This window comes from Oratosquilla oratoria, chromosome 30, assembly GCF_046742065.1.
Source record: "Oratosquilla oratoria isolate Oo_2021 chromosome 30, ASM4674206v1, whole genome shotgun sequence".
Lineage (NCBI taxonomy): Eukaryota > Metazoa > Arthropoda > Malacostraca > Stomatopoda > Squillidae > Oratosquilla > Oratosquilla oratoria.
Window position 1 is genome coordinate 50,496,656 of NC_134806.1, and position 56,051 is coordinate 50,552,706.

Genomic DNA, 56,051 nt, shown 5'->3' on the forward strand with positions numbered 1-56,051 from the left:
CTGACATTTGAGAGCACTTTTTCATGAGAATGCTGTATCAAACGAGTCACAATTGAAAGCCTTCTCTCCACTCTGAGTCTTCACGTGTTCTTGAAGTGTAATCTTTCTTGAAAAGGTTGTGTCACACAGGATTCTATTTCATGATGAATATGTGGAATCTTCAAGGAAATACTGGTATTTACCCCTCGACCTGAAAGAAACTATATATAATAAGTTCGACATCTCATTTTTTGAGAGCATGTAATAGTAGTAACACAAGATTTTTCAAATATAGTGGGGCATTAATAAAAATGTGAAAGGAAACAAACAACTCGTACTAAAGAAGAAGCTTAAAGGAAGAGAGAAATGGAAGGTTGAGCAAATACTAACAAATATGTAGTTGTAAAGAAATTATTAAAAAAAAAAAGTTGCAAAATAAATAACTAATTATGAAACATCAAGGAAAATTACCAGATGAATAAATACTGCAAAGAAATAGAGAACATGAGAAAAAGAGATCTGTGTATAATGTAGGATACAATAGCATAAAAGGATATCAGAAATTTTGACAAAAAAAAAAAAAAAAAAAAAAAAAAAAAAAATTTCAGACAAGCACAACACACATGCAGGGCACATGCAGGACAATGCCCCAGAGCGGCACTTTTTTTTTTTTTTTTTTTTTTTTTTTTGGGGGGGCACTTTTGGTGAAAAAAAGGTAAAGCAAATTCCCTTTAATGTACTTTTAATGCATGATTTATTTATCATGAGTTGTCAGGTTTAAAACATTCTCAGGTTACATGTGAATCATGCTAGTGACCAGATGTGCAAGGTGGTGGTGTTGGGGGGGGGGGGGGAGCGGCACTTACCCATGTCAGGGCCCTGCACACCAATCAATAATCTCATAAATCACCGTTTCCCTCCCCCCCTCCCTCCAACTCAAGGTTGGCGGGAAAAGTAACATTCCTCAGAAATACCACCAGAAGCCTGTAAATATATATATACATATATATATATATATATATATATATATATATATACATATATGTGTGTGTGTATATATTGTACACACACACACACACACACATATATATATATATATATATATATATATATATATATATATTGCAGAAACCACCAGGAAATTGTAAAAATCGAATACCGAACCTTTTCGTCTATTTAAGACATCTTCAAAGGTACAGAAAAGCAATACAGAAACAATATATATATATATATGAGAAGAAAGGAGATTTGGAAAGGTCCCATGTTACAAATGGTCACACACCAAATTCAAATTCATATCATCTTCAAATTTTAGATTCAATATTTCTTTCCTTAATCCTTTTGGTGGACAAATAATCCACTTAACAATTGCCCCGTTCTAATACTATATTTGTGTTGACTTATTCTTTTGCCTGTTTGGCCTATGTAAATAAAATCACAATTTTTACATGGTATGCTATAAATACAACCTTCTTTTTCCTCTTGGCAAATTCCTAATTAACAAGCTCTTAATATTGTTTTTCAAAATACTACCTAGATAACAAATTTTTTTAAAATGCTAGGAAAACGGATTGAATTGTTATGGTACGGAATTGTTAACATATTCTTATAATTAAATTGTTTGACCTGTGAAGTATTAAGAAAACATTTCAAAGCTTTGATTTTTGTCTTGTCAATCAGATGTTTTGGATATTTCAAATTTTCTCCGTCATAAATAAATTTTATCTCTTGATCCAAAAACTCAGGGGAACAAATTCTATAAGCTCTCAGAAACATTGATGAAAAAACTGACAAACTTAGAATCTATTACACATATTTCAGGTCTTCTTGAAAAGATTTGCAGTCTTCCTCTGTACTTTCTTTAGTAGCTTCACATCATCTGCAAAGAAGTTCATATAACATTCCACACCTTCATCCATGTCATTTATATATCTAGCATACACTATCGGAGCCAATACAGAGCCTTGTGGGACTCCACTTACCATATCTTCCCAATTTGAGTTCTTGTCTCTAAGTACCACCCTCATTTTTCTCATGTTCAAGAAATCTTTCATCCATTCCAGTAACTTTCCTTGTATTCCATCTTTTATTCCAATTTTCCTTTGTAGCTTTTTCTGTGGTACTTTGTCAAAAGCCTTTTGTAAGTCCAAGAAAGCACAATCTGCCCATCCGTCTCTTTCTTGTATTATTTCTATTAATCTTAAGTAAAAGCATATAAAGTTTGTGGTACATGATCTTCTACTTCTAAAACCAAATTCCTTTGGATCTAGTATTTTGTTTTCTTCCAAGTGTTTAATCCATTTATTCCTCATAACAACTTTTTCACATATTTTTGCTACTGTGCTTGTAAGGGATACCGGTCTATAGTTTCTCGGATTTTCTTTGTCTCCTCCTTTGTATATTGGTACAATATTTGCATTTTTCCAATCTTGTGGTACTTTTCCTTCTTTGAGTGAGAAGTCAATCATCTTATGTATTTTGTCTGTTAGTTCATCTATACACTCTTTCAATATCCAATTTGCAATTCCATCTGGTCTGTGTGACTTTCTGACGTCAAGGTTTTTTATTTGGTCTCTTATTTCTTTCTGTGTCACTGTTATTTTTTTCATTTCGGGGGATCTTCCTCACTGTCCTTCCTCCCAAGTTTGTGAGCTTTCAATTGTAAATACAGACTTAAAATGACTCATCATAACTTCAGCAACTTCTACATCACCTACATACTCTTTATTACCCTTGTGCAGTTTCACCATTTCATGTTTGTCTTTTAGTTTATCATTTACATATATGTAAAATAGTTTAGGTCGGTCTTTGCATTTATCTATTATATCTTTTTCATAGTTTCTTTTTTCCTCCGTATGTATATCTACATATTGGTGTCTCAGTTTGAATTATGTTTGCCATTTGGTCTTTTTTTTTTTTTTTTCATCTTTTCCAGGCATTGTCTCTTCTATCTTTAGCTTCACTACACTTTCTGTTATACCAACACTTTATGTAAACCCTTTTTTTCTTTTATTTGGTACATATTTATCTGTTCCCTACTTGAATATTTCTTTTAATATGTTTCATTTCTCTTCCATCTTTGTTTCTTCATTTGAAAATTTTTTCCAGTTAGCATTTTGAATTTTTTTTCTAGGTTTTACAAAGTCCATTTTGTTGTACATTAATCTTCCTTCTCTATATTTCTCATTTCTTCTCACATCATTTTGTTCTTTTAGTTCGAACTCTATTAATATGTGTGTGTTTCTGTGTGTAATATATATGTATATACATACATACATATATATATATATACATACATACATATATATATATATATATATATATATATATATATATACATATATATATATATATATATATATATATAATGTATATATATATATATGCAACAGTAATCACATAAAACACGTGAATAAAGAAATTTTCCTTGAAACCACAAGGAAATCGTGGTTTCAAGCAAAATATATTGTACTGTATGTATATATATATATATATATATATATATATATATATATATATATATATATATATATATATATATATATATATATATATATATATATTTACATCCTGTACTTGAAAAAGCTGTAACAAGCAATACGTAGTACCAATAAAGGTTTTGATCTCACAAGGTGTTTATTCTCACAAAATATTGGTATTTTTTGCAGAGGCCTACGCCCACCCAATAATGAAGGAAGTCAGAAATCAATGAGTGATTCCTTTACTGCTTTTCATTTGTCAGGGAACATTTTTGACCCCCGCCCCACCCTCCACGCACAGGATTGACAAGCAAGTGAATATATGACATTTGGCAGAAATAGAAGACCATAAGCAAAAATATTATCTTAGACTGGGGGAAGAATAATCTAGACAATCGAACCCTGCCTATAGCTAGGTTAGGTTACACTCACCCCTCACCCCACAGTTCCATCAATGACTAAAACAAGGAGCATGGCGGGAGTAGTTTGTTGAGTTATGGTTATTTAGTCACTTAAAGTAAATTAAAATTATTTCTTTTCTGAAAACGTATTTGTGTCGGAGGCAATCTTACTCACATAATTATCAAAAAGACAACATAAGCCTACTTTTTGGTTAGGTTATGGAGATATTTCACTGCATGTATTTGGTGTATTCCAATCCCAAATAATGTATGTTACTCCTGTAACCCACAACCTTTGCAGCAAAGAAAATTTACCGTGAATAAACTAAGAAACGTACAACTTAATTTGTGGCTTTGTATCTATGGTCGTTGGATAACTTATTATCCAAGAACAAAGCAGTGAAAAAGAGTTCTGACAAAACTACATTCTGCCTACCAAATTGGCAGTGCCCATAGGCCATATCATTGAGATTGAAACTAACATCAATCCAGGAAACCTCAATTTATGAACAGATAAGGAAAATAAATTCTGTCTCACAATAAATACAGGACGGGTGCCCAGAATAACACTTCCTTATCACCTGCATGGTTGTTGTCCTTTCTAATACTATGCCATTTCTTAAGTTGGATTTTCGTACCGAGGACGAGTTAGTGGCAGTCCCCTCTATTTAAATGCGAAGAGTGTGTATCCAATTGGCACACCTCCACCAATCTAGGGTTTAAGAGACTTAGATCGTAAACAAAGGTGGATATTTTTTAATATTGCTGAGATTTACTTTTAACTTAATTTGAACATATTTACTGAGGAGTCAGTATATTAAAAATTGTATAAAATATGTAAAATATACTTAAAGGGACTGAAAGAAATTAATATAAAATTTAACTCCTGTCACAAATTTCCTGGACAGTGGAAGGAGAAGGTGGTGGTTGTAGGGGCGTGGGAAATACGTACCTTAAGTGAGATGAAAAGGGGGATGTGATAGCTTACAGTGGGCAGCCGAGGTCCAGGAGATATGTATCACAGACCGGGACCACGCACGCTCTCTTCACGGCGTGCGTGTACGTAAATCAAAGAGGGGGGGGGGCAACTCATCAAGTTGACCGTCCTAGGCTAATAAAACGTGCATTCCTATTGTGAGTTTTAATGAACTAATTAATTCTACAATCATACACTGGAATCATGCTACTTGTCATTTAGCAATGTGGGTTAACAGTTAACTGGATTTCACTCATATATCCTATCTATTCCCTGCGCTGTACTACTATCTAAATAACTTATATTAAAACCTCTTAACTTAATGTCTTCTACTGAGTGTGGAGACGTCTTCAATAGCCGCGGATTCCTCCTGCTGAGTTCAGATAGGCGCGGGCCCGCTTCTGGATCGGGCGGGAACTGATCGAGCTTGTAGCTTGGCGTTTAAGGACGGGCGTTGAGGTTGGTTTTGCAAGCAACACACTTCACCGACGTGTTCCTGGTCACTTCACTGCCAAGTTCCTATCCAGTCAGGATGCTCCGGAAAAAAGGGGGGGGGGGCTGGTACGTAACTAGTCCAATAACCTCATCACGACACCATTCTAATCCGTTCCCACGATGGTCTGGATGTCACTCGTCCACTGCACTTTGAGAAGTTTGTACCCGAATCACTCGTGTAAGGTCTTACAGTACGCAATCAGTCACTTAAGGAGGAAGGTCCTCCAAAGCCACATAAGGGAGGATAGGGCGCGATTGAACTTCCGAGAATACGAGCGGCCAGACCTCCCTAGTTGGACCCAATGGAAAGACTGCTCAGTGTCCAGCGGTATGTCAGGTCAAATGCCCGCCAACCGGCATCCAACGATGTCGATACTTCTACGTTCCCGTCACTAGTTTTGAAGGGAACGACGAACAATGTTTATGTGGAGGTTGAAACAGTTCCAATTGTTCCTTGAGGGTAGACACTATTCACGAGCGTGTAAGATACGATCCTAATTAATCTAATTAACTAGCTTAAACAATATGCGGCAAGCGCGCAGTGGGGGGGGTAAAGACCGTTAGACCTAAATCGTATGGTAACACTTGAATGAAAAAACTCTCAGTCTAATCATAGAGTAGCAACTTACAAATGCAATAAGAAACAGTAAACTTGAGAAATTGTGGAATCCCACACTTAATATTAGACATTCGTGATTTTGCACGTAGGCATACGTACACTTAGCACTAAAGGGAGGGGGGAGGGTTTCCTTGAGCAATTAGAAGTCTCTCTCAACTTCGTTAAGGCACTGTAATTGATTGCCAAATTGGCACAATAGCTAATGAGGATAAGGAGAGGGAAAATATCAAGTAGTTACTAGAAGCCTTAAGAGTTCCGGTAATTCCCCAGAGTAAAGGGAATGAATGACCGAAACGGGGTGAAATCAGACGAAAGAAAATGAAAAATAAAAGGTAAGCCGTGTGTCACGACCCAAAGTTGTGACAACTCCTGATGAAAAACCATACTGTATCATTGTATGTTAAATTAACTTACTTCACAAAATAAAGGAAGTAGCCTACTTTCCATATCACTTACATCCATAATGATATTTTTTTCCACTTGTCATCTCAAAGAGTCGTTTGAAATAGATATTTTGCTTATGGCTAGGCACCCCTCTAAGTTGTTACATGTTTGGAGTTACAGATTTGTAGTCGACTTGCAAACTCTTACTCTCATTTTTACGAATTCATCATTAAAGACAACTTGAGATAACGTTCCTCAATCTGGTTATCTATCATCTCAGGAGTAGTGATAACTGTTTCCCCAATCCCATACTCTTCATATAATTCATTCATATCAATATCGTGAATGTAACAGGGCTTGACTGCATCATAAAATTCTCCAAAGGGTCCGGCACTACTACAGCGTGCCGTTCAACTACACTTTTTCATGTGCCGTCAATATCCACGCGAAACGACCAAAGATTGTGTAGTAGTTTTAGTTCGGAACAACGGCAGGACAAATGAAAATCAACACAAAATATCTAATCTCTTTCTTTTGGTAATTAGCCACAAGGTGCGACACTAGAAGTGTCACATGAGAAATATAGGTGAAGCTCGGACTAAGGCCACAGCTTAGTGGAGCTTATGGTTGTAGCTGGACGTGGAGCCTAACGTCAGCGAGGCGGTAGCAGATGATGACGGCGAGGCTCGATGGGACGGCTAGAAGACTGGACGAGATGTAGTTTGTGCGCTGGTCGGTACTGTTCTGCCCATCTCGGCGAAACGCCGACCTTAGGAGGCTGGCGGGAACGTGAGGAGATTTCCAAGTTCCTGATTGGCTGACCGCTGGCTGGCAGGGACACCCTTGCGAACTACGCTTGCCAACTACAGGAACTTGGAAAGGCTAGCTCCGAAGATTTCTTTGATTAGTGTTTGACGGGTCGTAGGATGCATCACGTCACTACAAGTTAAAATACAAAATTATAACAATGTAATTATAATCCATTATAGTAAGTGGAAATGGGAGAGGAAATCTATGTGGATAAAATGTATCATAATGATGGTGAATATTGCAAAATGTGTTGTATTCTCGGATAGTGACAATAAGATAGTGACGTTATGACGCTTGAAGCCAACGGCCAGCGCGTCACATGAAGTAAGACACGTACCAATATTAAGTCTCGCATATGTATTTGTTTGCTTTATTATATATTGCGAATAAATAAATAGATAAATTATTAGTATTAATTGTGCAGCGAGTAGGATTTTTATATCAATTATATACATTTGTATGTTCAAATTTGCACGATTTTACTCCCACTTATCGTTTTAAGCTGTGTGAATTTGTGATTACTTTATTTTTATTCTATAATGTTACTAGTATGACTAAAAGGTAAGCTGGCTATATTCATATATGATTTAAGTTTATCATTAAAAAATAAAAAATAAATTAGCTCGTGACCCCTTGTAAAGTAATCTTCATGTAATGCAACCCTGGTAGAAACCTACAGCTGTATTCATAATCATAAAATAATTACTAATATTACGTGGAAGTCGAAAATGTACTTCTATGACATGACATTGTGCTTGTCTATAAAAGTGACATTTTTACAACATTTAGTGTTTTTATAAATGTGATTATAATGAACTTAAAACTATGAATCAATCAAACATTGCATATTTATAATATTGAAATTGTTTATTTTATAGTTATTGTAAAAGTATGCATAAATATAATTTGCTCACATAATGTAATCACATGAGCCAAAAACTATACATATATATGAAATTAGATGATGAAATAATGTATCAACATTTGTAATAGTACAAATATCTAATTTTGTCGTCTTCCAGTTTCCTTTTTTTAATATTATTCGCCATATGTCACTGCTATAATTGATTTAGTACATCTCATATCTTTGAATATATATTTCCCATCTTTCGTAAATAATTTTTTTTTTTTATATTTCGTATTGTACAAAAGCACCAACTCTCAGATTTTCCATTAATAGAAAAAATCCTGAATTAACAATATTTCCCTACTTTATTCTACTTAAATAAATTATTTAAAAAGTTTTTATAATTTGATATTTTTTAACTATGTGAACAATTACATTTACGACTATTAAAAAAGTTTGTTTGATTTTGTTCGGTTGGTATTTCTGATGTTGTGGAGTACGTCTGCTAGCGGAAGAAAACACGAGTGTTTTGGACTGACAGCAAAAGGACAGGAGCCGCATGGGTGAGAAAATTAACAAATTAAATGTGTTTACAGGTTTTATTATATACGAGAATGATAAATCGCATAGCAAACTGTGAGGAAAATTTATAAATAAGTAGTAAAAGTTCAAAAGTATCCACATTATCGTAAGACCAGATTGTATGTTTTGCGAAGAGATTCAGATTGTGACTGTCATCAAATATTGACATATTTTATTAATTAGTATGGTTATATTTGTGCATTAGTATTTTTTCAACTTTTGCCTAACCATAGAACGTTATCTATATGTCTATGTTTCCAGTAGAATAGTAAAACATGAATAAGTGTTACTATGTATCAAAATGTTAAGATATTCTATATATATAATGATACTAACCGTATGGCGTATCATCGTTATCTATAATCGTATGATTAGAGTAGCTGGCAGGTTAAAAAAGAAATAAAGTCTGTTAGAATAGCATTGTACTTTTCTTCATTTTGTACACTAAGTAAGTGTGAAAGACAAAAGAGTTTGCAAAATTATTATCGTTTTTATATTATTTTATGTATTAATTATTGTTTGTGTAAAATTTAAATGGCTTTATAATCTAGCCAGAGGAAGACTTGGCAACAGAAGGGGGGCGGGTTATCTGGATATAACTACGAGTAAAAGTTTGGTGACAAACCCTAGCCTAGGAAGGGTAACATGAAATATGCCATACAACAGCAGCACAAGATAGAATAGTTAAGTCAAGTCTTTATTGTGTCACCTTTGTGACTGCACTTCCCATTAGCAGAGTTGACGAAGAAAATGGTGGTAATTGTCAACAATATATTTTTATTATTTTACACTTATTATTGTAACATCTATTATGTGTTTATTTACATTTTATATACTTGAGGCAAATGAGAATGGACACTCAGTATTCACTTTATATAAATATATACAAGAAGTGATGAATTATTATATCATTTATATGGTTGAATCTGCTAGTTGAGAACACGGGTGTTCTCGGTGGTTGACCCAAAGGTCAAGTCAATGACCCAAAGGTCAAGTCAACTTGACTGAGGGTCAGATCACACAATAGGGGTCCTGTTGAAGCTTGCCACTACCACCAAGATCAGACATCGTGTACCTAACATACCTATTACATGTGTGTGTGCATGCTAGTACGGAATAAATAAATGACACTCAATCTATGGGCATGTCTTGCAACATTATACTCGTTTTAATATCAAATGATGTTCGCCAAGCAGGCTAGTGCGATAGAGATTGAAGTGACAGTTCATTAAATTCCACACTCTGTGAGGGGCACCATCCTAGCCTCCTGATAGAGGGGGTGGGGCATGATGTTAAGCCAAATCAGAAATCAAATGCATCATTATTTATTCCAGTGAGAGTGACTGTATAGATGATATTGTTATGCAAGGAAAGGTGTGGGCATAGGGGTTGCTTATGTTTGAATATTTTGACGCAGCTCGAAGGGATTTTTTGAGGGGGGTCGCCGATGACGTGAAGCGGCCTTGCTGTGGTTGTACTGTGTCTTGCTCATTGCCTCCAACCCAGGGCACTGGGCAAAGTACGGAGGTGACGTGTCATCCATGAGGAGCTAAGAAGTAGGGGGGAAAGGGTGGTGGATGAGAGTGAAATGGGTGGGAGTCGGTACTTGCCATTGACTTGGCTACCTCCTATATTAGGGGGAAAAGCTTTTGGTCTATAGATAGAAAAAATTACCTTAGGAAAATCAATTACAAAATGGAAAATTTGTGAGCTAGATTACTGTTGAAAACCCTGTATCTACCTCCTTAGCCAAAGGGTCTTGGAAACCTTGCAACATTACAGCAGAATTTATAACATTGTCATTTTAATTTACTGAGGTTAGGTTAGGATGAGAATGGAATGAATGTGAGTGGGTGGAAGACTTTTGACTCGGCTACCTCCTCGATAGGGAGGTAAAAGCCAAGATATATAGATAGATAAATAGGGAGCCAGTTATATGACTTAGCTGGGGTACCGAGGATAAATGTGAAAAAAAAAAAAAATTGTCATAATTTCTTGCTCCAATGCTTCCATAAGTTCTGATGGTCCTGCAAGATGAAAGCCAGAAAGAATTATCTGGCTGCCACCAATCTTTGTAACCCTTATGTTTTATTTATTATTGTTATTACTATTAATTTATTTTATTTTATTTTTTAGAAGTCTTAATCATATACTAAGTGCAAAAATGGTTGAAAGGCTTGTTAATGTCCTCGTCTTTCTGCCACCAATCTTTGTAACCCTTATGTTTTATTTATTATTGTTATTATTATTATTATTTATTTATGTTTTTTTTTTTTTTAGAAGTCTTAATCATATACTACGTGCAAAAATGGTTGAAAGGCTTGTTAACATCCCCGTCTTTTCCAGATGAATAATGCCAGTAAACTCGCTTGAATCCAAGGCACTCGATGAATTTTTTTTACATAACTCGTACATAGAAGGCTACTGTGCTACCAGAGCTGATGCCGTTTTGTTTGCAAAGCTCGAAACTCCTCCAGCACCAAGCCATCTGAACTTGAGTCGCTGGTTTAGACACATAGAAAGCTTTGGTGCTGAGAGACAAAATTTTCCCAAGTCCAGCAAAGCAGAAATAGAAATTGTTCACAATAGCTATAAGGTAGGAACAGGTTTTTGGCATGCATTGTATATATGACATTTTCTTCTACTCATTCTTTCTTTTCCCTTTTTCTTTTTTCTTCTTTCTTCTTGTTGTTTGTGAATATAAATAAATATATATATATATATATATATATATTATGGAGAAAGCATACGCTGGACTCGACGTTCGTCAATTTATTCCGACGTTTATATATATATATATATATATATATATATATATATATATATGTATATATAGAGATATATATATATATATGATATGGTTTAACATCACACATTCCTACCCCCTATTGGGAGGCTAGGACAGTGCCCCTCTTAGAGGGCTTTGTAGCATATATATATGTATATGTGTGTGTGTATATATATATATATATACGGTATATATATATATATTTTTTCATCTTGCTGCATAACTTCTGACTTGGGCAGGGATGACCCTTCATCCATGAGGAACTAAGATGAGAAGGAAACAAATGGGAAATAGGCAAGAACGGGTTTACCAACAGAGTGGTCAACAAATGGAATGGACTTAGTACCTATGTAGTGAGCACTGAAACTATCGGTTGCTTTAAGAGGAGGTTAGATAACTTTATGGATGGGGGATAATAAGTGGTAATGGACATGGAACTGCCTAGTGTAGATCTTATGGCCTATTGCAGTCTCCTTTTTTCTTATGTTCATATGTTTGGGATGGGTGAGGTTGGGTACATGCCTGGGCTGGCTACCCCCCTATATTGGGGAAGAAGCCTATTGGTATATAGAGATAGATTGATGGGATGGACTTTGTACCAGAATTTATTCATATTGCTCGTCAAACCAATGATCATATTTTGATTTTCTTGATAATTCAACAGTTATTATTTTTTTGGAACCCCAAAATCTGGAAAGTAATATCGATGTTTGAATATATTTTGAACTGTGCCATTGGCTATATTCTTTTATAAGAGGGTAGTTAATATTGTTTTTTAAACCAATTAGATATTCAAGAAGATTTAGATTAATTACTGTAATGGTCTGATAAGTGGCTAATGAAATTTAACACAAGTAAATGCAAGTTTATTCACATAGGTAAAAATAACAGTACAATTACAAGTTATTTGGAAATTCATTGACAAAAGTGGATAGTGAAAAGGATCTCAGCGTAATTATCAGTAACGATCTCAAATCATCTAAGCAGTGTATTTCAGCCTCTGAGAAAGCAAATAAGATTGTAGGACTGATTGCATGATCTTTTGACTTCAAAAGTCCATCCCTCATTAACAAGCTATATAAATCGTTAGTTCGTCCCTAGTTGCCCTCCGAAATCCCCATTTTCCTCTTAAGGTCATTGTCCACCCTCAGTAGACAATTGCTCACCCTTCTTATTTTCTTCTTCCTTTTGTTCCTCAGCTGTGAGCTAAAGTCCTTCCCCCACTCAATTGTTCCATCTCATCCTTAACCTTTCCCAGTATTCAGTGACTGCTCCCTACCTCCCTCTCTCCCTCCCCCTGTTCCTCTTATATATTTTCAGTCTTGTATGTTACAACTATGGACTTGAAAAAGCTGTAATAACAAGCAAAATGTCGTACTAATAAAGGCTCCGTCCTCACGTGGTGTTTATTTCGATAGACTTGTCAGCAACTGTCACTTTCATGCAGGTAAATACATATGCACCTACACACACACACAGATAAATACACACATATATACATACACACACACACACACACACACATATATATATATATATATATATATGCATACATGTGTACATGCATAATTAACATGGGCCCTTATCTCCTTATAAGGGGGGATGGTTGAGTCAAAGCACACCCCACTGCATGCGAAACCATAGAGGTCATGGACAAGAAATTTAAGGATAGTTATAGAAAGGAGGGATTGTGAAAGTTGGAAGTGATCCATGTTTATTTTTGAGTAGATATTCATTTCCAACAGTAAACAATTGTTAGTTGGTGGTGTCATTGAAAGCATGCTGGTCTCGTATTTGCTTTGTTGTGGGTTGGAATCTGGCACTCCTCTCCAATTCCCAGTCGTGACGGTTGGCCACCTGCCCCAATAGCCCAAGCATATAAGGGAAAGGTGATGATTTTGACCACAGATACATGCTTCCTGTCTTAGGCTCATCATCACCATAAAATGTTGCTGTGTGACACTGCTCCATAGGGGTGTCGCTAGTGTGCCAGAAGTATTCAGGGCATATGCAGCCCATGCCCTGTGTGTGGTTGGGAAGCCTTCAGTGTCTAATTTTATGGAATTGTTGTGAAATTAACTTGACATATATGTAGTATTTGCAATGAAGACTTCAGGATTTCTTATATATATACATGCCAATGGCTATTTCCCCCTTACAAGAGAGATAGCCAAAAAACAAAGGCATAAAATCCACTCTCACCCATTCCATTCCCACATACTCTACTCCCATCCACCCTCCCTCCCTCTTATCTTGGCTCCTCCTGGATGATGGGTCATCCCTGCTTCTTGCCCACTACCCTGGGTCAGAAGCAGTGTAGCAAGACACAGCACATCACAGCAATGCCACTTCATTTAATCGGTGCCCCCCTCTCCATCCCTTCATGTAGAAAAAAAGAAGATGGGGAGAAATCCCTTCAGGCCTTTATGGATATGGATTTTTTTTTCATAGATTTGGATAAATGAAAATGAGATACAGAATATTTTTGAGCATGTTTCACTTTAAACCTGAAATTGTTTATGCTTTTGGCAGTTCACCATGAGTACAGCCGAGGAAACCAAAGTGGAGGTGGACAAGGAGAAGGAGCAAGAGGATTACGTTGATCCGTGGACAGTCACCGCATCGTCACAGAAAGGAGTTGATTATGATAAACTGATCGGTAAGTGCTACTTTTTCTTTGTTATAAGAAATGACCACAGGATGAATTAATAAAGAGATAACATTCTGCAGTATTGGGGTTCTTATAGTACGGACTGTTAATGCTCATAAACTATAGGCACAGCATGTATAATTACCTGTTACACATTGTAGTGTGTGTATGCAGTGTTGGGATTAAAAATTTTTAACCAAATTTTCTCTCACGGGGCCAGTAGCCAGTAGATATCACTTAGGCTGTATTGTAGCCTGTTTAAGCCAGTTTTTGATAACTGGTTCATGGAGCTCATGAAATTCCATACGTTATCCAACCCTTATCCAGTTCAGATGACATCATGAGAGAGATTTCCCAAATGAATTGTGGGGCAAACTGGTGGTCCAGATTCCCTAGGAACTGGGTTTTGTCTGAAAAAGGTCCGAGGCAACAGGTTGATTAATGATAGAGATAGTTACAAGTGTAGTGTGACAGGACAGTGTTTATTTTCCATGCAATTTCCAGACATATTTGGGTCCAGCAAAATAGATGAAGCGTTACTTGAGAGGTTTAAAAAAGTGACTGGGACGGAACCTCACCACTTCTTACGGAGAGGGATCTTCTTCTCTCATAGAGAAATGCATAGGTATGCTGTTCACAACAATCGTATACAATTGTGTTTTACTTTTTTGTCTTTCCATTATACTGTTTTTGACTTTCAATCTGGTTGCTAAGATTTCATTAATTTGATAATGATTGTAATATTTTTCATAATTTGTGTATACAGTTAGTGTATTTTGTCACTGATGAATGTGTTATAGACACAGTAGACACAGTTTTCATTCATTTGAAAATTTTAATATTTTTCATGTCAAATGATATGTGTATACAGTGTAATTTGTCACTGATGAATGTGCTACAGACACAGTAGATATCATAAATCCTTGGTGTCTTTCTTTGTAATTATCTTTATTATAGTATTCATACCATAGATTATGATCTACTTCATGAATACTATAATGCATTATGTTTAAGATTGTCCTAGACATAATGTATTTACTTTTTATGTTCAATATTTTTATTTAGTTTTTTAATATTTATTTTCTTTTTGATTGAAATTATCTTCTTGTGTGATTATTTGTTTCTAATCTTCATTTTGCCTTAAATGTAAGGATCCTGGACCTTGTTGAAAAAGGCAAGAGTTTCTACCTGTACACAGGACGAGGGCCGTCATCGGACGCGATGCACCTCGGCCATCTCATCCCCTTCATGATGACCAAATGGCTCCAGGACGTCTTCGATGTTCCTCTTGTCATCCAGTTGACGGATGACGAGAAATACCTGTGGAAGGACCTTGAACTGGGGACCTGCAGGAAGCTGGCGAACGAAAATACAAAGGACATCATCGCCTGCGGCTTTGATGTCAACAAGACTTTCATTTTCTCTGACATGGAGTTCATCGGTGGAGAGTTTTACAAGTAAGAGGGTTTCTTTTCTCTTGTATCTTTCCAATTCAGTCGCGACACACAAGCCGCAGTAATTTCAATCTGTTTCCCCCCGATCTCTCTTGCAGAAGACCCGTGGCTTCTGGGAAACTGGGTTGTAGCCTCCAGGTGGGATCATAATTCTCTTAGGAAAGTGTTGTTGTTCTCCAGGGATCGTCAGTGTGGGGGCATTGTAGTAAGAGATATTCTGTCATCTGTGTGGTGGTTGTATCTGGGGCAGTTTGAACATGTGACCAGGCTTGTTCTGTGTTAGTAATGTCTTAACCCCTTCCATACGGTGCCACACACGTAGGCGTCATGAGGAGCAAGTGGATTCGCGACGCTGCCATATCGGCGTCTTGATTATATCTATTGTAGTCGCCCCTGTGTTTTTACATTCTCCCAAATGCGCCCTTAATCCCATTCTCTGTGGTTTTCAAAATTCGCGGGTGAAAGAGAGAACGATCGATATAAGCGGCGACTATATTTTATGATGCGAATATTATTTCGTTACGTCGTACGGCTGGCATTGGCTGCTGCCCGCGAGATTTAAGTCCCGTATTGAAGTGGTTAATAATGGATGGTATCAAGAGCACAAGCATGTTTTTTGTGGGTCTTATGTGGGAGCGTTTCTTTCTGTGGGACTTGCATCTGGGGGTTGTTGATGGAGTATTATGTCTGGTCATCTGTCAGGCCCTTCAAGAAAGACCATCAGATTCAGTACAACAACAACCTCCAGATATAAGTCCCACAGAAAGACAGAGAGAGAAAGAGCCCTCCCACACCTAACAAGAGCCACACTAGCACATTTGTGCTCATAACGCCATCCAGCATTGGAATGGTACCAACACAGAATAGACCTGGATACAGACTCAAACTGCCCTAGATCCAACCATACATACATATGTACCAAAGGCTTTTTCCCCCTTACAAGGGAGGTACCCAAAAAACAAGTACATAAAATCCACTCCCAGATCCAACCACCATGCAAAAGACACAGAACATCTCATACTACATTGCCCCATGTTGGCAGTACCCAGAGAACAACACAATATATCTTATTTGAGTGACAAATGATCCCTCCCGGAGGCTGTTGCCAGTTACCCGAAGGCTGCAGGTTTTCTGCAAAAGAGACCAGGGGCAATGGATTTATTGATTGATTGATTGATTTTGCGATTCAGTCACCACACACAAGACACAGAACTTGTTGTCATCTAGTGCTCAGGTCTCACGCAATACAGATGTGAAAAGAGGTGTTGTAAGAGAGAAGGTGAGAACAACTCAAATTGCTCATTATCCATAGCCACAGCATCCACTGAGGTGTTAGTCACTGTCATACAATTTCTCAAGAAAAATGAATTGCAAAAGCAAAAATGAAGTTCATAGGTATGATTGTGTTTCCAAAAATACTGACTACTGTCAATTATCACATTTTTACTGCATATTTCCCAACTAAATATTTACTTTAGTCTGGCATTTCTTAGTACATACATATACATATACCAAGGGCTTTTCCCCCCTTACAAGGGAGGTAGCCAAAGTCAAAATCCACTTCCACCCTTTCATCCCCACATACTCCACTCCCACTCACCACCCATCCTCCCTCCCTCTTTTCTTGGCTCCTCCCAGATGACAGGTCATCCCTGCTTTTCACCCACTGCCCTGGGTCAGAAGCAATGCAGCAAGACACAGTACATCCATGGCAAGGCTGCTTCATTTAATCAGCAACCCCCCCCCCCCCAAACACACACCCGTTTCCATCTGATGCAGAAAAAGAGAAGACGTAGAGAAATCCCTTTGGGTTGCATCAAAATATCATTCACACGTACCCCATCCCCATGCCATAATTTGGTAATATCAAATTATGTAAAACTTAAACCAACATTGTATTAATTTCGCTTTCACAGTGTGAGGAGCTGGGCATGGGGAAGAGAAAGTCTTACCCATTTTGTTCCAGTTATACTGATCCTCTTTGCTCATCTTTCCTTTAACCACAAGATAAATACACTGCATTACTTTCTCAGCACAACTTACAGTAGACCCTCAGTTCCCAACCACAATCGGTCATGGACTCAACTGCCCCAGATGCAACCACCACACAGGAGATACAAAGCACCACATACTACAGTGCCCCACACTGATAATCCCCAGACAATGTTGCAATGTCTTTCCTGAGTGACTTATGGACCCAACAAGTCGCCTGGAGGCCGCAGTAAAAGACAAAACAAAGTGGAAAAGATTGGAGTGAATTTAGAGAGATTTGGAGTAATTAAAAAAAAAGTGCAACCCAAAGGGATGCTTCTCTCATCCACTTCATATGTCACAATTATAGCTGTGAGCAAGTGGAGTTTTTTATTGTAAAACTGAATAGTTGGCCAGACAGTAGTTATGTGGATTCACGACTTTAAACCAAATCGGTCAATCAGATTTTCTTTTCGTAAAATTCAAATCACCTTAGAATAAATAAATCTGGAATGGGTGGGAGTGGTTTCTCTGCCTTTGTTTTTTGGCTACCTCCCGTGTAAGGGGGAAGAACGCCTTTGGTATATGTATGTTCATGACTTTAAACTGAATCGGTCAATCAGTTGTTCTTTTCGTAAATTTTACACCAACTTAAAATAAGACAATCCTTATTTTTCTTCTTTTTCTTCACAGAAATGTCCTGAGAGTCCAAAAGCGGGTCACATTCAACCAAGTGAAGGGAATTTTTGGCTTCGACGACAGCTCAGTGATTGGGAAGATCATGTTCCCAGCCATACAGGCAGCTCCTGCATTTAGTAGCAGCTTCCCTTTGATCTTTGGTGGCAAGAAGGATGTTCCGTGTCTTATTCCGTGTGCCATAGATCAGGTGGGTTTGTCGTCTGCCAGGCTTCGTAGGTTTGGTTTCAGCAAAATATCTGTTCCCTGTATTGGGGTAAGAATTATGTAAAGATGTGAAGTTTAGGGAGTTAGTGTCATCCCTGCAAACCTACATGTTGAGAGCAATCCTGGGCTCACCACAAAATACACATGTCCAGCATGCTCTAAACCCATCACCTTGAGCCGACAGACAAAGGGTTCAGTTCAGTGCAAGCCATGCAAAAATTGGGCCCACCTCACTTGCACAACACTTACTGACATAAAATACACAAACACCCACACCTGTGCTATTTGCCCACCCGTAACTTCCCTTCCATCATCCCACCCCCATACAGTACCCTTACCCACACCCCCACACTTGCAATCTTCATTCCCCCTTCCCTCCTACCCAAACACTCCTCCTCCTCCTCCTGACCCAGATCCTAATCCTTCTCCACCATTACCCCAACCCTGTACAGCAACCTACAACCCATACAAAATACACAACATCAACATCTTACAACATAACATTGATGGCATCAACACAAAAATACATGAACTCAAACACTTCCTCAAATGACACATCATATACGTTACCGTCACACAAGAAACAAAACTACAACGCTCACACAAAACACCCTCATTTCATAATTTCACTACCATTAGACACAACTGGACCAATGGCAATGGCAGTGGACTCATCACCCTGATCCACCAGTCCATCTGCTTTGTGGACACAAGTGCCACTACCAAAACCCTCCTCCCTACTTCAGAGACCAGAGAAAACCAGTCAATACAAATCTGAAGAGGTAACAAATCTACAATGACATTAGTTAACTTGTACATCCCTCCTACTATTTGCAAGCATGTTGCAAGGGCGGCAGTGAAACAGGTTGTGTGGTTCGTGGGTTTATTAATCGGTAGGTTATGTGTACAGAGGGGGCACGTCAAGTACCCAAGGAATCTAAAGAGCAACTGGGGTGTGGGCGAAGGCGCTAGGTGTTGTAAGCACACATACATAAAGGAAGCTTTGTTATAAGTATGAAAGGGGTCCTTGTAGTGGGAGGCATCAGGGGGTCAGGCATGCAGTACACCACCCTTGCACTAGTTCACATTAGTCCTATGTCCAGTATGCTATTCCACACCCACCAATCATCCCCCCACAGTTCCAAACACTTAGGCCTAACCTTAATCAAATCTCCACCATCCCTAACCTTATCCTGGGTGGTGACTTCAAGGCAAAGTTGTTGGCCTGGTGTGTCAACAACCCTGACACAGACAGAGGGTTTGATCCACAACTTGACTCATTGATTATCTTGAACATTACCCTTAGTCACACATACTCCATTAAACCCTCTACACCCTCTCCTCTCCTGACATTACCTTATGTTCTCCATGCTCCCAACAACCTCATGGAAAATGGTCGGAGCCCTTACATCTGACCCCCTTCCAGTCATCATCACCACCAAAATATGTTGGACCACATGGCATACACACACTCACCAACATTGCAAACTACAGCTATTCACACAACACTATACCCGACATCTGGAAGCATGGGAAAAGCATCCCCATCCCCAAACCCAACAAAGACCCAACAGTTCCAGCATCACACTGCCCAATCACACTTCTCTTCATCCCTTCCAAAGTCATAGAACGCCTTATAATACAACTCATCACAACACGTATCCCCTTGCTGAATCACAACACAATTTTAGACCACTAATACTCCACAAACACTTTCTGATAAACCTCACACAAAGAGTTTTTGATGGCATCAATTCAGATAAGCCCCCACACATAACATTTCTCATAACTCTAGACATCAGAACACCTCATAATACAACTCATCATAACACATACTCCCTTGCTGAATCACAACACAATTTTAGACCACAAGCACTCCACAAACACTTTCTGATAAACCTCACACAAAGAGTTTTTGATGGCATCAATTCAGATAAGCCCTCACACATAACATTTCTCATAACTCTAGACATCAGTAAAGCTTTTGATGCCATCCCCCATCACAATCTCACAAACGAAAAATATAACACAGACATGCACAATAATACTGAAAGGTGGTTGGCCAATTATCTGGCAGGTAGAAATGCCTATGTGTCATATATTGACCAATCATCGCACACCAGAAATTTTAAGAGCAAGAGTACCACAAGGCTCAGTTCAGTCCCCAATACTTTTTAATCTATGTACACATGATATATCCACACCTGACACCTCAGAAATACAAATCTCTTCTTACACAGACAACATAATTACATGCCCACATTGTAACAAAGCTGCAGAAACATTACAACCATATCTCAATACACTCAATACATGGTTCACTACAAATAGACTCAAAATAGCCCCAACCAAATCTACAGCCACAGTTCTCACCTGTTGGACAGCTGAACACAAATACATACCATGCCTCTATATCAACAACACTCTCATACCACACACACATACACCCAAGATTTTTTGCCATAACATACGATACATCCATGTCGTTCAAAAAACACATCACAAACATAAGGACTAAATCCACACCTAGACTTAACATGGTTAAATCAATTGGACAAAGCAAAAAAAAACTACAATATACAAACAATGCATATGCCCAGTGATGAATGATATGAGCCTTCAGGCCATACAAAACAAAGTCTGAAAACAATTGCAGGCTGCCCAAATACAACACCTATAGACCATTTACACCATGAAATGAAAGTCCTCTAAGTCAAAGATAACCTTGACATAAGAGGCACACAAACACTTGCCACATCCTCCACAAACACATCATATCCATTACACTACATAGCCAAACCCCCACACATGCTAAGAAACATCAAAACAACACCCAGATACCTATATCACACAAAAATACTCTATTGTCACTCTCCACAGACACCAGCCTACAGAAGCATATCCATAATCATATCACTCACTGCTGCATGCCAGACTCCCTGATATCCATCCCTCTGAATCCTCTCTCCCCTGAAAGGACAGAGTCCACCTGACCAGACTACAGTTCAGCCACCATCCAACCCTTCTAAGCTACCGGAAGAGGCTGGATGACAGCATTGCAGACAACTGCCCAAGATGCAACACTTCACCTTATACTGTACAACATATTATGAAAGACTGCATTGTACACAATCATGCATGCCAGCAACACAATATACACTATAAAGGATTTGTGGGAAAACCCCTTCCAGCTGTGGCATTCCTCAGGGAGACAGGACTGCTCAGCCGGTGTAGGGAACAAAAACAACCCCCCGGAGAGGGGGGTTGCCGATTTAATGAAGCGGCCTTGCTGTGGATGTGCTGTGTCTTGCGACACTGCTTCTGACCCAGGGCAGTGGACAGGGTGCAGGGATGACCCGTCATCCAGGAGGTGCTCAGATAAGAGGGAGGGTGGAGGGGTGTGGAGTGTGTTCAGGGATGGAGTGGGTGGAGGTGATTTTATGCCTTTCCCGTTTTGGCTACCTCCCTTGTAAGGGGGAAAAAGCCTTGGTATATGTATGTATGTATTATTATTATATATATATATGAACATATATTATATTATTCCTTTACGCATGTATCATAGAAAAAGATATATACATCACATCTTTACTTTAACTCACAGGACCCATACTTTAGGATGACGCGTGACGTAGCTCCCCGGATGGGCTTCGAGAAACCTGCATTGCTCCACAGCACCTTCTTCCCAGCGCTTCAAGGGGCCATTAGCAAGATGAGTGCCTCAGATGAGAACTCTTCCATCTTCCTCACAGACACACCCAACATGATAAAAAAGAAGGTACAGTAGAGCCCCAATTTAATGAATTATGGATTTGGAAAAGGATTATGACAGGATAGACAGGAAAGTTCTGTGGGAGCTTTTGTAGATATATGGAATTGGGAGAAAGCTGTTAAGGGCAGTCAAGAGTGTTAGAATTGGAAATGAAGAGAGCAAGTAGTTTTAGGTAAAGGTGGGGCATCAGGGATGTGTCATGTTCCTATGGCTGTTTAACCTCTTCACTCCGGGCCAAAATCTTGCGGGCAGCATTAGCTGCCAGACGTGCAATGTTGCTTCATAATACTCGCATTATAGAAAATAAAGTAACCCCTGTAATGCTCGTTCTCTTTCACCCGTGAATTTTGATAACCATAGAAAATATGATGAAGCCTGTTTGATTTGTTTGGGGTTCACACTGGTACAACTACAATAAATATAATCAACACGCCGATATGGCAGCCTCGCGTACCCACTTGCTCCTCATGAAGCCTATGTAGGCGTCACCATATGGAAGGGGTTAATGTGTACTTGAATGGATTGGTGCAGGAGGTAAAGGCGAGGGTAATAGGGAAGGGACTGACCCAGTAGTGGGCATGAGACTGATGATTCTTCATACACGAGTAGCTAAGAGGAGGAGAGGCAAAACAGATGGGTGTTGGAGTGGGTGGGGCCTTGACTGGTTACTCCCCCCCCCTATAAGGTGGAAGAAGCCTTTTAGTATATAGGTAAATATGTTATAGGGAACATTCAATAAAAATTAATAGTTCACATACATCTTTGAAGCAAATGTGGGGAAAACTGATTAACAGGCTGTTTTGTTCCGCAGATGAATAGATGTGCATTTTTTGGTGGATGGGACAATATTTGGAGTATAGATAGCTTGGTATAGGAACTGGTTAACTAAATAAAAAGGTTTCGAAAATATTTCTTCAAATGAATGTGAGGAACACCAATTAATAGTCCATTTCATCCCACAGATAAACAAATACGCATTTTCTGGTGGACGGGATAATATCGAAGAACACCGAGAAAAGGGAGGCGATTGTGAAGTCGATGTGTCTTACAAATACCTCACCTTCTTCCTCGAAGATGACGAGCAGCTGGAAAACATTCGTCAGCAGTATTCGTCGGGACAGATGCTGACCGGTGAACTGAAAGCAGAACTCATCAAGGTATACTTTCATTTATTTAAAATAGATATCTATTTTTATTAATTTATTTTATCTTGTTTATTTTTTTCTATTATAATGAGAGGAGGCAAGGCACCTGGGTTGGATAGGTATCATGTGGAGTGTCTAATAAAGGGAGTACAGCGATGGTGAACTGGCTGGTGAGATTGTTTAATGTTGGTCAAAAATAGAATAGAGTGCCAGAGGACTGGAGGAGTGCCTGTATAGTTTTGCTTTACAAGGGAAAAGAGGAGTTGGGAGGTAGGGTTGGTGAGGGAGTGTTGGGATGGTTTGAACACATGGAGGGAGTGCGTGGTGAAAGAGGTGTGGAAGGCAGAGGTGGATGGAGTTAACATAAGGGGGCGACCAAGGATGAAATAGGTGGATGGGTTGAAAGGGGCATTGAGAGGGGGAAATGTCTGTTGAGGAAGGAGGGGAGAAGGCTGAGAGAGGGGTGAGTGGAAAGTGTTTATGAATGATGCTGTGATGCATAGAAGGGGGTGGGTGGGGGATGGGGTGGGGTGTTAGGGAGCAGTTATGTGTGAATGATATTTGGACGCAGCCCGAAGGGATTTCTCCCCGTCTTCTCTTTTTCTGCATGAGGGGACGGAGAGGGGGGTTGCCTACTAAATGAAGTGACTATGCTGTGGATGTGCTGTGTCTTGCTGCATTGCTTCTAACCCAAGGCAGTGGGTGAGATGTAGGGATGACCCATCATCCAGGAGGAGCCAAGAAAAGAGGGAGGGAGGGGTGGTGAATGGGAGTGGAGTATGTGGGGATGAAATGGGTGGGAGTGGATGTATGCCTTTGACTTTTGGCTACCTCCCTTGTAAAGGAGAAAAGCCTGTTGGTATATATGTATGTATTGTTATTTTTTAAGTAAAATAGTGATAAAGATTGTGGTCAACCAGGCCCTATATGATCAATATTATTGCGCAATATTATGTATTGTACAGTATTATTGATGCCCGGAACCCCTTAGTTACAACCCAAATGGCAGATGGTGTCAGCCAAGTGGCCAATACTATTGCACAATAAAATTTATCATGTAGGGCCCACTTAAAAAAAAATTCTATAGAAGATGAACAGAGGTTTCCTTACAAGTGCACCAACACTGAAAATAGATTAGAAGTTGACATACTAGTAGCCCAAACTAAAACCTTTTCTAAGTTAAAACTAATTGGCATCAATGGAAAAAGAGACAGGACTCCATGAGTGTAGCTCCTTCCCTGGATAATACTATGAAGTATGAGTAAATATGTATTTAACTAATTGTAGTATACAGGAAAGGAGAAAAATTTGTTGGGTCCTGTCTCCTAATCTCCAATTTTTTTATACCTAGTCTCAAATTCACGTACACTTACAATTTAATCTTTGATTTCCAGATATCATATTTAGATTTTAATTTATGTTTTGTTTGAGCTTTGGCTATATCACTTTCTAAGCTATTCCACATATTTATGGATCTATGTGGAAAAACTATTTCTTCACATATTCTAGACATGTGGTCTTCCATAATTTGTGTTTAATTGTTGCCATTGCTAGTTATCTGAAGAGTACGGGTTTTCTGCATGGGGGACCAGGAACAACAGATTGATCGATTGTGTTTGGATACATGGGATTTTGGTTGTTTTTATAAGTCATTCACTATAAAGTAATGTTGTAGCACATTGATAAAATAAACTTTTTATCCCGCAGTCGGAAAAAGAAGACACTAATGTCGAATGTTCTGTATATTTCGATCACTATATAAGTCATTGTTAAAGTTGATTTTACAACTTGTTTCTTTCAACAGGTTTTACAGAAATTGATTCAGGATCACCAGAACATTCGACAGACGGTGACCGACGACAATGTCAGAGAGTTCATGACCCCTCGCAAACTGAACTTCCCGTATGACGTTGTTCAAATTGACGACGATTTAGGGAAAAAGGGAAAAGGAAAAAAGAAAGAAAAGAAATAGTATATCAGGAAGAAGAAAAAGAAAATGATAAAGACTTTATTTCCTAATTTGTGTTTTATTTCCATAAATGGAAGCTGCAGGTCTTCAGCGGGAGAGATCCGTGGGGCTATGTACTTGTTTTCATAAATACGGTAGAACCTCAGTTGTTGACCACAATCCATTCTAGAAAAACGTAACAGAACTGAGTTAGTCAAGGACCAAAACAAGTTTGCTGATCTGTTGGATACAGCTTTATCAAGGGAATATTTTTCCACAAGATGTTGAATCTCGCCCCAATGTCCATTGGGGCTGGTCGAAAACCAATATCATGGTCGCCTTTTGGATCACAACATTCAGAAATACTTTGGTCAACTACTGCAGCAAAAAATTCTGAAGGTTTTTGGTCAAGAACTAATGTTTTGGTCAACTACCTGAGGCAAATAATTAAAAAAAATTATGTTCAAGAATCTATTTGACTTGCAAGATATTTGAGAACTGAGGTTCTACTGTATTGCCAAAAGCAAGGTGACCAGAAGTGTGAAGGGAGATTGTGGCAATGGGGTGAAGGAGAGTTTAAAGTGCGAGAGACTGGAGGAAGTGGTGAGACAGGTGGAGGTAAATGTAGAATGAGGGAAATTTGTAAACGTCCTAAGCCGGGTCCACACTTGTTGCATTTCCACGAATCGTATCATCTTTGCATACCACCTCGTGCTATGATATGATGCAACATGGTATTAAACCCACTTGTCGCATATCCACCAACAAGTGGGTACAATACCCTGTTGCACCGTATTGTATCACTAGGTAGTACGCAAAGATTTAATGAAGTGGCCATGCTGTGAATGTGCTGTGTCTTGCGATACTGCTTCTGACCCAGGGCAGTGGACAGGGTGCAGGGATGACTGGTCATTCAGGAGGTGCTAAGATAAAAGGGAGGGTGGAGGGGTGTGGAGTGTATTCAGGGATGGAATGGGTGGGAATGATTTTATGCCTTTTTCTTTTTGGCTACCCCCCTTGAAAGGGGGAAAAAAGCCTTGGTATATATATATGTATGGTACGCAAAGATGATACGATTCGTGGAAATGCAACAAGTGTGGACCCAGCTTTAGGGGAATGAAAACTCATAAGAAATAGATATCTAGAAATGAATGCAGAGATGTCTGTATAAGGTAGTGGTTGTTGCTCGGGCACTGTGATCCTCCCTCATGCTGGACTTGGGATTGACAGCTATTACCCCTGGAGGTTGTATGTGGTTCATGGTGATATGGTTTAACGTCACAAACTCCCACCTATCAGGAGGCTAGGACAGTTCCCCTTACAGTGGATTTTGTAGCATGGAATTTAATTAACCATGCCCTTGGTTCAACTTGCCCCTGAGGAGGATTTGAATTGTCATCATCTTGATTTCCGCTGCAGGTAACGACACCCTAAGCTGCTTGGACAGTGAGCATCCAACAAAACACTGTATTTGCTACATGCACACCCGATTCCTTGCCTATCTAAGTTGGAATGCCAGACCACAGTGCAGTGATGTTCATGTTCCCAGCCCCAGGTAGGAGTCGAACTCTGCTGAATTATCACTTCATTGTCAAGTCATGTGGATCAGAGACTTGGAATTGAAGGGAGGCAGAAAGGAACAGCCGAGATTTGATTGAGGTGAAACAGAAAGGGGGCTGCTAGATGCAGTTCATTGAAGGTTGCAGAGATGGGTTTTGAGTTCAAATTGAACAAATTTAGGTTTAAGAAGGAAATGAGCAAGAACTGATATACTAACTTTATTTTTAAGGGAAGATTAGGTAACTTTATGGGTAGGGATGGCAGGTAGTAAGGGACATAGAACTGCCTACTGTAGGCCTTATGGTCTCTTGCAGTCTCCTTTCCCACCATTTTTCACTTTTACGCCTCTGGCGCCTGTACTGTTGGCCTGAGTGCTGTCCAAGTGGACTCAACAGCACCCCTGGCTGCCCTCGACCTGTGGCTGAGATGGTGGGTAAATCGGAGCAAGTTACCAAAATGACCAAGAATCGGAAAGTCACCGATTTGGCCCAAACTTACCCCACAGGCAGAAAGTCGAGCACAGTGCACGGCGAGGAAGACTCGAGGAGCCTGGGTCCAAGGGTGTGGTCACCAATCATATACAAACAACAGAAAACAAGCTGAAAAACATTAAAAACACATAGACGATTCAGAGGCCTAGATACCAAAGTACTTCAAAGATTATACAAACCCTATGACTTTGGGGAAGAGGGGAATGTCTGTTGAGGAAGGAAGGGAGAGGACGGAAGACAGAGGCGAGTGGAGAAAGGTTGTATATGGATGATGTTGTGACTGTATGAGGAGGAATGGGCGGGGGGGTGGGGTAGTGTGTGTGAGTAAATTTTTTTTGACGCAGCCCGAAGGGATTTCTCCCCGTCCTCACCTTATATGCAAAGGGGGACGGAGAGGGGGGGTCGCCGATTAAATGAAGCGGCCTTGCTGTGGATGTACTGTGTCTTGCGACACTGCTTCTGACCCAGCAGTGCAAGGATGACCCGTCATCCAGGAGGTGCTCAGATGAGAGGAAGGGTGGGAGGTGTGGAGTGTATTTAGGGATGAAATGGGTGGGAGTGTTTTTATGCCTTTCCCTTTTTGGCTACCTCCCTTGGAAGGGGGAAAAAGCCTTGGTATATGTATGTATGTATGTAACTACACAAATTACAAACAACATGGACAAAACACTTCGATTCGCCACCCACACCATACCCCCGTACTTAAAAACAGTAGAACTACATAAACAACTCAAACTTGAAGCCCTAACCACAAGACTACAGACTAGCAAGCAGAACCTGGAACCGCTTAACAACAGAAAACTCTCTTGGTACGACAAAGCCACGACATCGACACAGAGGACGGACACGACCACAATTGGTGGCAGAGAATTTCCCCGATATTCCATGGACCCCACACGTACAGTGGTTGTGAGTTTCGAACTAGGTTAGGACGGTTTACCTTGTTTGTAGGAATGAACGTGACTCGCGTCTCTGGGCTGTGCACCGCGCGACCCATGGGCGAAACGCATGGAGGAACAAAGGGACAAAGCGACTAGGATCATCAACTCGCCACAACCCCAGACATCAAAACCTGGAGTAACGAACACCTAGAAAATCGTATACATTGACACAAAAACAAAACAAAAAAGACCGTAATTACTGAGATAACCGACCTAGGATTAAGTGACCAAAACTATTCAAGGAAGAAGAAACAAACAGAAAATAACGAGGACCTCAAGCTTCATGGAAAAGGTTGCCAAGTCAACACCTCGACAAACCAACTGGACAACCAAGCAAGTAGGTCTGCCCCATACCTATATTAACTTGAACTTCCTTAATTTTCCAATTTTTTTCTACACTGTACCTCCTCCCCTACTCCCCCCCCCCTCAACTTTACCTATCATGCCCAGGTCAGGTACCTACCTTGCAATTAACCGACCATGGCTACGATCCAGTGGGGTGGGGGCAGCGGCGGCGCCAGGAATTTTTAGTTGGGGAGGCTAAGTGGGGGCTGAGCAAATTTTGGGGGTGGCTTATAGTACTATAATTTCCGCGTTAGCGTCAATCCGAAAGGCGTAGTCCAAGGTCCGCCATGGGGTCAAAGGGGCCGGCCTAGGGTCCTTGGTGGGGTCCAGGGGCACCGCTAGGATTTTTTGTTGGGGGCTGAGGAGGGACTCGACATGTTGACGAGGGGGGGTTGGTGGTCTCAGCAAATAAACTCAGATGATCATTCACGAACATCTGAACATGGGAGGCATACCATGCTGTTTTGATCCCGGTAAAAAAGTTTATTTTCTAACCTCACTTATCTATTGTTCGAGTGAGGTATATCGAGTTTCCAAACCCACTGCTGGAGGTCTATTATTATCACTTCACCGAGCTGCTATTCCACTTAGGTTGCAAAAAATTACACGGTACTTTGGGCAGGATTGTAATCAAAACCCCCTCTACATGCTCTGCATGCTGTGACTAGGGTTTCTTGAGCTGGATTAAATGTCTATGGGGTATTATTGTCTGTCAATCATCAAATTGTGTAACTGGGTAAGGAAGGAAATCAAGTGTATATTTTTACCGTGACCAATTCATCATGCAGTACATGCCATAGGAAATTCAGGGCCAATGTGGAAATTCGAAAGCTTATATAGTATTGTGGGCCCTGGCATCTAATCACCCTTTTAACCCATGTAGCATATACGTCTGTGTAAATTGCTTCATGAAACATTACTTGAAGTAGGCTATATTTCTTCAATTGTCGAATAAACAAAAATTTAAATAAGAATAAAACAAAAAGGTTTTACGGTTTGTAAAACATTTATATGAATGGAAATGTAATTCATATATAGCTGAACAAACACTTGAAACATAAGCACTTCCCTAGAAACTATTTACATATTTCGATAACAAAAATGTAATCCTTTTGGTAAACTTAATTGTAAGTTGTTCCTTACAAATAGTCTTAACAATAGATAGAAATACATGTTTTCTTCATTTAGTGTCCTTCATATGAAAAAGCCAGTAAATCCTTGATGTTTTGACATTTTATGGATTTCAACCACAAACAGATAAACCCACGATAATATATCTCAGGAAATACATCGTTCCACCTACTTTAAAATGATACTCCTATTCCAATGGTTGGGAGCAAATGCATCGATAATCATATCCCTGTCTAACATCTTTGCTCTTTGGGAATTGATGTTTAATACTCCAAGATTACTGGTACGTTTGTCACCGCTACTGTTACACAAGTAGGTTTTCAGTTGCTTTAGGCACGAAAAGCTTCTTTCACATGATGCTGAGTTAACTGGAAGAGTAACATTAATACGCACTAGCTTATACAAATCTATGAATGCATCTTTGTACGGTTGGAGCATGATGGCAAGTTGCATAGGTGTGTCCACTTCCATTCCCTGCTCCTGCTTTCTGGCAATCAACCCTCTTAGTTGGTGCAGCTCTACGGATAGATCTTTGTCCTCCACTAGGTCCACCCCGTAATTTGCAGGCATTCCTGATAGCTTTTCCTTGTTCAAAAAGGTTGGATGATTGGGGTTGAGGGCAGATACTCCAATAAGTACCTGACATGCATCGCCGGAAAGCCTTCTTCTCAACTCACTGAGAAATTTGTCTTATCACGGAGCAGTAAATCCGTCTCTTGGTAACATCGGAGTCATTCGAATCATCATCTTGTCCTATGCCGGATGTTATGACAAACTCATCCAAGTATCGTGGGGCTGCCCTTTGCCTCTGACGTGCAAGTTATCTGCGAATCCCTACAGTCTGGCACAATTCTTCAGCATGATTTCGTAGTTGCTCCCAGCTCTCTTCGTTTCTCATCTCTGTGAGACTAGACATCACTGCTTCAACCAAATCAACTGCTGAGGCAAGCTGGAGATCGGGGGACTGGAGTTGATCTGACAACGTTCTCGTCAAATGCAGCAAACTCTCCATAAACACCAGATTCGTCACAAAATAGTGATCCAGAAGGGCAGTGAGTGACCTTGCTCCACTGGTCCTGTTCACATTTCCCCCTTCCATTAAATGTTTTAGGGTTGCAACGATGCCAGGCAAGGTCCTCTTAATAGCTTGGCAGGCTGAGTGTTGGCATGCCCAGCTGGTGTCCGATAACCGTTTGAGTTCTATATGTGGTCTTTCTGGGTTCAGCTCCTTGCGGAATTTTAGAAATTCCTGATACACCAGCGATGAGGAGAAAAAATTGTACAGATTGGATTGTGACGAAAAACTCAGAGATTGACCTTATATTGTTTACACAGTCAACTAAAACGAGGTTTAGCCTATGAGCATAGCAGTGAAACATCTCTTCTGAATCTTTCTTGGACCCCATCGGTGCAACCCGACATAACTGCCGCTCCATCATAGCACTGACCGACACAGGTATTGTGGTCAATTTTACATTTGGCTAAAGTTTCTTTTATCTTCTGGAGTAACGATTCTGCATCAAGGCCTTCAGCTGGTGTGAAATCCAAGTATTCTTCATGAAGTTCCTGATCATGGAGATACCTCACAGTAGTAGAGATCTGCTCCTTCTTCGCTATATCCTTCGTTTCGTCCACCATGATGGCAAAGTGCACTGCTTGTTTCACCTCATCACTTATCTCCTTTCTGATCATACCTGCCATTATTTCAAATAATTCATTCTGTATATCGTGGTGAGTATATTTTGCATTCTTCGAACCGTTAACTTTTTTTTTTTTTTGCAACTCTATGATCATACTTGGCTAGCACATTAAGTAATTCAAAAAAGTTTCCTCGATTGTCGGATTCATCCCCTTCTCTGTGCCCTCTCTGGGCAACATTTTGACATGCTGTATAGAGAAGTACATCAATAACTGCTTTAATGTACCGCCGATTATCCACCACTGTCTTGGCATGCCCGGCATAATTGGTTTGATAATAGTAACAGTGTCATCTTGATAGGGTCGCTGGATTCGTTTGAAATCCAATATTGGTAATATTGGACTCGAAACTGAGCGGGTCCCCCTGCGCTAATGTGCTGCGAGCAACAACCACTAAACGAATATAAAACATCCTTAAGAAACAAGAGCCTGTATAGTTATTAGTGGAACTGTGTAATTAAGAAAAAGCATGTGCTTCACAACGAAACAAGAACAGTGGAAAGTACATATACATTTTTTTGGGTATAATTATGCATAAAAATGTCCATATATTAATAGCAGCACCACAATATAAAAACAGATACATGAAGTGAGATCATCTCCATGTGGGGAAAACGATTTACAAGATTGAAACAGCAAGTTGAAAAACCTCAGCATGTACAAAATCACAAACAAACCCACAACCAACCAAACTGAAACTGCATGAATAACAACCACGAAATTCCTCAAAGTGTTTCCAATCAAACTGATTGAAGTTGATAGTTGCCAGGAACGCAATTTCGCCTATAATATGCATCTTGCTTATGAACACTACATACCAAAGTTGCACGGACAACGAAGGCTGTAAAATTGAAACTTCAATTGATTTTATTTAATTAGTTTGAACTGATTTCATCTCGACCTATAGCTGAGGTGGTTACCCCATCGGGACAAGTGACCAAAATGACCCTCAAAATTACCAAAGGGGTTAACCCACGGATTTGGACAAAAACCGTCATGTCTCCGATTTGGCCCAAACTTACTCCAGAGGGAGAGAGTCGTCCACAGGGCACAGCGAGGTAGACGTGGGGAACCTGGACCCAAGGGCGAGGTTGTGGCGACCAGCCAAATTTGTTTGTGTTTGTGTAATTTTCCCCTCTCATTTCCGCCTGTTGGCGCCCGTACTTTTAGCCTGAGCAGTATCTAAGTGCGATCCGCAAGAGCCCTGGTGGCCCTCGACCTGTAGCTGAGGTGGTTACCCCATTGGGACAAGTGGCCAAAATGACCCTCAAAATTACCAAAGGGGTTAACCCACGGATTTGGACAAAAACCGTCATGTCTCCGATTTGGCCCAAACTTACTCCAGAGGGAGAGAGTCGTCCACAGGGCACAGCGAGGTAGACGTGGGGAACCTGGACCCAAGGGCGAGGTTGTGGCGACCAGCCAAATTTGTGTGTGTTTGTGTAATTTTCCCCTCTCATTTCTGCCTGTTGGCGCCCGTACTTTTAGCCTGAGCAGCATCTAAGTGCGATCCGCAAGAGCCCTGATGGCCCTCGACCTGTAGCTGAGGTGGTGACCCCATCGGGACAAGTGGCCAAAATGACCCACAAAATTACCAAAAACCGTCATGTCTCCGATTTGGCCCAAACTTACTCCAGAGGGAGAGAGTCGTCCACAGGGCACAGCGAGGTAGACGTGGGGAACCTGGACCCAAGGGCGAGGTTGTGGCGACCAGCCAAATTTGTTTGTGTTTGTGTAATTTTCCCCTCTCATTTCCGCCTATTAGCGCCCGTACTTTTAGCCTGAGCAGTATCTAAGTGCGATCCGCAAGAGCCCTGGTGGCCCTCGACCTGTAGCTGAGGTGGTTACCCCATCGGGACAAGTGGCCAAAATGACCCTCAAAATTACCAAAGGGGTTAACCCACGGATTTGGACAAAAACCGTCATGTCTCCGATTTGGCCCAAACTTACTCCAGAGGGAGAGAGTCGTCCACAGGGGACAGCGAGGTAGACGTGGGGAACCTGGACCCAAGGGCGAGGTTGTGGCGACCAGCCAAATTTGTTTGTGTTTGTGTAATTTTCCCCTCTCATTTCCGCCTGTTGGCGCCCGTACTTTTAGCCTGAGCAGTATCTAAGTGCGATCCGCAAGAGCCCTGGTGGCTCTCGACCTGTAGCTGAGGTGGTTACCCCATCGGGACAAGTGGCCAAAATGACCCTCAAAATTACCAAAGGGGTTAACCCACGGATTTGGACAAAAACCGTCATGTCTCCGATTTGGCCCAAACTTACTCCAGAGGGAGAGAGTCGTCCACAGGGCACAGCGAGGTATACGTGGGGAACCTGGACCCAAGGGCGAGGTTGTGGCGACCAGCCAAATTTGTTTGTGTTTGCGTAATTTTCCCCTCTCATTTCCGCCTGTTGGCGCCCGTACTTTTAGCCTGAGCAGTATCTAAGTGCGATCCGCAAGAGCCCTGGTGGCCCTCGACCTGTAGCTGAGGTGGTGACCCCATCGGGACAAGTGGCCAAAATGACCCTCAAAATTACCAAAGGGGTTAACCCACGGATTTGGACAAAAACCGTCATGTCTCCGATTTGGCCCAAACTTACTCCAGAGGGAGAGAGTCGTCCACAGGGGACAGCGAGGTAGACGTGGGGAACCTGGACCCAAGGGCGAGGTTGTGGCGACCAGCCAAATTTGTTTGTGTTTGTGTAATTTTCCCCTCTCATTTCCGCCTGTTGGCGCCCGTACTTTTAGCCTGAGCAGTATCTAAGTGCGATCCGCAAGAGCCCTGGTGGCCCTCGACCTGTAGCTGAGGTGGTTACCCCATCGGGACAAGTGGCCAAAATGACCCTCAAAATTACCAAAGGGGTTAACCCACGGATTTGGACAAAAACCGTCATGTCTCCGATTTGGCCCAAACTTACTCCAGAGGGAGAGAGTCGTCCACAGGGCACAGCGAGGTAGACGTGGGGAACCTGGACCCAAGGGCGAGGTTGTGGCGACCAGCCAAATTTGTTTGTGTTTGTGTAATTTTCCCCTCTCATTTCCGCCTGTTGGCGCCCGTACTTTTAGCCTGAGCAGTATGTAAGTGCGATCCGCAAGAGCCCTGGTGGCCCTCGACCTGTAGCTGAGGTGGTTACCCCATCGGGACAAGTGGCCAAAATGACCCTCAAAATTACCAAAGGGGTTAACCCACGGATTTGGACAAAAAACCGTCATGTCTCCGATTTGGCCCAAACTTACTCCAGAGGGAGAGAGTCGTCCACAGGCCACAGCGAGGTAGACGTGGGGAACCTGGACCCAAGGGCGAGGTTGTGGCGACCAGCCAAATTTGTTTGTGTTTGTGTAATTTTCCCCTCTCATTTCCGCCTGTTGGCGCCCGTACTTTTAGCCTGAGCAGTATCTAAGTGCGATCCGCAAGAGCCCTGGTGGCCCTCGACCTGTAGCTGAGGTGGTTACCCCATCGGGACAAGTGGCCAAAATGACCCTCAAAATTACCAAAGGGGTTAACCCACGGATTTGGACAAAAACCGTCATGTCTCCGATTTGGCCCAAACTTACTCCAGAGGGAGAGAGTCGTCCACAGGGCACAGCGAGGTAGACGTGGGGAACCTGGACCCAAGGGCGAGGTTGTGGCGACCAGCCAAATTTGTTTGTGTTTGTGTAATTTTCCCCTCTCATTTCCGCCTGTTGGCGCCCGTACTTTTAGCCTGAGCAGTATCTAAGTGCGATCCGCAAGAGCCCTGGTGGCCCTCGACCTGTAGCTGAGGTGGTGACCCAATCGGGACAAGTGGCCAAAATGACCCTCAAAATTACCAAAGGGTTAACCCACGGATTTGGACAAAAACCGTCATGTCTCCGATTTGGCCCAAACTTACTCCAGAGGGAGAGAGTCGTCCACAGGGCACAGCGAGGTAGACGTGGGGAACCTGGACCCAAGGGCGAGGTTGTGGCGACCAGCCAAATTTGTTTGTGTTTGTGTAATTTTCCCCTCTCATTTCCGCCTGTTGGCGCCCGTACTTTTAGCCTGAGCAGTATCTAAGTGCGATCCGCAAGAGCTCTGGTGGCCCTCGACCTGTAGCTGAGGTGGTTACCCCATCGGGACAAGTGGCCAAAATGACCCTCAAAATTACCAAAGGGGTTAACCCACGGATTTGGACAAAAACCGTCATGTCTCAGATTTGGCCCAAACCTACTCTAGAGGGAGAGAGTGTCGTAATAATACTCGCATCATAAAGTATAGTCTCCGCTTATATTGATCGTTCTCTCTTTCACCCGTGAATATTGATAACCATAGAAAATGTGATTAAGACAGTTTAGACCTAGATATGGATCAAAAGGTCTCCTGTTGGCATGCTCCGCCTTTGTAATCCTTTGAGCAGTGGTTCCCAAACAGGGGGAAATTTCCCCTTGGGGGGAAATTTGAAGCTACCAGGGGGAAATAATTAAACTACCTACTAACTTAAAAAAATCTCTGATGGATTTTCTCATGTCTGAGAGAGAGAGAGAGAGAGAGAGAGAGAGAGAGAGAGAGAGAGAGAGAGAGAGAGAGAGAGAGAGAGAGAGAGAGAGAGAGAGAGAGAGAGAGAATGCCTGTTTATCAGTATATTTGTAGATTTGAAAAATAAATTAGTAAATAGTCACAGTGTATTTCAACTACTCTTTCCCTGCTACACATGAAGGGGGAAATCTGGATAGTTGACCTCCAGGTGCAGGGCACTGATCTATATACACCTGGATAGCGTATACGGGCCGTGGGCTGCCCCTGGAGTGAGGCCGGCAGGCGGGACATGGCCGCCATAATGGAAGTACCAAAACAGCTAGTGTGAACCGCTCCGCCGGTCATTATAACACCATTTTTAGATCAGTGTCATGGGAGCTGTCGTGTTACTCTCGTGGCCTGTGATCCAAGCATGATTGGATATATAATGGCCACACAATTCGTCGCTGCTGGGCCCTCCATATACATACATACATACATACATACGTACGTATATACATATACAAGGTGTATATCAAAATAGCATCATCACAATAAAACAATATATTGATATTTATTACCTCTAGCAGAAATAACCATTTATATACATAAACTTGTGCATGTATATGGATGAGTTGGCACTGACAAATTATAATTCCAGTATATATTATAACTTCAAGGGAATGTTACACAGACAACAAATGGGATAATGATATATAGTCAAAATATTATAGGGATAATAATAGATCTATACTAGCATTTAACGGAATAAATATCCCTATAACATTTGATTACTGTACTGCTTATCGTTATTGGTGCTTGAATAAAACAAGTTTTGATAACTCCTTCCTCACTTTGACACCGGTTACTTTTTGAGAATATAATTTGGAGATATGATGGAGCCTGATTTTGCAGAAGCACGTGACGATACATTTGATCAAATTGACGATGTGGTTAGAATCCGGGGTTGTGTCGAACATGTGGAAAGATAGAGAAATTGTCTTATCTATGATCTAAATTGTTTCAAATAGTAAAATATCGCATTAAAGTGGTGAACATGTAAGGGGCCATTCAAAGAGTATGTAACGCTGGGGGGGGGGGGTGCATGGTAGATGCGATGCGTTACGAGGATGTGGGGGTGTTTTCAACAGCGCTACGCAACGCTAATAATGGTTATCTATATTCATTTATTAATTTATGTCATAAATTATGCACTGAAATAGCATATCCTTAACAGATCGATCAATGAATATCGAGCAAAAAAATCCAAAAACATCATACCATGTTTCATTCTTTGATGCAATCGTAAACAATTTCACACAGGACAAATAAAAATGAGTATGTTTTGGTGAGAAGTCAAGGGGGAGGGGTGTTTGGCGGATCTGGCCTACACTTGATGGGGGTGCCGAGTTGTAATTAGTTGTAATCAGTGTTATGTAATACAGGGAGATGTAACACCCACATGTACGCAATGTTACATGAGGTGGGGGGTGTCGAATTTCACCAGAAAAAACGTTACATAATTTTTGAACTGGCCCCGAATAGTAATTCAGCCCATCTAATATGAATTCCTCACACTTCACAATATAGAAAAAGCCTACACATGTAATCAGGAAGAACAACTGGTTTACAAAGGATTACAAAGGCAAAGCATGCCGACAGGAGACCTTTTGATCCATATCTAGGTCGGATGCAAAAAAAAAAAAAAAAAAAAAAAAAAAAAAAAAATCATATTAATAATAAATTAAAACTATAACAATGTAAATAACAATTAAAATACATAAATAAATGCATTGGTATAGTTGAATAACAAACAAACAGGTAAATAGTAAATGATAATAAATTGACATATAACTAATAATAAATGAAAATCAGACAGACAAATTATAACAAAACAAAAACAAATAATATAACATAAATTATAATAATTACAGCATCTTACTTAGGTATTTATCTAAATGATTCTTAAAGCTTCGAACTGAACTACATTGCACTACCTGTGCAGGAAGTTTATTCCATTCATTAACTACACGGTTGGCAAAGTTGTTTCTACCTACTTCCAAATTGAATCTATTTCCGGACAGTTTGAGACCATTGTTTCTTGTCTGATTCTCATTCAATGTGAAAATTTGGTCACTTTTGATGTTGTCAATTCCCTTTAAAATCTTAAAGACCTGTATCAAGTCACCTCTGAGTCTACGCTTTTTTAGGGAAAACAGATTTATGTGCTTAAGTCGATTTTCGTATGATTTATTTTTGATATTTGGAATCAGTTTTGTGGCTCGCCGTTGTACCTTTTCCAGTCTGTCAATGTCTTTAATGAGATTCGGTGACCATACGGAAACAGCATATTCCAAATGTGGACGAACTAACGATTTATATAGCTTGTTAATGAGTGATGGACTTTTGAAATCAAAAGATCGCGCAATCAATCCCAGAATCTTATTTGCTTTCTCAGAGGCTGAAATACACTGCTTGGATGATTTGAGGTCGTTACTGATAATTACGCCGAGATCTTTTTCACTATCCACTTTTGTTAACGAATTTCCAAATAACTTGTAATCGTACTTACTGTTATTTTTACCTATGTGCATTACCTTGCATTTACTTGTGTTAAATTTCATTAGCCACTTTTCAGACCATTGCTGTAATTGATCTAAATCTTCTTGAATATCTAATTGGTTTGAGTGATCATTTGCCACTCCGCACAGTTTTGTATCATCAGCAAATTTGGAAACAGTAGATTTTAGTCCATTGTCTATATCATTTATATATACTATGAATAGAAGTGGCCCAAGAACGGAACCCTGAGGAACTCCACTTGCAACATTTTTCCATCCAGAAGTTTTTCCATTTAAAACAACTCTCTGTTTTCGACCTTTCAACCAATTACTAGTCCAACCTAATAGGCTACCACTTATTCCATGCAAAGCTAATTTAGTAAGTAGTCTTTCGTGTGGGACGGTATCAAAAGCTTTTGCAAAGTCTAGATATATTAAATCTATATTGTTTCTTTTGTCATAATTCGAGATAACTGTGTTGTAGAATTCGAGTAAGTTAGTCACGCAAGAACGTTTCCGTCTGAAACCATGCTGGCTATCATTTATCAAACGGTTACTTTCTAAATGATATTCGATATCATCTCTGATGATAGTTTCCATTATTTTTCCTACGATCGAAGTCAAACTTATAGGCCTATAGTTATTTGGTTTCTTTTTGTCATCTTTTTTGAATATGGGAGTAACGTTAGCTAGCTTCCATTCTCTTGGGACATCTCCGGATATGATGGATTTCTTGAAAATAATTTCTAATGGAACAACAATCTCATTTTTCATTTCCTTTAAGATTCTTGGATGCCAACCGTCAGGCCCTGGTGTTTTGTTAACTTTGAGTTTGTCTATACACCTTTTAATTTTTTCTTTTGTTATATTTACCGTAGTGAGTAAGTTTACCCCAGACTTTTCACAGGTTTCAGTTTGGAATTCACTTTGAGGTGTTTCGTTTACGAATACCGAGCTAAAATAATTGTTTAAGAGATTACACATTCCTTCATTTGAATATTCAAGTTGACCGTCAGCAGATAATAGTGGACCAATGTGATTCCTAACAACCTTTTTATCTCTAATGTAACTATAGAATTCTTTGGGATTCTCTTTGGATTTCTCAGCGATGTTCATTTCGTATTGTCGTTTTCTTTTTCTTATTGTCTTTTTTAAATCTCTCTGTATTGATACATAACTTTCATAGTCATTAGATGCACCCGAGCACTTATATTTCTTATAAGCCTGTCTCTTTTTAGCAATACTTTTTTCAGTTTCTTTGTCGAGCCACTTTGGGCGAGCCTGATTTGGGGGACGTCTGTCCTTAAAAGGAATGTAAGTTTGAATCATCTTAGTGAGCGTATTTTGAAATATTTCCCACATCTGATCTACAGGCCTTTCGTTTAATTTTTCCTCCCAATCTGTAAGCTGAAGCTCCTGACGTAGTTCTATGAACTGAGCTTTACTGAAATCGGGTATTTTAGAAGCACAAGTATCTATTCTAAAATTGTTTAGGAGTTTGAATCTGACTAAGTTGTGATCGCTATTTGCAACAGATTCACCGACTTCTACATCAGTTGCCATGCTTTCGCGGCTAGTGATCAATAAATCGAGTATGTTTCCATATCTTGTGGGCTCTTTTACATGCTGAATTAAGTAATTGTCACCAAGAAAATCAATCAAGCGACTACCTATATGGCCATGTTCAAGGGTCATCCAATCAATGTCAGTAAAATTGAAATCACCCATTATCAATAAATCCCGGTTGCAGAAACTAGACAGTTCTTGAAATAACAGTTTGTCGTCTGCTAATGATAATGTCTTTGGCCTATATATTACACCTATATTCATTTTTTGTCCATTTGTTTGGGTTAACTCAACCCACAAACTGTCATATGCATCCTGTTTCACTTTCTCTAAAACACAAGCATGAACATTGTTTTTAACGTACAATAGAACACCCCCACCTTTCTTGTGGTTTCTATCCTGATGAAAGTGTTTAAATCCCGCAATATTAAATTCAGCTTCGAACTCTGTACCATTTAACCATGTCTCAGTTATTCCTATCATATCGAGATTTTCGCTTTTGACATACGCCTGTATTTCTTGAAATTTGTTCCTAATACTACGAGCATTAAAGTACATAGTTTTAAGAAACTCCTGATTATTTCTTTTTGACACATTTTGAGTTTCAATATCATGTCTTATATTATCATTTTGTTTTTTATTTATGCCTTGCTCTATATTATTATTATTTGGTCCTTCATTGACATTCAATGCCTCATTAACATTTCTCCTATCAAAATTAACATTTCCCCCATCACGGACATCTGGTCGATTACGGTCATCCGATCTATTTTGTACATTTTGTACATTTTGTACATTTTGTCTATACACCTACACAGCTCTGGACAGCGTTTGAGCCTTATAAGATATTTTTAAATGATAAATATCTATCCTGCTATTGCCACGATTACATTCGTGACAAATGGGTTGCTGCTAGATCTCTATTTCTTACGATAATAAATACAAAGCATTAACATGACAACACTTAACAAAACAGTTGGTGGGCAACATTTTATGGCTCCTGATGGCCGCATCATTTGTTGATGGATATCGGGATGTTTTGGGTAATAAAACTTTAATTTACTTACGAGTGGAAGGACTGCTCACATCCACCTTTTCTCCGGTTGGTGCAGTTGAATGCAGCACAAGTTGGCATTGTAAAATGATCGTTGAATATGTATATGGGAGCGAAAGCTGCCGAGAACTGTAATTGTATCAGATCAGTGATCGCGTGGCGCGACTTTGTTTTGGTACTAACATCATGGCTGCCGCCGACCTCATAATCTCGACAGCGATCCGCGATCCAGTTATATCTAGATCAGTGGTGCAGGGGGAAATGACAGAAAAAAGTTTGGGAACCACTGGTTTAGAGAGTATGTCATTACGCAGGGGCAACTACAATAAATATAATCAAGACGCCGATATGGCAGCCTCGCGTATCCACTTGTTCCTCATGCCGCCTACGTATGCGGCACCGTATGGAAGGGGTTAAGATCTTTTCATGATGGAACATCTGTAAGGGTTGGGAGCTCTGGGGATGCATCAGTCTGACCCGTTTCCAGTAGCAGTAGGATTGAAACAAGTGTGTGTCTTCGCACACGTTCTACAATGCTTAACATCTACCTTGTCTCAATGATAAAATTATCCTGCCACAAAATAGATTCACCACAGGATGGTATTTCCACCTCCTAGAGACTAGACGGCAGCCCATTTAATCTATGCAAACTCCAAGCCAAAACTAAAACATCAACTACAAAGATAACGTATATACGGTATGGCTGACGACGCTGCCCTTGTCAGCCGTACTCAAGCTGGGCTAGAAAACAGCGGCAATGCCATAGCAGAAACATACTCCAAGGTAGGCCTCATAATCAATGACATCAAAACAGAGGTTATGCGTAACAAATCGATACTGCAGGCAACGACCCTTTGTCCTTTTAGATTCACGATACTAAACTGCACAACACATCTGAGTTCATTTGCGACATCGACCTCACACCAGAAATATACAGAAGGTTCGAACTCCTTTGGGAAACTCCCCAAAGCGGACGTGCTCAGTTCTGTATGCCTTTCAATCCACCTATATGGATGTGAGACCTGAACCCCATACAAGAAACACATCAAAATGCGAGAATCATTATTCCAAATGTCAAAAATTAAGATAAAAGATAAAAGTAAATAGAATAAAATAAATAAAAAAAAACCTCGGTCTCCGCTGGTCGCATAAAGTCCCGATGACTGAGACCAGCAAAAGCGCCTCAACGCACCTCCCCTCGGGACACTCACTGTTGCTGAGAAGGCTACTCGGCTGGCTGGGACATGTCACCAAGATGCCCCCCGGACCGACTCCCTCGCCAAGTGCTCCATGGTGAACCTGCATACAGTGCGCGACACCCAGGCGGCCCTAAAGGGGCATTTAGACGGCCAAACGGTTTGACAAACCCGGTTTGTCAAACAAGTGTTTGAAGTGATGTTTGACCGTGTGAATAGGGTATTTGGTTGTTTAACACGTTCGACAAATGTGTTGGACGATCACACGGTCAAACATCAATTCAAACACTTGTCTGACAAACCGGGTTTGTCAAACTGTTTGACCGTGTAAATGGTCCTTAAAAATCGTCACAAAGCTCACTCAAAATCTACCCTCAAGAACTTTGACATCAACCCAACCCGCTCAGAAGAAACTGCCTTGGATAGACCTATATGGGGCAACGCTTGCAGTGTGGGAGCTCAACTCTTCTCCAAATATAAGGCCACAGCAGCAACTCGCCATGCGACACGATCCCCCCTAGATGTGAATCACAGGCGTGGCATTTTCCAGCTTTGTCATCAAAGGATACGAAACAGGTACCTATTTTCCAGCTTTATTACCAAATTATAAAATGTTTATACGTAAGCTCTCCCTTGATGGTAACAAATGCTTTTTCTACTAAGACCCACATCAAGGTCTGACTAGTCTTCTTGTGCAGTACGTGGTCCTCAGACCTTGAGGAAGAGGTGTAGGAGGTGAAAGAGGAGGTGGAGGAGGAGGAGGTAATAATCGTAAACCCACCTGCTCCTCCTTTTTCTCCTCCTCCACCCTCATCTTCCTCCCTACTCTTTCTCTTCCCTCCTCCTCCCTCCTCCTCCAGTTACTGTAGAAGGTCGAGGAGTTAGTCAACCTCTTCGATGGTCGGGCCGCCTGCTCCTCCTCCTGCTGAGGCTCCCCCCGCCCCGGGCATTCCCCCAGGAGCCTGGGGACCTCCAGGGGGAGGCCCGCCGGCGGCCTGGTACATCCTGGAGATGATGGGCGAGCAGACCTTCTCGAGCTCCTTCTGGCGGTGCTCGTACTCGTCCTTCTCGGCCAACTGGTTGGCGTCCAGCCACTGGATGGTCTCGTCGCACTTGGACACGATGGCCTCCCGGTCGCTTGCGGGGACCTTGTCCTTGAACTTCTCGTCCTCCACGGTGGACTTGATGTTGAAGCAGTACGATTCGAGGTTGTTCTTGGCTGTAATCCTCTCGCGTTGCTGGTCGTCCTCGGACTTGTACTTCTCGGCCTCGTTGACCATCCGCTCGATCTCCTCCTTGGAGAGGCGACCCTTGTCGTTGGTGATGGTGATCTTGTTCTCCTTCCCGGTCGACTTGTCGACGGCCGAGACGTTCAGGATCCCGTTGGCGTCGATGTCGAAGGTGACCTCGATCTGGGGGACGCCCCGGGGCGCGGGCGGGATCCCCGTCAGCTCGAACTTGCCCAGCAGGTTGTTGTCCTTGGTCATAGCCCGCTCGCCCTCGTAGACCTGGATCAGAACGCCGGGCTGGTTGTCGGCGTACGTCGTAAAGGTCTGCGTCTGTTTGGTCGGGATGGTCGTGTTCCTCTTGATCAACGCTGTCATCACCCCACCGGCCGTCTCAATGCCCAGGGACAGGGGCGTGACGTCGAGGAGGAGCAGGTCCTGTACCGCCTCGGACTTGTCCCCGTGCAGGATGGCCGCCTGGACCGCGGCCCCGTAGGCCACCGCCTCGTCCGGGTTGATGGACTTGTTGAGCTCCTTCCCGTTGAAGAAGTCCTGCAGGAGCTTCTGGATCTTGGGGATGCGGGTGGAGCCCCCGACCAGGACGATGTCGTGGATCTGGGCCTTGTCCATCTTGGCGTCCCTGAGGGCCTTCTCGACCGGCTCCAGCGTCCCCCGGAAGAGGTCGGCGTTGAGCTCCTCGAAGCGGGCCCTGGTGATGGACGTGTAAAAGTCGATCCCCTCGAAGAGCGAGTCGATCTCGATGCTGGCCTGCGTCGAGGAGGAGAGCGTCCGCTTGGCCCGCTCGCAGGCCGTCCTCAGCCTGCGCACTGCCCTCTTGTTGACGCTCATATCCTTCTTGTACTTGCGCTTGAACTCCTGCACGAAGAAATTGACCATCCGGTTGTCGAAGTCCTCGCCGCCCAGGTGGGTGTCCCCGGCCGTCGACTTGACCTCGAAGATCCCGTCCTCGATGGTCAGGACCGAGACGTCGAAGGTTCCTCCACCGAGGTCGAAGATGAGGACGTTCCTCTCTCCCCCGACCTTCTTGTCCAGGCCGTAGGCGATGGCGGCCGCCGTCGGCTCGTTGATGATTCGGAGGACGTTGAGACCTGAGATGGTCCCCGCGTCCTTGGTCGCCTGCCTCTGGGAGTCGTTGAAGTAGGCGGGGACGGTGATGACGGCGTCCTTGACCGTCTTCCCCAGGTACGCCTCGGCAGTCTCCTTCATCTTGATGAGGACCATCGACGAGATCTCCTCGGGGAAGAAGTTCTTGCTCTCGCCCTTGTAGTCTACCCTCATCTGGGGCTTCCCGCTAGAGTTGATGACCTGGAAGGGCCAGTGCTTCATGTCGCTCTGGACCGAGGGCTCGTCGAACTTGCGGCCAATCAGGCGCTTGGCGTCGAAGATTGTGTTGGTCGGGTTCATGGCCACCTGGTTCTTGGCCGCGTCGCCGATTAGGCGCTCCGTGTCCGTGAAAGCGACGTACGAGGGCGTCGTTCGGTTGCCTTGGTCGTTGGCGATGATCTCCACCTTCCCATGCTGGAAGACGCCCACGCACGAGTAGGTCGTCCCGAGGTCGATGCCCACCGCTGGAGCTTTGGCCATGGCTGCAACCAAAGAAAGCGGGAAGTTACTTCAACAGGAACCAAAGAAAGCGGGAAGTTACTTAAACAGGAACCAAAGAAAGCGGGAAGTTACTTAAACAGGAACCAAAGAAAGCGGGAATTCACTTAAACAGGAACCAAAGAAAGCGGGAAGTTACTTAAACAGGAACCAAAGAAAGCGGGAAGTTACTTAAACAGGAACCAAAGAAAGCGTGAATTTACTTAAACAGGAATGAAAGAAAGCGTGAATTTACTTAAACAGGAACCAAAGAAAGCGAGAATTCACAATAAATAAATAAATAAATAAAGGATTCAAAGAAAACGGGAATTCATGAGAGGGAAATAAATCGGGAATCCATTAAAATGTGAATTAAAGAAAGCAGGAATTATCTCAAAAAGGAATGGAAAATAGTAGGAATATACTCAACAAGAACCAGAGTTGGAAATTAAAAAAAAAAAGGGAAATTCAATGGAAAAGAAATAAAAGAAAACGGGAATTCACTCAAAGGTGAGCAAATGGAAATTCACAGAGAAGTAACCAAGGCGGGTTTTTATTTTAGAGGAACCAAAGAAAACGAGATTCCACTCACACAGCACCAAACAAAAGAAAGTGGGAACAAACTCAGAGAAGAACCAAAGAAATCGAGAATTCCCATAAACAAAAGAAAGCGAGAATTCAGAGAAACCAAAGAAAACGGGAATTTAGTGAGAAACCAAAGAAAGCAAGAATTGACAGAGAAACATAAGAAAACGGAAACTCACTTGAAGAATCAAAGAAAGCGGGAATTAAATCTTAGAAATCAAAGAAAATGAGAACCAAGGAAAACGGGTATACGTTGAATAAGGGAAACAAAGAATGAAAATTAATTTCAAAGGATCCAAAGAAAGTGGGAATTATTTCAAAGAACCAAAGATATCGAAAATTCACAAAAATGAAAAAGAAAACGTGGTTCGCTAAAAAGATGCAAGAGAAAATGGAGGTCAACAAAAGAAAATGGGATCTCACTCGAAAGGAAAACAATGACCACGGGGTATCACTCAATTAACAATCAAAGAAAATGAAAATTCACTAAAAATGAACAAAAGAAAATGGGGTTAAAACAGAAAACGAGACGTTACTCAATAACCGAAGAAAACGGGAATTCACTCAATGGTAATGTTTTCGGACCTTTCCTTCGCAAAATTACTAAATAAAAGTATCAACGCATATATATATATATATATATATATGTATATATATATGTATATATATATAGACATATATATACATATACATATATATACATATATATATATATATATATATACATATATATATATATATACATATGTGTATGTATATATATATATACATTATATATATATATATATATATATATATATAGATAGATATATATATATATATAGATATATATATATATAGTATTAGAGTAAGGTGAAATCATTACCTCTATTATTATTTTCATTATTATGATTATACTTATTACTATTATTTTCAATATTATGGTAATTTTGCTCTATTTACATTGTCGAAAGTTCATTTAATTTATTACATTCAACGACTTTAGCTTTCGCCAAGCTATTTAATTCAATTGTAGTTGATGCTCAGCCAAATTTGTCTAAATATATCACCGGTCGGGTGGGTTGGCATAAGTTCAACACGTGATAGATTTGTCTGTCGACGTTCAAAAATATCCATGACACCATCTTGGATTAAGGGTGAAATAAGTTTGATATCTAACAGATGCCACGGGCGTCGACAATTTTGTATAAAATCTGTAATTACATGTTAGGTTGTATGTGCTCTATTTATGAAATAACGGTCTGCATTTCTAATATTTTTATATTTATATTCTTATATATTACAAGTTAAAAAAACCCATTGTGGTAACAATTTTGATCATTTGTAAACGATACAGGACAGTTATAATTATTTTCAAATTGAAGTACAGTTTTGTCTCAGGCACTGATTTATTATTATTCTTTTTTAGATTTGCATATGACTAAAGTAAACTTTATTTCTTTTTGAATAAATAAAATGCCTACCCTGAAGAAATGCGTTAACACAATAGGCCGCCAACTATTTGTCGACAAAGAAAATTATCGGATGCAAAAATTATTTTCAGCGCAAGTAACCAATGGTTTTTTAAAGATATGCACACGATTCGAGTAAAGTTTTACATGAATAAAGATAGCGCCTTGTTAGAAATGTGTTAACACAATCGGCCACCAAATGTTATTGTCGACATTTCAAGAAAATGGCAGAAATATTTAATGAAATCTATACTATGAAATTCTTACCTGCAAAGCTTCTGGTGTACAACCGACTGGTATCAAATCTCAAATCCTACTGGCCCTCTTTCCCTCGGTTGCTGCCAAAAACCGGTTGTCTCACACCAACTTTATACTTAGCAAACACTGTCGATCCTTCCCGAAGCTTTGACACTCTTAGCCAATCAGGCGCGTGCGTTGCCGTGACGTCATGTCGAGCGCCTAGTGAGCGAGTTGACATTGCGAATGTATTTTAGGGACAAAAGAAATATATTTAGGTTATACATTATCACTGTAGCATACACTCATTTACACGCTCTACTTAGCAATATATATATATATATATATATATATATATATATGTGTGTGTGTGTGTGTGTGTTTGTGTGTGTGTATTCACCTCGGATCTGCTGCAGTCTCTGTCGAGACAGCCAGACACCACCCTACGGCAGTGAGCTCAGAGCTCCTTATTAGCCGATCTCTGGGTAGGTCTGAGACCACTCACACACCACACACCGGGACAGCAAGGTCACAACTCCTTGACTAACGTCCCGTACCTACTCGCTGCTAGGTGAACAGGGGCTACACGTGAAAGGAGACAAACCCAACTTATCTCCGCCCGACCGGGGAATCGAACCCCGCTTCCCTGGCTTGTGAGGCCAGTGCTTTACCAATCCGCTACCGAGCCGTGTGTGTGTGTGTGTGTGTGTGTGTGTGTGTGTGTGTGTGTCTGTGTGTGTATGTGTGTAATTTGGACTGATGGCATTGTATTTGTGGAGAAAAATGTCGCCGGTTTATAGTAGGAGCGGAGCAGTCATCGTTTGTCTACTCTCCTTGTCTATTAATATATAAATTAACAGATAAATAAATTAAATTAACAGATAAATAAATACTAAATATATGATAAAGATAGATAATAAATATTTTGAAATAAATAAGTAAATAAGACGCCCGTCTGTGAATTTGTACAATACTACTTCTCTTGACATACCCGTAGTATGAATGTACTGTATTGTTGGCCTTCTCTTCTTCCTCGTCCCATTTTTATCCTTCCTTCTCCTTTTTCCCCTTTTCTTTCTCCTCTTACCTTCTTCGTTCTCCTCCTATCCATCATCTTCCTCCTTTTCTTCTTCTTCCTCTTCCTTATTTCACTATACATAGTATTGCCAGGTTCCTCCTCCTACGCTGAGAAATGAATTTTGGTATTTACGTAATAACATTGACAAATTCCTATCTGTCCTCATTTTCTTTTTTATAGGGGCGGAGGGGACCGAATTATTTATTTTTTTGTTTACTTTTTCTTTTTTCTACTTTCTTGTTTATATATTTATTTATTTATTAGCGAGAGTGCGGCCTAAACTATAGGACGACAACCAAGTTCGTACTTGCTTGTGAGCGTCTCACTTGGGATAATTCGTTTTCATTTTATTTCGTCTAAAGCTATCCCCAACCCAACGCTCCACACCCAAAAGCCCCCTAAAAATGTGTGTACGTGCGTGGTACTAGGACTAGTCACTTAGGATGCCACTTACAATTGCTTTGTTTCCATTTAGTTTCGTTTTATTTTTTATTTATCCGTCTCGTGAGCTAAAACTTAAGGGAAAGGTTGTTCACCTGCCAACCCCCAACGACGGGGCATGTTTTCCTGAGCTTTGCAGCTGTCATTTGCTACCTCAGTTGGTAGTTTTTAGTTATTTACTCAGACGTAGTCACAGGAAAACAAGAAAATTTAAGAAAATTATATTAATAATCTACACGAAATCATTTTTATCAAGAAATGAAATATACTTCTCGCGTATGTGAAGAGACAAGTATTATGCATTTCAGAAGTGAAATTAATATTCACGTATAATGATAACCTGTAGATATAAGGTCAAATTAGATTATATTTCTTCATTACTTTAGAGGAGAAATAAGAAAAGATGAAGTGAAATTAATTAAAATTATGAGAGCAAATAAGGCACCTGGTTTAGATCGGTCATGCAGTGTCTGAATAAAGAAGTTATATTAACAGTGGACTGGCTAGTGAGGATGTTTAATGTATGTTTAAGGGGAGGTAGATTGCCAAAGGAATGGATGAATGTCTGTATAGTTCTGCTTTACATGGGAAAGGGGGACAAGTGTGAATGTGGTATTTTCAGAGGGATAAGTTTGATGAGTGTAGTTGGAAAGGATTATGGGAGGGTTTTTATTGAGAGAATTTAGAAAGGAAAAGAGGGAGTAATTGGTGAGGAACAGTGTGGTTTTAGGAAAGGTAGGGGTTGTGTGGATCAGGTTTTGTTGGTAAGGCAGATATGTGAGAAAGCTTTAGGAAAAGGTAAGGATTTTTTTTTGTGGGGGAGGGGGCTTTATGGATTTGGAAACGGCTTATGACAAGTTTGACAGGAAGGTGCTTTTTTTTTTTTTTAATATGTGGGATTGGTGGAAAGCTGTTAAGGGCAGTCAAGAGTTTTTACGATAGTAGTAGAGCCTGTGTTAGGATTGGAAATGGACAGAGCGAGTGGTTTGAGGTAAAGGTGGGACTGCGTCAGGGATGTGTTATGTCGCCATGGCTGTTCAATGTGTACAGGGATGGGGTGGTGTGGAAGGTTAATGCAAAGGTAATGGGCAGGGGACTGTAGTTGGTCAAAGAAAACGGAGAAAACTGGAAGGTGAGCCAGTTGCTGTCTGCTGACGGCACTGAGGTTGTGACAGGATCAGAGTGGGGATTGAAGGAGTTGGTGGCGGATTTGGGGAAGGTACGTGAAAATTCAAGGTAAATGTTGGTAAAAGCAAGGTGATGAGACGTACAAAGGGAGATGATGACAGTGAGATGAAAGTTAGTCTTTAAAGAGAGAGGTTGGAGGAAGTGGATATCTTTAGGTGTTTGGGGTCGTATGTGGCAGAAAAGGGGGTGGAGGTGGAGGTAAATTGTAGATTGAGAGAGGTAAATGCCTTGAGGAATTAAAAAGTTATGAGAAATAGGCATCTGAGAATGGATGCAAAGAGGATATTGTATGAAGGGGTGATTGTGCTGAAGGCTTTGTATGGGACCGAGAATTGACATTCAAAAGCAACGGAGTATAATTTTGAATGTGTGTGAAATGAAAGGTCTCAGAAGTATGGTAGGGGTTACAGGTTGGGTAGAATGAGAGACGAGGTGAGAGGGAGAGCGGGAGACTGTTGGGATGGTTTGGACACATGGAAAGAATGGGTGAAGAAATACTATTAAAAGAGGTGTGGAAGGCAGAGGTGGAGGGAGTGAACTTGAGGGGACGGCTGAGGATGAGATGGATGGATGGGGTAAAGGAGGCGTTGTGCAAGAGGGGGATGTCTCTTGAGCAAGGAATGGAGAAGGCAGGAGATACGGGTGGCTTTGTATATATATTGTTATGCAGTTATGCAAAGAAGGGAGGGTTGGGGGCGTTTTCTTTCATGAGGGGACGGAGAGAGGGGGGGGGGGTCGCCGATTAAGTGAAGTTGCCTTTCTGTGGATGTAATGTCTTGCTACGTTATTTCTGACCCAGGGCGGTGGGCGTGATACAGGGATGACCCCGTAATTCAAGAAAAGCTAAGATGAAAGGAGGGAAAAAGTGATGGGTGGGAATGGAATGGGTAGGTGCCTATCACCTGGCTACCCCCCTTTAAAGGGGAAAAAAGTTCTTGGAATATAGAGGCCGGTTGACAACTGTTTGAAACGGTGCGATGTGATTGCTAGTGCGGCCTATTGTTGATTCATTATTTGTGCTGCACACATTAACGAATGTTCATAACCTGTGCATATTCACAAAATATGCATGGGAGCCTACACAAATGACATGCCACATGCACATGTAGGCCTAGGCCCTATGGTAGACCATGGAGCTGAACATAACTGTCCCAACACTTCCAAGTTACGGCCTGTGTTGTTGGCCTATGGCCTAGCCTATCATTAGATATACCAGTCAGTATTTCCTATTCTTTCTGCCCTGTATCCCTCATTTTCTTTACGATTCTGTTCCTCTCCCCTTTTTCACTACAATGGTCACCATCATCGTCAACTTCCGCATGTTCAGTCATTTCCTGATCATCTTTTGAGGTTTGCCGTCGTATTATGGGCTCAAACATAAATGGTTGGATGGATAATAAGTGACTTCCACTGTCTAATTATTCTTCTTTAGATTAAATTAAATTTTGCGACATTTTTAATAAAAATTGCGTGTGTTCGCCATAATAAATTCTAAGGCGCTGTTATCTAGATACAATGTTTGGCTACTATAACGTCACGTCGATGCGTGATGAATGGCTGCACGTGTCGTTGGTGGAATCAACTGGGATAGTTTACAAAACGATTTCTTTAAAACAAAAAATCACGTATGATGGTAATTAGTTTTAGATGGAAAGAAAAATTAGATATTCACTAATTTGTTGTCTCAGTATATACCTCGCAAATTCTTTGATTTCATTGTAAACCTATATTGGACACCACGTGGCAGGTAAACATGTGTTGGAATGCGCATTTCATAATAAAGTGGACAGCTAGCAGAACACATTAGAATTTTTTTATTACAATAACATTATTAATAATAATAACGATAATATATATTATTTTTTTTAGTATCTGAAAGGTGTGTATACCCGAAACATTATATTATATATAAAAAACATCAATCTTGTGTTCTTTCCTTATATATATACTATATATATATACATATATATATATATATATATATATATATATATATATATATATATATATATATATATATATATATATATCTTTCCATGCAGACACCCACCCATCCCGGACCACGGCACAACGGAGTGATTCATCTTCATCGCTAGAGAACGACGACGACTTACCCGCCCCGCCCACGCTCACACCGAACGTGACGCTTCCGCGGGATGGTGGCTGAGACGTCGAACAACGCAAAGCGGTGATGCAAGATGAACAGAAGGAGGACTGCACGAAAATCGACACGGCGGCGAGTCCTTCGACAACTTCTACGGCCGCGTGAAGGACACGGCTAGGGAGGTGGACCTGTGCATCGGAAACCCCCAACTGAAAATGGGGATATTCATGGGCGTCAGGGACGAGGAACTCGTGCAACGCACAACCTCCCTCGTTGCAGATGCGCCACTGCACGAGGTAGTGACCAACTGCCGCTCACACGAGTCGGCGAGGATGACAGCTTCGGATGTCCAGGACGACCCACAAATGTGTGCTGCGTGTCGGCATTCAAAAGGGCTCCACGCCAGGCGCACGCACCCCACGCCTCGGCAGCAGCCCGCACCTTCCTCGCGACCCAGTAACGCCTGCCAATCCTGCGGCCGCCGCCACGACCCCGGGAAATGCCGAGCGGCTAACAGCACCTACCACAACTGCGGGAGCAAATGACACCCCCCCACCAGTGTACCCTGGCAGGGACGCCCGCTGCCGCACCTGCAACAAAATAGGTCACTGGGAGATGTATTGCATGTCGACTGGGGATCGCGACGAGAATCACCACAGGTCACCAAGTCCTGGCGCCATCGCCTCTTCCCCCGGGAAAGCCGGCACCTGCCGCCAGGTGCCTGACGGCTCTAATCACTTCCGCCACCTGTCAACATCCGCATCGGAAACGTGTCCTCGAGCTTGCTTATGCTGCCTGACACAGGTGCGGACATCACGGTGATAGGCACTCGGCACCTGGGCATGTTAAGGATATCCAGAGCCAGCTCTCGGCGCCGACGTACATGGTCGACTAATCACAAATGCCCCCCCGCAGTGGGATGCTTTCGGGCTACCTTGACGTTCGGACATAGGGACTGCACCGCAGACATACGGGTTCACTGTCGGGAGTTGGTCATAGTCCCGCCCGACTTCCCGAAGCCTATCCTAGCGGTGACGTACGCGAGAAAGTGCGCAGAGCTCACCAGCCGCCGCTCGCGTCTACTTCCTACAGGAATTCAGCGACGTGCTGGTCTCCAAGGACGACATCCGCACTGCTCCTCTAGGAAAGATGGCGGGTCCCCCCACCTGAAAACCGACGCGGTACCCTTCGCCATCCACACGCCCAGTCCGATACCGTTCGCATTTCAAGATCAAGTGAAGGAAGAACCTGACTCAATGGTGCAGCAAGGTATCATCGCGCCTGTCGGTGAGGAACCTTCGGAGTGGTGCCAACATATGGTTTTCGTGGCCGAGAGTACGGGCGTACGCATCACGGTGGACCTGACTAAACTCAACTCTCAGGTGTCGCGCCCCACCCATCCTTCACCCACACCGCTTGCGGCGGTCCGCAGCGTCACCCCCTCCGCGAGGTTCTTCACAACGGCGGACGCTCTTCACGGCTATTGGTAGAATGGAGCTCGCAGAAGAGGACCAGCACCTGACCACGTCCATCACCCCTTACGGGCGGCACAAGCACTGCCGAGGTCCGATGGGCTTTACGACCACTGGCGACGCCTACTGCCTCCGTGGAGACGCGGCTCTGCAAGGCGTAGCCAACTGCGTTAAAGTGGTAGATGACATCCTCCTGTTCGACGAGGACCTCTCCTCCCACTTCAGAGAATCCACCATGTGCTCACTAGGTGCCGCAACCACGGTATCACCCTTAACAAGGAGAAATTCGCCGACCCCAGCGTCAGCTTCTGTGGCTACCGCCTCTCCGCCGACGAGAACAGTTAGGGCCATACGGGACTTCCCCACACCAGCCAACTTGACCGATCTACGATCTTTCATGGGCTCGGTGAACCAACTGGTGGATTTCATCCCGGCCATAGCGGCGACTGCTAAACCCTTACGGTCTCTAATGAGTCCTAAGCGCTCATTCGCCTGGACCCCGGATCACGACAAGGATTTCGCCGACGTCAAGCGGGCTCTGTCGTCACCGCCCGTACTGGTATTGCAGACGGATGCGTCGCGCCTCTCCGGCATCGGGTACGCCCTCTACCCGAAGACCACGGTCAGGGGCACTTGCGTCTCGTCCAGTGTGGCTCGCGGTTCCTGAAGGACGCCGAGACCCGATAGGCCACCATTGAACTGGAAATGCTTACTGTCACCTGGGCTGCATCCAAATGGAAACTATATGTTTGGACTGCCTCGCTTCACGTTGATGATGGACCATCGTCCGCTCATCTCGCCCTTCGTCTTTACGGCGAAGTGATGCGCCGGGAAACAGCTCTGCATCCCAGACGCTCTCTCACGAGCCCCGGTCTCCCGCCCTACGCCGGAGGACGAGACCGACTGCGACAAGGACGCACGTCAGGAGCGTCGTCCCCGGCAACGCCGGCGCTCGCGGGACGACCCGTCGCCGACAGGACGCTCCAGGAACTCCGGCCCGCGGCAAGGATGGACTTCGCCTACGACCACATGCTTACCTGCGTGTCCTCCGGGTTTCCGTCCAACCGCTTCACCCTACCCAGTTTCGTCCTCCTGTATTGGAAGCTCCGGAACGCCCTCTCCGCTGACGGGGAACTGGTGCTATACATCGTCGTCCCCACCGCACACGCTGGCCCGCCTCCACGACAGCCACCGCGGTGCGGAGGCCACCAAACGACGGGCTAGGCAAACTGTCTTCTGGTCCGGCATCGAGCCCTGCCAAGTGCTGCGCCCCAGACAGCAGCAAGAATCCCTCCTGTGTGACGACCGCCCCACAAGGTCCTTTGAGTCCGTGTCTGCCGACTTCTTTCACGTCGCAGGAAAATCATTCCTAGTTATAGCGGACAGGTTGGCCCGTCATGGTGTCCTGTGACTAGGACACGACGTCTACCAGTCATCCGGAAGTTCTGCTGCTACTTCCGGGAGGTAGGCGTTCCCCTCCGCCTCCGCACCGATGCCCCCCCCCCCACACTTTTACCAGCTCAACAGTTTCACGGAACGCTGGGGCATTCACCATAGGGTCACCTCACCGAACTATCCCCATTGCAATGGGCACGCCAAAGCCTCGGTCAAGGCAGCTAAGTACCTCATCCTCAAGACAGCGCCCACTGGCAACATCGACTGCGAGGAGTTCGACCGTGGTCTCCTCGAATTACGAAACACATTCCGTTCGGCCACCCCTCAGCATGTGCGTCCCAGCCCAACCGGACTCCTTTTCGGAGGAATGGCAAGCTCGCTCGGAGAAGTGCCATCGCCACGACGCCCAGGTGCACCGCCGACAGGAGCAGGCCCGGCCCCCTCCCCGAATTGAGTGTCTACCAACGCGTGCGGATTCAGAACCGGACCTCTCTCCGTTGGGACAAGGTCGGGGTGGTTATGGGCCGCGACAGGTCCAGGGACTACGAAATCCACTTCCCGAGCTGGAGACTCTGGTGGCGCAACCGGCGGTTCCTCCACCCGGTAGCCGCCCCGTGTCCTCCTGAAGCCGCCGCCCCTGTCGCGTCCCATCCCTCGTTGGAGGACCTGCGGCCCTCGTGCGCGGATCCCCCCGCCGCTCGTCCCGGCTCACGCATAGACGTGCCCCTCGCGATGGTACTACGAGGGCGGGGGAGGGGGTAGCATAGTGTACTGGCATGGCGTACTGTGCAAGAGTGTCATGGCGTGCCCTGACCAGAAGTGACGCTTTCCGTACATGGGCCTTTTCATACGGCCAACAAGGACCCTTCTCATACTTACACTAGGCGTGGCAGCGTCTTCGCCCTGTGTAGCGAAAGACGCTTCCTTTGGTGCCCACGCCGGCAGTTACTCATTAAACTTCTTACACGCATGACGCGCCCTGCTGTACGTATAACCTACTGATTAACAAACGCGTAAATCGTCCTACTTTGGTTTCGCTGTTGCCTCCCCTTTCAAGATAGCTTGC

At 42.1% G+C, this 56,051-nt stretch overlaps 3 protein-coding genes across 6 annotated transcripts in view; 1 reads left to right on the forward strand and 2 right to left on the reverse strand.

Annotated features, from left to right (window-relative positions):
• Window positions 1-4,916, reverse strand: part of LOC143041186 (uncharacterized) — a 7,369-nt gene extending 2,453 nt beyond the window's left edge. The window contains exons 1-2 of one of the 3 annotated variants that reach the window (XM_076213019.1): window positions 4,812-4,916; window positions 1-190 (exon numbers count right to left, since the gene is read on the reverse strand). The exon at window positions 1-190 is cut by the window's left edge and continues 2,453 nt beyond it. The gene's annotated coding sequence lies outside the window, so the exon portion shown is untranslated. Of the gene's footprint in view, window positions 201-4,440; window positions 4,578-4,811 lie in introns of those variants that run through there. The other 2 variants (XM_076213017.1, XM_076213018.1) reach the window with 2 other exon arrangements.
• A 3,491-nt stretch (window positions 4,917-8,407) lies between these two features.
• Window positions 8,408-25,274, forward strand: TrpRS (Tryptophanyl-tRNA synthetase). Of its 2 annotated transcripts, XM_076213020.1 has the most exons (9): window positions 8,423-8,553; window positions 10,919-11,168; window positions 13,893-14,019; window positions 14,515-14,635; window positions 15,162-15,467; window positions 18,129-18,321; window positions 21,943-22,116; window positions 23,073-23,267; window positions 25,060-25,274. In XM_076213020.1, exons 2-9 carry the CDS (start codon window positions 10,926-10,928, stop codon window positions 25,225-25,227), a joined length of 1,527 nt encoding a protein of 508 aa, XP_076069135.1. In that variant the 5' UTR covers window positions 8,423-8,553; window positions 10,919-10,925; the 3' UTR covers window positions 25,228-25,274. The 2 variants fall into 2 exon arrangements, with proteins under 2 accessions (XP_076069136.1, XP_076069135.1); XM_076213021.1 differs by lacking the exon at window positions 10,919-11,168 and having other exon boundaries at window positions 8,408-8,553.
• Window positions 25,275-42,786: 17,512 nt separating this feature from the next.
• Hsc70-4 (Heat shock protein 70 cognate 4) lies at window positions 42,787-47,495 on the reverse strand. Its single transcript, XM_076213022.1, has 2 exons — window positions 47,338-47,495; window positions 42,787-45,039 (listed from the first exon to the last, which is right to left on the reverse strand). Exon 2 carries the CDS (start codon window positions 45,035-45,037, stop codon window positions 43,088-43,090), a length of 1,950 nt encoding a protein of 649 aa, XP_076069137.1. The 5' UTR covers window positions 45,038-45,039; window positions 47,338-47,495; the 3' UTR covers window positions 42,787-43,087.
• Between the last annotated feature and the right edge of the window lie 8,556 nt (window positions 47,496-56,051).

Coding starts and splice junctions, on each gene's coding strand:
- TrpRS (XM_076213020.1), top strand. CDS start 10,926: ATGCCAGTAAACTCGCTTGAATCCAAGGCACTCGATGAATTTTTTTTA. Junction 14,636..15,161: donor TCTCATAGAGAAATGCATAG/GTATGCTGTTCA, acceptor CTTAAATGTAAG/GATCCTGGACCTTGTTGAAA. Junction 22,117..23,072: donor CCAACATGATAAAAAAGAAG/GTACAGTAGAGC, acceptor TTCATCCCACAG/ATAAACAAATACGCATTTTC.
- Hsc70-4 (XM_076213022.1), bottom strand. CDS start 45,037: ATGGCCAAAGCTCCAGCGGTGGGCATCGACCTCGGGACGACCTACTCG.